Source organism: Cornus florida, unplaced genomic scaffold (assembly GCF_030987335.1).
Source record: "Cornus florida cultivar Cherokee Brave unplaced genomic scaffold, ASM3098733v1 CherokeeBrave_3.0.0_Hap2_Chr02, whole genome shotgun sequence".
Classification (NCBI taxonomy): domain Eukaryota; kingdom Viridiplantae; phylum Streptophyta; class Magnoliopsida; order Cornales; family Cornaceae; genus Cornus; species Cornus florida.
In genome coordinates, this window is record NW_026775572.1 from 100,698,073 (window position 1) to 100,770,161 (window position 72,089).

The 72,089-nt window shown below is 36.8% G+C and overlaps 1 protein-coding gene across 4 annotated transcripts; it reads right to left on the reverse strand.

Moving 5' to 3' along the window:
- Window positions 1–23,124: 23,124 nt before the first annotated feature.
- On the reverse strand, window positions 23,125–34,700 carry LOC132295504 (loganic acid O-methyltransferase-like). Of its 4 annotated transcripts, none has more exons than XM_059793798.1 (4): window positions 34,417–34,700; window positions 32,316–32,975; window positions 31,820–32,195; window positions 23,125–23,280 (listed from the first exon to the last, which is right to left on the reverse strand). In XM_059793798.1, the coding sequence occupies exons 1-3, from the start codon at window positions 34,507–34,509 to the stop codon at window positions 31,854–31,856; spliced, it is 1,095 nt and encodes a 364-aa protein (XP_059649781.1). In that variant the 5' UTR covers window positions 34,510–34,700; the 3' UTR covers window positions 23,125–23,280; window positions 31,820–31,853. The 4 variants fall into 4 exon arrangements, with proteins under 4 accessions (XP_059649781.1, XP_059649782.1, XP_059649783.1 ...); XM_059793799.1 differs by lacking the exon at window positions 23,125–23,280 and adding an exon at window positions 31,545–31,649; XM_059793800.1 differs by lacking the exon at window positions 23,125–23,280 and having other exon boundaries at window positions 31,799–32,195; window positions 32,316–32,668; window positions 32,789–32,975.
- Between the last annotated feature and the right edge of the window lie 37,389 nt (window positions 34,701–72,089).

Consider the following 72,089-nt stretch of genomic DNA (forward strand, 5'->3'; position numbering starts at 1 on the left):
AACAATGTCCCAAGAGAATCCACAATTATGATTAAGTTCAAAACTTATATACAACAATCAGGCGTTATGAAGTGTCAGGCGTTCGGACGTTCTAACCTATATGGTCAGGCGTTCTGATGTTATGACGTTCGGACGTTGTGACCTACATGGTCAGGTGTTCTGACGTTCTGACCTCCGAACAACAAAACAGAGAGCAAAAATCTGGGCATATAAACCACCTTCCATACACAAGTAATTTGAAACCACACAAACCATGTCTTAGGGTTTCAAGTCTAGAATGATATAATAAATGACAAATCCTCATCATGATATAATGTACAAAACAATACCACCAACTTATCAATTAAATCATGCTTCAACAATAAGTTTTATATACTAAAAGAAATCAACAAGAATGTAGAATTATCATCACAATAAATATAGCAATTCAAGTCAATAAGAATTATATATAACATTAATAATTCTACACAAGGTAAATACATATCATACATGCTTAAATCAATAAATCTTAAGTCACATGTGATGATTTCCTATAATATGCAACCCTACAATATTAAAAGCATGTATACAATATATATTAAACCCCAGAGGATCATAAAACACTCAAAGTATAAACATACTACCACCCCTACCTCAATAGAGAATTGAATCTCTAGAATCCAAGCAACCAAGCTTTAAAATGGAAAACAATTCTAGGGTTGTGTAGAGGAGAGTGAGAGGAAACTTTTACTTCCCAAGGTTAAAGATCTAAGGTGAGTGGAAGGAGGCCAAAATGATGGAATAAGCTTTATGCCAAGCTTTTCCTTCAATGGAGGTTAGGTTCGGATTGAGAGCAAAGGGAATGAAGATGAGATAAAATAAAATGTGGTGGGTGGAGGATCTTGTATTCCTCCACTCACTAGGTGTTCTTACACTACCTTTCACACACACACAATGCAAGACTCAATTTGGTGCTCACATTTGTCACCAATCCATGGCTCCTTCCAAGGCTTAATCCTAAGCCTACATTTGTCAATCATCTAAGCTAACAAGTGCACCTATCTTAGGCCAACAAGTGGGTGAATCTATACCCTCCAAATGTCAAGAGATTAAGCTTCCAAGTCACTCAGCCACAATGCCAACAAGTGGCACTATGAGAGTATAACACTTGTCACACTTTCTAAAAATTGCAAAAATGTTCTTTTCCAAAATATCTTCCAAATTAAATTGCAAAATGGTCCCTAAGACTAAAAATAATTATTTTACATAATTACACAAAACCCCAAAAGATTATAGTATTTACAAAAAAAGTATGCATCCATGCCCTTTATGAAAAAAGTAAGCAACTAGCATGATTTCCTATAAAAGTAAAAATACAAATACCTAGGAAATCAAATATTATGGATGCATGCAAAGCCAGAATCAAATCCGAAGACGTAAAGTGAGGTTATACAAAGAAAAGTGATAAACAGGAAAAAGATGATATAGGGAAAAGGATGAAAAAAAAGAAATTACTGAAAAAAGAAAGGAAGGAAAATGACTGGGTCATTACAACCTATCCTTCTTAAAAGGATTATGTCCTCGAAATTAAGTCATACTTGAAAGAGATAACAAATTAGGATACCGAGAGCGAACCTCCTGTTCGAGCTCCCGGGTAGCCTCCTTAACACCGTGATGTCTCCACAAAACCTTAACCAATTGAATGGTCTTGGTCCGTAAAACCAGCTCCCGTGAATCAAGAATCTGGACTGGACCCTCCTTGTAGGTCACATCCTCATCAACGACAACATTTGTCTATCGTAAAACATGCGATGGATCCGGCTCATACTTTCTCAACAGAGAGACATAAAAGACGTCGTGAACCCTATCTAGGTCTGGTGGCAACGCCAAACGATAAGCAACTTCATCGATGGGCCCTAAAATCTAAAATGGTCCAATGAACCTAGGAGACAACTTGCCCATTTGCTGAAATCTTAGAAGTCACTTCCGTGGAGAAATCTTGAGAAAGACTTGGTCCCCTACCTCAAAAGACAAGGATCTCCTCCTACTGTCAACATAACTCTTCTGCCTGCTTTGAGCTCTAGCCAACCGTTGCCGAATCAACTTAATCTTCTCCGTAGTCTCAAAGACAATATCGGGACCCAAGGCGACTGCATCACCTACCTCGGTCCAATAAACTGGAGATCTGCAAGGTCTGCCATACAACACCTCAAAAGGTGCCATGCCAGTACTGGTCTGGTAACTATTATTGTAGGTAACCTCAACCAAGGGTAAGTAGTCTTCCTAACTACCCCCAAAATCCAAGATGCAAGCCCATAACATATCCTCCAATATCTGTATGGTACGCTCTGACTGATCATCAGTCTGAGGATGGAATGTCGTGCTGAAATGAAGCCCCGTATCAAGAGCCTCCTGAAAACTCTGCCAAAAGTGAGACGTGAATCTGGGATCCCTATCCAAAACAATGGATACTGGAACCCCGTGAAGCTTGACAATCTGCCCCACATACAACCTATTAAGTCTCTCTACGTCATCTGTCACTGCCATAGGCAAAAAGTGAGCCGTCTTAGTCAATCTGTCAACAATGACCCAAACAACATCATTCCCTGCCTTGGATCTCAGAAGTCCCGTCACGAAATCTATAGTGATGTGCTCTCACTTCCACTCTACCACTGGTAGTGGTTGCAACAAACTTGCTGGTCTCTGATGCTCTGTCTTCACTTGCTGACAAGTAAGGCATTTAGCCATGAACTGAGAAACATCATATTTTATGCCTTTCCACCAAAACTGTCTCCACAAATTGTGATACATCTTCGTACCACCAGGATGAACTGCGAGTCAAGAATGGTGAAAATCCCAAAGAACAACATCACGAAAAGATAAAGGAACAAACATCTTCCCTCTGTACCTGAGACCACTTTCTGAATGCAAGGTCCAACCCTTTACATTCTCGTCGTCTAAAATCCGATCGTGGATGGATTTCATCTCTCCATCCCCCTGTTGTGCCTTAATAATGCTGCTAACAAGAGCCGGTTGAGCCACAAGGCTAAATAAGATAGCTGGTGAAACATCCTTATATGACTGTAAACTAAGATCTGCAAGCTCTTCTAGCATCTTCCATCTGTGGATGGAAATGCTAGCAAGAGTACTCCGTGACTTCTTACTCAATGCATCGGCCATCACATTGGCGTTTCCCGGATGATATTGCAACTCAAAGTCGTAGTCCTCTATGAACTCTACCCATCTGCGCTATCTCAAATTCAAATCCTTCTGATAGAAGAGATATCTGAGACTCTTGTGATCAGAGAAAACCTCAAACTTCTCCCCGTATAAATAATGTCTCCACCCTTTCAGGGCAAAGATAACCGCTGCTAACTCCAAATCATGTGTCGGATAGTTCAACTCGTGAGTCTTTAATGTCGAGACCCATAAGCTACCACTCATTCAGTCTATATCAGAACACACCCTAAACCTTCTCGCGAAGCATCACAATAGACCATGTAACCCAAACCACGTTCAGGTATGATCACAACCAAAGCCGATGTCAATATAATCTTTAACTCCTGAAAAGCAGAATTACAAGCCTCATTCCATATAAACTTGACCCCCTTGCGAGTAAGTCGAGTCATAGGTGCCGCTAGATGAGAGAAATCGTGAACAAATCTCCTGTAGTAGCCGGCTAGGCCAAGAAAACTCTGAACTTCAAACACTGTCTTTGGATGCTCCCAATCCATCACAGACTCAATCTTCAACGGATCTACTACAACACCGCCCCTTGACACAACATGTCCAAGGAACTTCATCTCTGGTAGCCAAAATTTGCATTTCTCAAACTTGGCATACAATCGATTATCCCTAAGGATCTGTAACACTGCCCTCAAATAATACTCATGTTCCTCTACCGAAACTGAGTACACGAGAATGTTATCAACAAACACCACCATAAATCTGTCAAGATAGTCACTGAATACACAGTTTATCAAATCCATAAAATCTGCTGGAGCATTGGTCAAACCAAATGGCATTACCAGAAACTTATAATGGCCATACCGTGTGCGAAAAGCGGTCTTAGTTATATCCTCATCTTTAACCCTCAACTGATAGTAACCCGATCTCAAATTAATCTTTGAAAATCATGTCGCTCCTTTCAACTAATCAAACAAGTCATCAATCCTAGGCAAAGGATACCTGTTCTTAATCATAACGTGATTCAACTTGCGATAATCGATGCAAAGTCTTGAAGACCCATCCTTCATATTCGCAAAAAGAACCGGTGCTCCCTATAGTGAAGCACTAGGACGAATAAAGCCCTTAGCTTTCAAATCATCCAATTGACCCTTCAGCTCATCAAGCTCTACCGATGCCATATGGTATGGTACCATAGAGATGGGTGTTGTACCGGGAATGACATCAATGGCAAAATAACTTCCCTTAAAGGAGGTAACCCTATCAGTTGCTTTAGAAGGACATCAACAAAATCCTCAACAACTACCGAAAGAACACAGCCCAAATTGTTATCCTTGTCAACTAGCAAACTAGCCAAGTAGGATCTGTGGCAACTCCAGTCACGAATGCCGAAAACCATCGCTGGGTGAGAATCGCTCCGATCTCCCACAAAATGGAAAAAAATCTCCCTTGGGAGTGCAAACGGATACCCTCCCGCGGAAGCAATTGATCGTAGATCGAAAGAATGACAACCAATCCATCTCGAGAATGACGTCAAATCCTGTCATATCGAGAACAATGAAATCGAACTCTAAGGTCCGCCCAGCTATCTCAATAGCACAACCCTGACAAACACGATCCAAAGATACTGGACCCCCAACTGGCGTGTCAACACAGAGAAAACTGTCCTGAAGTGTGACCTCCAAACCCAATGAATGTGCAAATAATGCAGAAATGAAAGAATGTGATACACTTATATTAACAAGAACTAAAAACTGGAAAGATACCTCGAACTGACGAGGTCCCTACAGAAGCATCCGCCTGTGGAAGAGCATAGACTAGTCCCTGAGCCCCTGAGCCCTGCTGTAAACTGCTATGATAGTCTGACCGACGTATAGAAGCAGTAGGTGTAGAGCTCCTGGCTGGATAAGTGCCAACTGGCACCACTGGCTGTGGTGCCTGAGGAACTCTGAAACTAGACTGAACCACTGTAGGCTGTACCGGTACCTTTGTGCCACTACGTGACTTATTCAACAACTTTGGACAATCCTTCTTAAGATGACCTGGTTGCCTACAATAGAAGTGGTACGCATCATCGCAACACACCAAATTTGTGCAAAATAGTGTGGTCAAGTTTTAAAATTATAAAATGCCACTACTAACTCTAACTACTAAATATAGTTAGGGTGAGTAGGGATCATCCCAAGGGATTGTGGGCGTATTTGCAATTGAAGCAATAAATCGGGTTAGTAGGTTGAGTGATCAAAAGGTGGTTTGTTTGGTTGATTAAACTAGTAGCTAAAGTAAGCAAATTCAATATAAAACAAATAATAACAAATAAATGATAGAGGGAACAAGAGAGAGAGATCTTGGGACTTAGAGGTCATCACTAAACATCACCTTTCTAGACATTTAATGTATAATTAATGAGGAGAAACATTTAATGACCCGGTCATTTTCTTTCCCTTCCTTTGTTTCAAATTTTCACGGATATATATATATTTTTTTTCGTTGATCTTTCCTTTTCTGAGTTCGGTTTCTTGTCACTTAGTGTCATCTCGAGTGCTCTAGAATGATTTCCAAGACTCTTTTCCTTGGATTGACAACTTCCTTTGAGGTCCGCGTCATTTCCACATTTTCATTTTTCGGACACTATTCACTTTTCGTCCTTTTTTCTATTTTATCTTTTCCCCGTTTGTTACTTTGTTGGCATAACCACACTTTTTTTTGTTCGGAGTTGGTTTTTGACTTAACGTATCTTCATTCTGAGTGGTTTCCACGAAATACGTATCTTTACTTTTGTGGAAAGGTACTCTGGTTGCTCCCGGTGTCCATAGGGCCATGGATGCATAGTTCTTCAAAAACATTCTCTTTTCTTGGGGTGTTTTTCGTAAATATCTTTTGAAGATATTTTATTTCAGGGGTTTCTAAGAAATATTTTTGGGAGATATTTTCATTCTGGGCCAGTTGTGCAGTTTTCATTTTTGGAGAGGCTATTGTGCAATTAATGAAAGTTATTGGTAAATGCCTTGTTTTGAGCCTGGATCATTATATAGGATTCATTTTCATATTTTGTCGAGTCATGGACTCTTAGGATTTTCTTCTGGTTGTTTTTCTCCAGTTTCAAGGTTTTTGGCCTCGGTTGCTGCCGAACTTGTTCGGGGCATATCTCTCTGCTCGGGACTCAGTTTTTGACGCCGTTTCTTCTGTTGTTCATATTTTCTCATTTTGGTTCTTTTTTGTTCATGGAGTTTTGTCATTTGAGCACGTCTTCTCAAATTCCACTTTTTGGGACCTGGCGGGGACCGTTAGGGGCACTTTTTGAGTTTCTCTATAAATAGGGGGTCTTAGAAAAAAAAAATCAAATTTTTCTCTCTCTCTCCCCTCTCTTGGTTGGATTCCATGGTAGCCATGGCTACCACCTTCTCTCTCTTCTTTTGAGCTTCCTCCCTTCAGTAAAAAGTCATAGTGACTAAATGTTTTATGTTCGTCTTGGCGAGGCCTTTGATTCCATCGATTGGAATCTCATTTTGGCCTTTTCTTGAGTTTGGGTTTGAAGTCAAGTTGTGATTTTTAGGGGGCTTCCTTGGGGTTCTTTTTCATCGTGTAGTCCCCGAAAAAACCTAAAAGTTTCGTCGGATTCGGAGCGGTTTCATTTTGGTGGCTTTTGAGATTTTCATCTCAAATGGAGGTAGGGAGTGTTTTAAGATTTTGTATATGTTGTATTGAGTGTTTTTCATGATTATACAACTTGTTTGCATACCTTGTATCAAATCTAAAAAATTAGTAATATTTATTTCTTTGTATAAGATTTAATTTACAAGGATGTATATAGCCTAGAATTGAATTGTGGCATGATGATAAATTATGCTTTGATATGTTTGTTAAAATATATTAAATTGAAATTATTTGAATAAGAATTGCACTTTTTATTTAATAATTATCTTTTGTGAAAGTTTAATTTTTATGGATGTACCTTGCATGAAATTAACCTGTGATATACTTGTAAATTAAGTCTTGGCATGTTCTTTAACATACTTTAATTTTAGAGCATTTGGATACGTATGAAAATCTAGATATTTTAATTAAAAGGATTAATTAAAATCTATTTAAAGGTTCCATTGGCTTAATTAAGTTTTTAACTTGATATTGGTGATGACTAGGACTTATATACTAGCACATGTTAATTTGGAACCATTTGATGTTGTTTTAGAATTTAGGGATTTGATTATCATGATTTAATTAAATTCCATTTTTGTTGTTCAAATGGCCTAATCAAGTTTTTGATTTGGTATATGTAATGACCATGCTATGTTGTTTAACATGTGTTAATTAGAGATCATTTGATTGAGATTTGAAACTTAGAGAAATTAATTAGTTTACTTGATTAATTTCTATTTTTATTGCATTATTGATTTAATCGTGAGTTTGACATTGGCAGTATGTTTGAAGCATGATTTTAGACTTGTAATGGATTTATGAGTTTATGTTTTCAATGTTGAAATATATTGTTATAGCGTGTAACGAACCGCACACTGAAGATTCGACATGTGATGTTATCATAGCGTGTAACGAATCGCACTCTAAAGATTCGACATTGTCATCCTATAGTAGTTATTGATTTAGAGCATGTATTGGTTTCAACCTACTTGTGCATGAAGGTAGTTTCATGTACTATTTAATAAATATATAAGTTGTTAACTTATTTATTTTGGAACCGCTTGGGACATTGCTTGATGACAAGGGTTTGGCTTTAGTACGGGGACAAGAGTCCTCTAAGTCAAAAGTACGCGGGTTGGGTAGACTGCCCAGGGGTTAGTAGCCCAAAAGAGGTCCTGTGTCGGTCTGATCAGTCTGATGTCCAAGTATATCCGTCTTTTTCTGATTTCGCTTTCAATTCCAAGTTGACAACCAATGTGTAATTGTGACTTGTGGTTTTTGTTATTGGCGATTTAATGTTTTTAAGTACATTCACGTTTTATGATTTCTAATGAATCATTGCAGGTTTGATGTTGTTAAGTACATCTATGCTATATTGTTTAAATGTGACTTAGGAATGATCCTATATATTCATTTGGAACATAGACGTTAGGTGGCATGACCCACTTTGGTTGTTTTCGCATTTTAGATTTCAATTTGATGACTTTGAGATTCTATTTCTTATTGCTTTGGATAGCATGCTTTTATGTGGTTTGAATAGCATGGATGATGTGATTTATGCTAGAAATGATCTAGGGTAGCTTAGGATGCTCCTTGAGTCTCACCCTTGATATAAACGTTAGGTGGCATGAGCCCTTTAGTATGTTTCACCTTAAGGTGATAAACTTGTAAAACGTTAAGTCGATGCATACTCATTTCCTACGAGTAGCTTTATGTTACTCACCCATATACTGGGAACATTTTTTAGGTACAGGAATCAAGATTGAGATTCTCACTATGCTTAGATGATTTGAGGACTTGAAGGGTTCAATTCTTGTGTAGGTTGGCTTGAAATGCTGCTTGTAACCTTATTTGTCAAATGTGTATATTTGATTCTAAACTTGTAATGTGTGCCTAAGCACATTTTTTGATTCTCAGTTTATGTATATGACATGAGGCCAGGGGCTAAACTTCCTTTGGAATTACATATATGTCATGGATGTTAAATCTTGCCTTTAATGAAAACATATGAAAAATCATGCATTTTATTATGCTATTTTGCACCGGAGCGTGCATTGTGTATGAAATTCATCAATTAGCATTCATTAATCATGTATGAAGTGTGGCTAAGGGCCAAACGGCATTTTGAAACCATTTCATAGTTTTGAGTTCCAAGTTTTCATTCCAAACTTCATTTTTGTCATTTTGGCTGTTGGGGGGTCGTATTTTGCATCGGCAATATTTTTAAGCCATGGACCATTGTAGCATATCCTATTTGGTAAGTTATATTTGCATGCATGATAGTTTTCATGAAAAACTTCTTCTTTGGTGAAATGAGCCTTTTATGGACTCATTTTGCATCTTTATTGCATAATCTGGTCTAGGGGCATTTTGGGATTTTCCTTCGGGAAATAAATTCCGGTCTCAATATGGTCACCTAGAAAATGTGATTTTAGGGGGGTTTCTTCTTTGTGTTTTTCCAGAAAATGTCATCTTGGTACCGGAAATCCATCGCAAAATTCAGCTTCCAGTTTTACATTTTAGCAGCTTTTTGACCCTCATGACCTGATTTCATGGAAGGGCATTTTAGGCATTTCACAGTGAGTTTTTTTCATTTTCTTCAGCATGGTCGAGTGGAAAACTTGATTTTGAGGTGGTTTTTTTCTTTGTCTTTTGCCAAAAAATGTCATCTCAGCCCTCAAAAATCAATTTTTTGCCGTAAAACCCTTGTTGTCAGCTTTTTGATGACTTTCAGTACAAGTGTACAAGTAGTAACCTCCTCGTAACAGGTTAGATGAGTTGGGGCAAAATGAGAACCTTCTGTTTTTGTGTCCTAACCGATTAGAAAGATCTCCTAACCGGTTAGATGTTCTTGGGTTGGCACATTTGACCGTTTTGCCCCTTCTTCTTCTATTAGCCATATCTTCTTCATCCGGATTCCGAATCAAGTGATTTTTGAGTCAAAGTTCATTAATTTTTCATTGTCTTTCCAATGGTGTGCATGGTGGCATCCACTTTCATATTTAAAATGACCTTTTTGCCCCTAGGTCCATTCTTGTCCGTTTTTTAAACGTCGCTTCCGCATTTATTTTCTTTGGGTTCTGTGACCTCATTGAGTGTCACATTGGTGTCTTAGAGACGCGTTGTATCTCTAGAGACCTTTGTTTCATCTTTTGCTTTCACATCCTAGATCTATTTCGGGTCATCACAGGATATACTGGGTTATAAAATTCAGGGTCTTCACAAAGCATGTGCTGCAACAATAGTGTGTGTGATTGATTGTTTCAACAAGCATGGATGACTAATTAAGTGTATATTGTCTAAGCAACCTAGTGAATAGCACAATATATCAAGCTAAGCCATTATTCCTTCCTTTAAGCTCACAATCTAAACACATCACATGGTTAGAAAAATATACTACTTGCATTAATAAGCATGGAACATCAAGCAACAAGCATGGATTGTCCTCCCATCTAAGAAACTAAGGTAATTACACTACAACTAAGCTAAGAACATGAAAATTAAACTAATTAAACTAAGGGAGAGGCACAATCCATAGAGAAATGAGCATGAACCATCAAATATACCATAAGAGTATTCTATATAAGCACTATGCCGTGACAATCTCTAGATTCATAGCATCAATACACATAGACATGCATCAATATCACAAAACCAAGAGATAAACACATGAACATCTACTCTCTGGCCAGACATCTTTGGACCATATCTCAACTCTCACAAAATGTTAGTCTCCGTAGTGCTTTTGGCAATGATTATTTTTGACATTGATGTCATTTGTATCGAGAGGTTTCTTGGGTAGACCTAGTGGGGGGCAGGTTATGAATTAGTGCCTTATACTGCCATGCTACCGTACAAAGTTGTGTGTTGTGGGCGAGTACTAGTTGCCGTCGATGCTACCTTACTGATGAGTAAGTATAGGCGGGCACTAGGCACTATCATTGCTACCACACATTTGAGTACGTCGTGAGCGGGTTCTGGTCGCTATTCGTACTGCCGCATCGTCTTGTTCGGTATCCTGATATGATATGTGGTTATCTTGGAGATCTTTTGGTGGTCGTTGTTGGATCGGTATGATGGTTCATCTAAAGGGATGTTTACGGTTGTTGTCTTCCGTTCCTTTATCTCACCTTGGGTTCTATGTGTGAGTTCCGACTTGTTGGGTGGCCATTTAGTCACTTTCCTTTTGAGAGGTTGTCCTGTCATTAGCACGTGGCTGCGAATGACATTGGTTTATGCGTTGTCTTTCAACTTTGGGATTGCTTTTGTATCGCATTGTGTGGGATACTCGGAGATGTACTCCGTAGTTCTCCTTGTTTCGCCTTTTTGTTTTGGTTGGGGCTGGATTTCGGGGACGAAATCCCTTTAAGGTGGGAAGGTTGTAATAACCCAGATTTTCACGGATATTTTTTTTCCATTGTCTTTCTTTTCTGAGTTCAGTTCCTCTTCGCTTAGTGTCATCTCGAGTGCTCTGGAGTGATTTCTGAAACTCTTTTCTGTGGATTGACAACTTCCTTTGAGGACCGAGTCATTTCCACATTTTTCGTTTTTCGACACTATTCACTTTTCGTCATTTTCCCTATTTCGTCCTTTTCCCTATTTTAGCTTTTCCCCGTTTGACACTTTGTTGGCGTAACCACACTTCTTGTGTTCGAAGTTGGTTTTTGACTTCATGTATCTCCATCTTGAGTGGTTTCCACGAAATACGTATCTTTACTTTTGCAAGAAAGTACTCTGGTTGCCTTCGATATCCATAGGGGCATGGATGCAAAGTTCTTTGAAATTATTTTCTTTTCTTGGGGTTTTTTTCGTAAATATCTTGTGAAGATATTTTATTTCAGGGGTTTTTAAGAAAATATTTTTAGAAGATATTTTTATTCTGGGCCATTAGTGCAGTTTTCACTTTTTGGAGGGGCCATTGTGCAATTAATGAAAATTATTGCTAAATGCCTTATTTTGAGCCTGGATCGTCATACGGGATTCATTTTCACTTTTCGTCAAGTCGTGTACTCTTAGAAATTCCTTTTGGTCATTGTTTTCCAGTTTTAGGGTTTTTGGCCCCGGTTAGTGCCAAACTTGTTTGGGGCATAACTTTCTGCTCGAGATTTGGTTTTTGACGTCATTTCTTTCGTTGTTCATATTTTCTCATTTTAAATCTTTTTCATTCACAGAGTTTTGTCATTTGAGTGTGTATGCTCAAATTTCACTTTTTCGGACCTAGCGGGGCCCGTTCGAGGCACTTTTTGAGATTTCTATAAAAGGGGGGTGAGATATTTTATTTTTTTCAGCTTCCCCACTCTCTTGCATGACCTAAAGTTTCCATGGCAACCCAAGGGAGGCTGCCACCTTCTCTCTCCTCTTTTGAGCTTCATTCCTTCGTCAGAACATAGAAGGGCCTTTGCGTTTAGTGTTCGTGTTGACTACGCGCTTCTTTCACCCTTATTAGAACCCATTTCTGACCATTCTATGAGTTTGGGTTTGAAGTCAAGTTATGATTTTGATGGGGCTTCCTTGGGGGTTATGTGCACGGTGTAGTTCCCGACAAAACCTAGAAGTTTCGTCGGATTCAGAGCGGTTTCCATTTGGTGGCTTTTGAGATTTTCATCTCAAATTGAGGTAAGGGATGTTCTAGGCTTTTGTGTGTGTTGTATTGAGTGTTTAGCATGATTATACAACTTAATTGCATGCTATGTATCAATTCTAGAAAATTAGTATTAATTATTTCTTTGTATGAAATTTAATTCACAAGGATGTGTATAACTTAGAATGGAATTGTGGCATGCTAAAAAATTATATTTTAATATGTTTGTTAACATATATTAAATTGAGATTAATTGAATAAGAATTGCAGTTTTTATTTAATATTTATCTTTGGTGAAAGATTAAATCCTATGGCCATACTTTTCATGAAATGAACTTGTAGTATGCTTTTAAATTAAGTCTTAGCATGTTTGTTAACATACTTTAATTTGAGAGTATTTGGAGAAGTATGAAAATCTAGAGATTTTAAATTAAATGATTAATTAAAATCTATTTAATGGTTCCCTTGGCCCAATTAAGTTTTTTACTTGATAATCATGATGACTAGGACTTGTGTGCTAGTATATATTAAATTGGGACCATTTGAAGTTGCTTTGAAATTTAGAAGTTTAATTATCATGATATAATTAAATTCTACCTTGTTGTGCCATTGGCCTAATTGAGATTTTAGTGAATGTATGTATATACTATGTTATATTGTATAATATGCATTGATTAGGGGCCATTTGATTGAGATTTGAAAGCTAGGGAATTTAATTAGTTTATTTGATTAAATTCCGTTTCTATTGCTTTAATGATTAAATCCTGAAATTGGCATTGATAGTATGTTTGAAGCATGGTTTTAGACTTGAAATAGATTTATAAATTATGTTTTCAATATTGAATTATATTGTTATAACGTGTAGCAAATCGCACACTGAAGATTCGACATGTGATGTTATTATAGCGCGTAACGAATCGCGCTCTGAAGATTCGACATTGTCATCCTATAGTTGTTATGGATTTAGAGCATGTGTTGTGTGGTTACAACCTACTTGTACATGAAGGTTGTTTCATGTACTATTTAATACGTATATAAGTTGTTAACTTATTTATTTTGGAGTTTCTTGGGACATTGTTAAGCTGTGATGGCTAAGGTTTGGCTTTAATACGGGGACAAGAGTCCTCTAAGTCAAAAGTTTGCGCGTTGAGTAGGCTGCCTGGGGGTTAGTAACTCCAAATTAGCCCTATAAAGTTCGCGCGTCTTCAGTTTCCTTATCCGTTTTAATTTCTTTTTGGACCAAACTTCTTTCCAAGTCCTATGCATGAAATTTTCTGTATTTTCAGAAGGATTAGGACATTCTAAACTCTATATAAACCTTGGTAGTTATCTAAGTTTATTTATGGCATTAAAGAATATCAGTTCTATGTTTTGAGAAAGCCTTTAAAGAGAGAAAAACTCAGAAAATCAAATCTGATTATTCTGAATTTATTTATGAGAGCACACATATATTCATGAGTGATTTAAGAGTGTTGTTCTCTATCTCAACGGAATTGGAGGTATATTTAAGATTCAGAGATTCAGGGTGAAAAACAGGATTTAATTCTTCTACATCGAGTTCAGATCTAGAAGAATAAAAGTAAAAGCGATCACACTTTGAAAGGGTTGGAGCATTTGATGAGTGTTGTCTAATCTACATGCTACTCTTCTACAAATATCAAGAATAATAATGTGGTCAAGTTGCTGTTGGACGGGGATTGGCAAAGCCAGAGGATCGTTGGCAATTGGTGTTTGATAGAACGATAGGGTGTGACCCAAAGTCAAAGTTCAGTGTACTTTGTTTCAAACATAGTGGATCGGTTTACTTTGGACTGCATAGTCCACGAGGTTTTTCCTATGCAAATAGTTGACGTATTTTATCAACTAGGGTTTCCTCGCTGAAAATCTTGGCGCAATCTCTCTAAACTTAACTTGCTTTACTTTTCAGTATTTATATTTATGATTGTGGATGTTTAATTGATCATACAATTTAAATCAATCATAAATCGAGCAAGTTGACATAATAATCAGATCTAGGTCATTAAAGGAGTTAATCTCAATTAAAATCAACTTATAGCTTCCGCACCCCGCGTTAACATTGCTTTCACAATTGGTATCAGAACAGGATACTCGATATACTGAGTAAATCATATTTATTAATTTATTGTTGATTTTTGCATCATGTCTAAAAATTCAGCTTTTGTTGATGTGTTATCTTTAACTCCTTTTTTGATTCTATCACAAGCATGCAAATTGAGTGGTCAAATTTTAAAAAGGATTTTGAAAAATTGTTAGAGAAATTGAATCTTACAGAACTTGATAGAGATATTTATAAGTTAGAAGTTTCTGTCTCTAATAAAAATTTAGAAGAAATTGGCCATAAGAATTTGAATTTTCTTCATAAAATTAATTTTCTGGAAAAGGAACTTACGAAGGTAAATTTGTTTAATAAATCACTGGAAGTTAAAATTGATAATTTGAGTAGTGAATTTGTTAAATCAAAACAATCTTTTCAGAAAGTTGATATTGACACTTGCAAAATTGATAAGTTGAAATTAGTGGTTAAGAATATTAGGAGTAACAAAAATTTGGCATCAACTTCAAAGGATTTGTATTTTCAGAAATTAAAAGATGTTTTTGTGAAAGTTAAAACCAAACCTCGTGTTATCTCTAGTTCTCTCAAACTTATTTCAACATATCATTTTTGTGGTGAAAAAGAGCATATCAAGTATAAGTGTCAGAAAAGAAAAATTGAACTAGGGAAGAAATTGAAAAATCTAGAGAATTCAATTAAGAAGAAGAGAAACAAAAAGACTTCTAAGTCTTGTGACACTTTGCCTAAAACAATAAGGAAATCATTGAATAATGAATCTAAAATTATTTGGGTAAAGAAAGAGAACTTTAAATGCCTTGCCATGCACACAGCACTTAGAGCACTTGGTCCATGTGGTTAGTACTTTGATAGTGGTTGTTCTAGGCATACGACAGGGGATAAAAATGTTGTTTACCACTATTAAGGAATGTTCAGTTGGTACTGTTACTTTTGGTGATGGTAATGTTTCTACTGTAAGTGGTAAAGGTAAGATCAAATTTCCAGGAATTGGGGAGTTAAAAAATGTTTTATATGTTAAAGGTTTAGTTGCTAATCTGTTGAGTATTAGTCAAATCTGTGATGAGGAGTTTCAAGTAAATTTTACTCAGCAAGAGTGTTTTGTAACTAATGAAAAAGGTGAATGTGTGTTGAAAGGAACTAGAACTTCTGATAATTGCTATGTTATATTTTCAGATCCTTCACTAATGTGTTTTTCTGCAATTATTGATGAGGCAATTTTATGGCATAAAATACTTTGACATGTGAATTTTAATGATTTAGTGAATTTATCTAACAATGATCTTATTCGAGGTTTGCCTAAATTGAAGATGCCTAAGAATGAAATATGTGGTCCATGTCAATTAGGAAAACAAACTAGAGTGTCACATAAGAGACTTATTCATAAAGTCACTTCTCGACCTTTAGAATTGATTCATATAGATTTGATGGGTTGCATAACACCTGATAACATTGGAGGAAAAAGATATATGCTTGTTATGGTTGATGATTTTTCTAGATTCACTTTTGTTGCATATTTGAGAGAAAAATCTGATACTTTTATGAATTTTAGGTCTATTTGCCAACTTATTCAAAATGAGAAGGGATATCGAATTAATCGGATTAGGAGTGACAATGGAGACGAATTCGAACCTAAGGAGTTTATTGAAATTGTGATAAGTATGACATTAAGCATGAATTTTCAGCACCTAAAACACCACAACAGAATGGTGTAGTGGAAAGGAAAAATAGTACAATTACAGGAGAAATGATAAAACCTACAATTCATGAAGAAGAAAAAGTTGAGAATTTGGTAGAGAAGGGGAAGAGGTTAAAGAAGGTGATGAGGAATTAGAGGCTACCACTGATGAACCTATAGGAATTCTTGCACCATCTCTAGATATTCCCATATCTAACAGTTCTAGGATTCGATTAAGTCATCCAGTTGACAATGTGATAGGTCCATGGGATAAGTTAAGTACTAAGAGTACAACCCAAGATCATTTAGGACACTCATGTATTGTAGATGACGTAGGACATTCATGTCACATGGCTCAGTTTAAACTTAAGAATGTTGATGAAGTTCTTCAAAGTTTTGATTGGCTTATGGCTAAGCAAGAAGAACTGCTTCAATTTGTGAAGAATGATGTTTGGGAATTAGTACCTCGAACTAGTGATGTTAATATCATAAGGATCAAATGGATCTTTAAAAATAAACTTGATGAACATGGTATTGTGATAAGAAATAAAGCTAGATTGGTTGCACAAGGATATACTCAAGTTGAATGAATTGATTTTGATGAAACTTTTGCACCTTTTGCTAAATTTTAGTCTTTTCAACTTCTTTTTACTCTTGCATGTCACTTTAAATTCAAATTGTTTCAAATGGATGTTAAAAGTGTTTTTCTAAATGGTATTTTACATGAAGAAGTTTTTTTAGCATAACTAAAAGGTTTTATTAATCCACATAATCCTGATTTTGTTTTTCATCTTAAAAAGGCTCTTTATGGTTTAAGCAAACACCTAAAGCATGGTATGAGAAATTAACTTTTTATTTAATACATAAGGGTTTCAGAAGAGGAGGGACGGATAAAACATTGTTTATTTTCAAGAAAGGAAAATATTTTCTTGTTGCTTAAATCTATGTGGATGATATTATTTTTGGTGCTACATGTGATAACCTTGTTCGCAATTTTTCTAAGGATATGAGTAATACTTTTGAAATGAGCATGGTTGATGAACTAACTTTCTTTCTAGGTCTCCAAGTGAAACAACTTGATGATGGGATTTTTATATCTCAATTAAAAGATGCAAAGGAGCTAGTAAATAAATTTGGTATAAAAGATTCAAAGCATGTGGAAACTCCTATGAGAACTTCATCCAAATTGGATAGAGACTCAGATCCTAACAAGGTTGATCATTTCTTGTATAGGAATATGATTGGTAGCTTGTTGTATTTGGTAGTAACTAGGCCAGATATTTCATTTAGTGAGGTGTTTGTGCTAGGTATCAAGCTTATCCTAGAGAACAATACATTCTTACAGTCAAGCGCATTATTCATTATGTCAATAGTACATTGAATTATGGATTGCTTTATTCTTCTGGGTCTAACTCTGAGATTGTAGGCTATACTAATGTTGATTGGGCTAGTAACAAGGATAATAGAAAGAGTACTTTAGGTGGTTGTTTCTGTGTTGGTACTATTCTTGTTTTATGGTACAGCAAGAAGCAAAATTGCATATCTTTATCATCTTGTGATACTGAATACATTGCTGCTGGAAATTGTTGCACACAATTGCTTTGGATGAAACATATGCTTTTGGATTATGGAGTTGATTAATATACAATTGCTATCTTTTGTGGTAATACTAGTACAATTAATATTTCAAATAATCTAGTTTTGGATTCTAGGACTAAGCACATTGATATTCGAAATCACTTTCTTAGGAAACTTGTTGAAAAAAATATCATGTCTTTAGAAAAAGTGCATACTGATCAGAATTTGGCTGATATTCTCACTAAGCCATTAGATGCTCCTAAGTTTTCTCATTTTAGGAAATCTATTGGTGTCTGTTGTCTTGATTAGATGCATTGTAAGGAGATAGTCTAGAAAGGATTTTCATGCATATCTTGAGTGTCTAGATTCTGTTTTTGGAAAGTTAAGCAAACCATATTGATTGAGTATGTTGAACACAAGGAGTTTCATGACACATGGATTATAGGTGTACAACATGCTATGGCTAAGAATTGATGACATTGGTTTTGCTTACTTGCTTCGGATGGTAAATGAATCATTGATAGTACATTTATTTGTGTTTGATGTCATTGTTTTGGTTAAAGATAATGTTTATATGATTGATCATTGCCTTGAAATTTAAACTTGTTTTATGTGTTTTAGACCAAAAGAGTGAAAAGAAAATAAAATTGAAAAACAACTTGGAATGAAAAGTTTTTGAAAAAGAATGAAATTTTTTTTGCTGTTTTGAAAAAGGTGAGATGGAAAAGACTATCTTTGAGATTTGTCCAAAGCTGTCTTGACTTAAAATAAATGCGAATGAGGGAAAGTGTTGGCTGCCCATAAGCGTGAAAACCGTCAATGTGCAAAAAGAAAAATGGAGCACAAAGAGAGAAATAAAAAAAAAATGTCTTTTGCAAATGTTAATTGTTTGATTTCTAAGGATATGTGATATCATTGATTTATTGTCTGAAATCTGAACAGTTGTCGGATCATAAGTTTTTTGAACTTGGTGGTAATTTTACTACACTTACTAAGTTTGTGGAACTTCATTGAATTGATCTTGGTTATTTGTTTTGAAACATATAGTCTTGCGGAGTCTACATTCTCATTGGTTTCAATTTACAAGATTTATATGGTTGGTTGCTTCTTACTTCTAGGATATGTCTTCCTCCCTTGTTACTTTGTGACAAAAAGGGGGAGAGAGTTTATAGTCTTATCATTCAGGTGGAGAAATACTTTTGTATTGAGGGGGAGAACTTTTTGCATTGAGGGGGAGAACTATTGTTCATTGCATAACATTACATTGATATTCAGGCATTATTAGCATGGCTATTTTATACTTATGTTTATTTTCTTAATTAAGCTTCACGGGTAGTTGTGTTATAGCTAATGTACAGATTACAGGTTGCTACATGTGTTGAAGCTTCGTGAGGTTCAAGAAAATTTTCGCAGTTTTAATTCCTTTAATAATCATTGTAATTTACTTTCTTACTTGAGTAGATTGCTAAATTGTTTTTAGGGTTTTGTCACGAAATTGCCAAAAGGGGAGATTGTGAGATATATTTTATAATTGGCTAATTTATTGTCAAAACAAGTCCGATCGAGTTATAATTTTTTACCAATAGGCCAGTGACCTAGCGATACCAAGCTCCTACTTTTCAAAGAGAGGTCAGGAGTTCGAGCCTCAGTGGAGGCATGTGTGTGTAAGTACCCAACTAGGAAGGAAAAATAAATAAAAATAAATAAATTTGTAATTTTTCGGTTCTAAAATTCAAGTTTGAAGATCGGATGCGGATTGAAAGAAGTTCAAGTGTTCATGGTATACTACACTCCGAGATGATGAGAACAATGTTTTAGAGAGGTATGCGAGTGAGTGAGAATACTTAGGAAGTTTTAGAAGTTTGAAGTGTTAAGGAAATTTACATTCTGTCCTTTTAGTACTGGTAGCAAAAATCTAGTACTGGTAGGAAATAGCAGATTCACTTCTGTCCATTAGGAACCGGTAGCCGAAGTACGTCGGAAAGCATTCTGACCTTCTAGAACTGGTAGCCACATTCTAGTACTGGTTCAAGAAGTCCTGATCAGTACAGAACTTCAGTTTCCTTATCCGTTTTAATTCCTTTTTGGAGCACAAAATTTTCTATATTTTTAGAAGGATTAAGACATTCTAAACACTATATAAACCTTGGTAGTTATCTAGGTTTATTTATGGCTTTAAAGATCATCAATTCTATATTTTGAGAAAGCCTTTAGAGAGAGAAAAATTCAGAAAATCAAATCTGATTATTCTGAATTTATTAGAGCACACACATATATTCACGAGTGATTTAGTAGTGTTGTTCTCTATCTCATCGGAATTGGACCTATATTGAAGATTTAGAGATTCCGAGTGAAAAGTAGGATTTAATTCTTCTACATCCAGTTCAGATCTTGAAGAACAGAAGTAAAAGCGATCACACTTTGAAAGGGTTGGAGCATTCGAGGAGTATTGTCTAATCTACCAGCTATTCTTCTACAAATATCAAGCATACGTTGGATGTCAAGTTGTTGTTGCACGGGGAGTCGTAAAGCCAGAGGATTGTTAGCAATTAGTGTTTGATAGAACGATAAGGTATGAGCTAGAGTCAAAGTTCAGTATACATTGTTTGAAACATAGTGGATCATTTTACTTTCGACTGCATAGTCCACGAGGTTTTTCCAATGCAAACAATTGACGTATTTTATCAACTGGGGTTTCCTTGCTAAAAATCCTGGTGCAATCTCTCTAAACTTAACTTGTTTTTCAGTATTTATATTTATGATTATGGATGTTTAATTGATCATACAATTTAAATCAATCATAAATTGAGCAAGTTGACCTAATAATCAAATCTAGGTCATTAAAGGAGTTAATCACAATTAAAGTCAACTAATAGCTTCTGCACCGCACATTAACATTGTTTTCACAATAGCGTCAACGTATTTTCCTAACACATTAAAAAAATTAACTTCCACAACTCAATTTCACAATTCTAAACCTTAAAATCTATATAATTAGTCAATTATTTCGAAATCCTAAAATCTCAAATAAATTTATATTTGGATAATGAACTGTACCGATACATAATCAATGTTTAAGATTTGTAATTTTAATGAAAATGAATGAAATACAACATTTTTGTATATAATATATTGTTATACGTATATTTGGATACTAAACTTTACCGATATATTTTTGCATATAAGATTTGTATATATATTTTTGTATATATATAAGGTATAATTGTATGTTGTATGAGGATTTGTAATTTTACTGAAAAGGAATGGAATAAAATATTATTGTATATAATATATTATTACACGTGTAAGTGTATGTTGTATTGAGATTTGTAATTTTATTGAAAATGAATGGAATAAAATATTTTTGTATATAATATATTGTTATACGTATATTTGGATACTGAATAATGCCAATATATTTTTGTATATAAGATTTGTATATATATGAATAAAATATTTTTGTATATAATATATTGTTATACGTATATTTGGATACTGAATAATGTCAATATATTTTTGTATATAAGATTTGTACATATATTTTTGTATATATATAATGTATTAGTGTATGTTATATACTTGGAGATCATACTGTTGATTTGGCTACTGTATTAGTACATGTGGCAAAAAAAATTACATCAGTAACTTTGTTGACTAAGTTGCTGATTGAGCGCTGTGTTGCAGGGTGTCAGGTAGTGATGTGGCAAAAAGGGCTCAGGTGGTTTGATCTCAGCCCTTGGATCCTCATTGGATAGAGTCCAGTGAGAGGTGCACTGGAGCAGATTTGGATCCGAGGCAAAGCTAATCTAACTTTACTTGTTGATGCTTTAGTGAATTGGGTAATAAAGTGGTGAAATAGGTAATGTAAGGTCAAAAACCCGTTGTGAACCGACAGTTCGATAAACCATGAGAGAAACACGAAACTGTATAAAAACTGCTCATCTCAATCCCAGAATGTGACGCCCCTGGTTTTTCAAGCCAATGCATCCTGTGATTAGCCGAAATTTAACTCGATAACGGATTTCGAATGCGGAAGCGAAAATAGAAACCAAGTCTCTAGAATTACAACACATCTCTAAGACGTCAAAGTGACCTTCCATGAGGTCACGGGACTTAACGAGAATAAAAATGGAAGCTAGAGTTGAAAATAGACTAAGTATGGCGCTAAGGGAAAAATGGTCTTTTTACACTGAAACAAAGCCTCGAAAGAAGTACGTCATCCCTAAGACACAAGCATGACTTCCTATGAAGCCACATAAAATAAAAAATAAATAAAAAATAAAAACACACACACACACACACACACAAAGCGGAAGCGATGTTTTAAAAAGGGACTAGATTAGCCCTAGGGGCAAAATGGTCATTTCCAAAAAGATATGGATGCTACCGAGCATACCATTGGATAGACAACAAAAAATTAACGAAGTTTGACTCAAAAATCGCTTGATTCAGAGTCTAGACGAAAGAGTTATGGCCGAAACAAAATCGACGTCGGGGCTGCCAAGACAGGGCACCAGGGGCGCGACCGCGGTGAACATCGTGCGCGCACGTTGCTGCCCCCTGACATGCCATGTGGGCCTGCACCTATCTTCCGACTTGAAATGCTGTTTTGAGAACTTAAATAATATTTTTTGGAAAAAAAAGTTGTGAAGCGACCCCCCTAAAATCATGTTTTCTATACGACCATGTCAAAAGAAGTTTTTAATTTTCAAGTGAAATACCCAAAATGCCCCTTATATCAGTCTTTTTCCTAAAAAATTTGTGCGCAACAAAAAATCAGATTTGACACGAAGTTTTCGAGACCGAGACGACATTTTTTGGAAAAATGTTGTGAAGAAACCCCCTCTAAATCACATTTTCTAAGTGACCATGTTAAGGCCAGAATTTATTTTTTAAAGCAAAATTTCCAAAATGCCCCTAAACCAGATTTTGCATAAAACCTAAAATGAATTTGCTTCAAGTGTTTATTTGGTCGAATATGAAGTTGTGTGCTAAAACGATTGTGTACACAAATGTAATAAGTGATTTAAAGTGCGCGGGAATGGTTCACGGCCCCTAAACATGCCTGATACAAAATACGACATATCAAACCTCAAATTCGCCTAAAACGACTTTTAAAAGAAAAACCTAAAACCAAAATGCATAGATGAAAACGAAAAGGTATTTGGCCCTTGGCCACCCCTTAAATATATTAAAAGAGTCCTAATGAGTGTGCTTAGGCACACTTTACATGCTCCAAATTGAAAATGACACATTAAAACTTCTAATTTCTTCATTTTTCAATAATTATGCATGAAACCAAAAGTACTTAAAAGTAAATGGCCTGTGCCCTCATTACATACATATTAAATATGTCTTAAAGAGTGTATCTAAGTACACTTTACATATCACAAAGCATAAACGGCATATTGAACCTAGCTAAGTATTACAACTTTATAAATAAAACTTAAACATGCTAACACTTGCATGTGAACAAAAATACATTAAAAGAACTCCAAATTAACAAGACAACCTAGGGATATTATACATCCCGAAACCACTTCTTCTTCCCTGAAACAAATCGCATTCAGCAAGGTGAGTAACTTACATTACTCATAGAGAATGAATATACATAGACCTAAAGTTTTACAAGTTAATATAATTTGATCCATGTGGTTAATGCCACCTAGCGTCTATGTCCAAAGTGAGACTAAGGGAGCATCCTAAGGTACCTTAAAACATTTCTAGCATAAACCACAATATTTATGCAATTAAACGATATAGGAGCATACGACACAACATAATAAGATATAGATTCTCAAAGTTATCAACTTGAAGTCTAAAATGCGAAAACAACTAAATGATACAATTTAACATAATTGGAACATTTAATACAATGCGACAAGATATAGATTATCAAAGTTATCAACTTGAAATTTAAAATGCGAAAAACAACTAAATGTTAAATTTAACATAATTGGAACATATGATACAACGCGACAATATATAGATTATCAAAGTTATCAACTTGAAATCTAAAATTTGAAAACAACTAAATGATACAACTTAGCATAATTGGAACCTCCAATACAACACAACAAAATATAGATTATCAAATTTATCAACTTGAAATCTAAACTGCGAAAATTAACTAAATGATAAAATTTAACATAATTGGAACATCTGATACAATGCGACAATATATATATTATCAAAGTTATCAACTTGAAATCTAAAATGCGAAAACAACTAAATGATACAACTTAGCATAATTAGAACATCTAATACAATGCAACAAGGTAGATATAGATTATCAAAGTTATCAACTTGAAATCTAAAGTGCGAGAAACAACTAATGATACAACTTAGCATAATTGGATCTCCAATACAATGCAACAAGATATAGATTATCAAAGTTATTGACTGGAAATCTAAAGTGCTAGATCAAACAAAGAATAACAAGTTACATTTTCATCTAGTTATCAACTTGAAATGAAAATACGAAATCAACAAAGGTGGATACTCGGACATCACGCCGGATCAAACTGACAACGTGGTTACTTTAGGGTTACTAGCCTACGGGTAACCTCCCTATGTGCGCACTAGACTGTAGGGGGAACTCGTATCCCCCGTGTAATACCCCTAATTTTAAAAGGATAGTCTCGGTATTTATTTATTTGTTTTAATTGTATTTTTTAACTATTTTATTGATTATTTGACTAATTGTTTATGTGTTTAATTGAATTAGGTATTACTTGATTATCTGATTATGTGTCTATGTATTATTTGCATTTGTCTATGTATTAATTGTTTAATTAGATTATGTGCTTAAATGGTATTTTGATTAATTGTAAATTAAATGTTTTCTTTTCTTTTATTATTTTATTTTATTTTTCTTTTATGGTTATGGTTAGTAGTAATGGGCCAACCAATTGGGTCCCATGGATTACTTGGATAGGAGGTTGGATGTGTATGGATTATTACCCATAGATAGTTGTGTATGTATATATATAGATATATATTATTTACATATATAAAAAGGAAAGTAATTTATTAATTACTTTTATGGTAACTTGGGTAATAATATTTAATCTGATGTATATGTTTGATATTTAAATAATAAAAATATACATAGATTTGATACGTGTTATGTTTTAAGTTACTTTATAATATTATGGTAACTTAAGTATTATTGGATAATCCGTTAATAAATAATGGAATGTGTATAATTTATTTATTTAATAAATATATACATAAATTATATACGTAACATATTTTACTTACCTTTTTAATATATATAAAAGGGAAAGTAATTTATTAATTACTTTTATGGTAACTTGGGTAGTAATATTTAATTTGATGTATATGTTTTATATTTAAATAATAAAAATATACGTAGATTTGATACGTGTTATGTTTTAAGTTACTTTATAATATTATGGTAACTTAAGTATTATTGGATAATCCATTAATAAATAATGGAATGTGTATAATTTATTTATTTAATAAACATATACATAAATTATATACGTTAACATATTTTACTTACCTTTTTAATATATATAAAAGGGAAAGTAATTTATTAATTACTTTTATGGTAACTTGGTTAGTAATATTTAATCTGATGTATATGTTTTATATTTAAATAATAAAAATATACATAGTTTTGATACGTGTTATGTTTTAAGTTACTTTATAATATTATGGTAACTTAGGTATTATTAGATAGTCCATTAATAAATAATGGGATGTGTATAATTTATTTATTTAATAAAGATATACATAAATTATATACGTAACATATTTTACTTACCTTTTTAATATTTTAATATTTATTTTTTTAAGTTGTCTTGGATTGGGAAAAGGGTTAGGGTTATTTTATTTAGCCTATAAATATATAGCTATAGGTTGTAAAAGGGGAATAGAAATATTCACGTGATATATTCTAGAGAGAAAGAGTTAGAGAGGGAATGAGGAAAAGGAAGGAAGGAGGAGAAAAACTATGTAGAGAGAAGATCAAGGAAGAAGAAGTTTAACTTTCGATCCGAAAGTTTAAGGCAAGTTCTTTTTCTATCTCTTTCCCTTTGATTCGTATTTCTATGCATGCCTAGGAAATTCCAGGATTTATTAAACACATAAAATTAAATAATTATGCATGTTTAATTGGATTAGAACATAAGTTTTATGAAATTGGTTCATATTTGTTCTTGTGTTATAAATTGATAAATGCATGATTTTGATTTGATTTCCGGTGTGAATTTCTATATGTTTACATTATGTATTTTTTCATATCTGTGGAATGATGAAACATAAAAACATGTCTAGGATTCCTGAACATTAAATAGGAACTAGGTTTGGGGTTTAAATAAATTTAAATAGACTCAATCATAATGATGCTTTCTATTTGAATGTCTTAAACAAACAAATGGATTTAATCTTTTAAAAATGTTTTAGCAATTGAGATTAAATGTGTAGGATGAATTGGATATGGAGAATGCTTATTTAACGGTATAATAAAATATCATCATGTATAAGATTCAGTTTATGTAGGACATATGATATAGGAAGCTTAAATAAATAATAAGTCATTCCTATTATGTGATAACTTGATATCATATTATCATAGTTATTTCTGGAATGTTTGATGTATTTTCTTAATTGTTACATCAATTGTTGGATTGTGTGGTTTAATGCACCGGTATGGGACGGTGACATTTTAGGGACGGATTAACTTATCAGTTAAGTCCTACCTATTTTATATAAGGGAATGGATTAACTAAAATATTAAGTCTTACTTATATTCAAGTCAGGTCAACTGAACAAGTTGAATGACTTATGGAGGATTAATTTATTATATAAGGAAATTGATTAACTAAAATATTAAGTCTTACTTATATTCAAGTCAAGTCAGCTGAATAAGTTGAATGACTTATAGAGGATTAATTTATACTGGATATGATGGTTACTAAATTATATATATATAAGTATGGTACCATGATATGAGCTTGAGTCTCACGATCAGTGGTTAGGGCGCGTATATCGCCAGGGATGTGTAGCTAGATATAGTGTAGTTGTGTACCCTGGTAGGTATAGGTACTCATGCCCACTATATGTGCGTTTTGCATGTTGCCTACTATTCAGGTTGAGACAACCCTATAATCTAGTGAGGTTCCTTTAGTGTGTGTGTATATATATATATATACGGACTACTAGTTACTGTTGGATTGACTAGGATGTATACGTGTATCGGATCTCTGCTTGGACTGTAGTAGAGTAGAACTTGTTTATGGGTCTGACCCACAATTATTTTTCAGGTGTTCGTCAAGAGTAGAGGTTGTTCGTGCTGAGCAGGGATCAATCTACTTCATTCTTCCGATACTACATAGGAGTTCCTTTATGATTCAGTTTCCTGATTTAGACAGTTATTACTGTCATTTGTTTAGTTTGGACTTTCTAGGGGTCCACACAGTATGGATTCCTGAGTTGTATTTTGGAGGATCAGTTGTATCGGAAGAGTTTATTAATTAATGGAAATATATTCTGAGGTTTATTATTAGATTATCATTTTAGTTTCTTGTCAGCATTTTATTTATTCTTCTTTATTATTTTGTACTCTGTGTTCGTTTATTATCAATTTGTTTTGATATCCTCGGGTATTCGGGCGTGGGCCTGGCTAACCCGCATTCAAAAATTCAGGGGTATCACACCCCGTACTAGAACCATGCCCTAGCCGTAATCATACAACGACGTCCCAAGTTTCCAAAATCAACAAGTTGTACTACAACGTATATATCAACATGTATATACCAGACAATAAGCTATCTACCATGCACAATCCAATTTTGGAAACACACGATACATATTCTAAGTCCACAACTACTATGATATACAAAATGTCGAATCTTCAGTGTGCGATTCATTACATGAATAAGGCATATAAATGTTGAATCTTCAGTGTGCGATTTGTTACACGCAACAAAAATATTATTCAATATTGAAAACATATCTCATGAATAAAATACAAGTCCAAATTTACAGTTTAAACATGCAAACAACTTCAAATACATGGTTAAATCATTAATACAATAAAAATGAAAATTAATTAAATAAAATAATTAATTTCTCTAAATTTCAAATCTCATCCAAATAATCCATAATTAATATATGTTAAAGATCCTAGCATAGTCATTACATATATCAAGTCAAATATTTATTTAAATGAATAGAATACTTAAATAAAAATTAATTAAACTAATTAATTAATTTTCTCTAAATTTCAAATCAACTTCAAATGACTTCAAATATTTATATGTCAAAGATCATATCATAGTCAACACATGTATGAAATCAAAAACTTAATTACATCGTTAGAACAATTAAATAGAATTTAATTTAATTAAAATAATTAAATCTCTAGATCTTAAAACAACTCCAAATGATTCTAAATTAACATATGGTAAAGAACAAGTCAAGGTCATTACATATATCAAGTTAAAAACATAATCAAATAAGTGGAACGATTAAATATAATTTAATAAAAATAAAATAATTAAATCTCTACATTTTAAAACAATTTCAAATGATTCCAAATTAATATATGCTAAGGAACAAGTCAAGGTCATTACATATATCAAGTTAAATACCTAATTAAATCAATGAAACAATTAAATAGATTTTAATTAATTCATTTAATTAACATCTCTATATTTCAAAACTCATCCAAATATTCTCAAATTAATATATGTCAAAGAACATGTCAAGTCCTAATTTAATATCATATCACAAGTTAATTTCACACTAGATACAACTATGTGAATTAGATTTCATACAAAAAAAAATAATTAAATAAATATTTCAAAACTCATTCAAATATTCTCAAATTAATATATGTCAAAGAACATGTCAAGGCCTAATTTAATATCATATTACAAGTTAATTTTACACTAGATACAACTATGTGAATTAGATTTCATACAAAGAAAATAATTAATTAAAGATTTCAAACTCATCCAAATATTCTCAAATTAATATATGTTAAAGAACAAGTCATGACCTAATTTAATATCATGTTAAAAACATAATCAAATAAGTGGAACTATTAAATAGAATTTAATTAAAATAAAATAATTAAATCTCTAGATTTTGAAACAACTCCAAATGCTTCCAATTTAATATATGCTAAAGAACATATCATGGTCATTACATATATTAATTCAAAACTTGATTTAAATCAAAGGAACATGTAATTTTAAATTAATTAAATTAATTAATTAATTTCTCTAGATTTCAAAACAACTCTAAATGATTTTAAATTAATATAAGTTATAGATCAAGTCATGGCGTTTAACAATATCATGTTTTAACTTAATTTCATGCAAAGTACTACTACCAACCAACTTTTTAATTATGTTAAAGACATATATACAAATTATTCTAAGCTACAAAAACATTTAAAATACATAGATTATAAACATAAATCATCCCCTACCTGTCAAGAGAATTGTCCCTCTTGAATCTAAGGAAAGTAAAGGAATTTCAAGAATTCCTTCAAGAGTTTTGTAGAGGAAGGTGAGGCAAAGCTTTTGTACTCACGAAAAATAATTACTTTATTCAATTACTAAAACCCCTAAAATAAGAATTTTTCCGAAGAAACAATGTATTCATACCCTTTATGAAAAAGTAAGCAACTAGCATGTATTTCTACAAAAGTAAAAATATAAATATCATGGAAGTTAAATATTATGGACGCATGCAAAGCCGGAACTAAATCCCAGCACAAAAAGTGAGGTTACATGAAAGAAAATGAAATTGGGAAAAAGACGAAAAAGAAAAAATGTCAAAAAAAAAAAAAATGAAAATGACGCGGTCCGTACAAGGACGCTGTCAATCCAAAAGAAAGAGTCTCGAAAATTATTCGCGAGTACTCGAAACAATATATAGTGACAAAAATCCGAACTCGGAAAAGAAAAATCAACAGAAAAAAATTATCCGTAAAATTTGAGAAGATGGAAAGGAAGGAAAATGACTAGGTCATTACATAAAATCTCAAGGCAAGAAGAGGATCGGTAAAACCTACCTAACTTAAGCCCAACCAACCAAGAACCAAACAGCCAGAGTGAAACCTAGTGGCCACAACCAGTAGGAGAGTTCACTCGGTTGAAAAGATCCTTTGTCAGACGTAAGGTAAGGAAATATTTTCCTAATTGTTGGACTAAAACATTCTACACTAATATAATTTACTTTGGAAAGGGTCAGCAATTAGCTAAAGCACTGGTGTTGTAGCAAATTTGATTTCGTTTAAGGCATATTAGGATGAAATACTCTTATTCGATCTAAGGGTGCAACTTGAACGGGCCAATCCAGCTTAGCCCAATTTTTTTAGGACTTGGGCTTTTAAATTAATAAATCAGGACTAAATTGGGTTTGAATTTTTCAAAGCGCAAACTTCTTCAGCTGGGGCTCGGGCTCGGGCTCAACCTCGACCTCGACCTTGACCTGAACCCAACCAAAAATTTAAAAAACCTTCCGTTTTTTTTTTTTCTTTTCTTTCCAGCATCCAAATCTTTGATATATGTTTATCTATATATGTGAAGTACTGTCTGTATCATTTACTAAAAACCCTAATTGGTAATTGATATTTATTTGTGAATGCAGAGAGAGATAACCCAAATGCAAACAGGTATCAAGCAATCGTCGACCCGAATAATTTTAAAATAAGAATTTATTTAATAACAAATAAAAAGAAAATTTTTATTTTATTTTTTATTTAAAATAAAATAAGGTAAGTTTTATTTTTTTGTATTAATAAAAATAAAATTAGAGTAGAAAAAAATACAAAAATTAATAATTGAATACTTCAGTCACAATACTAATAGTTTGATCACATTAAAAGAAATTATTAATGAATTAAAATGTTGTGAAAAAATTGATGTTTCAAACAATGAAAATAAAGAAATGTAATTTGCATATTTATTGGTAAGGGAAAAAAAAAAAAAAAAAAAAAAAAAACGTTTAATGGGTCAGCCCATCTGGCCCGAACATATTCAGGTTTGGGTTACTATCAGAGCCCAACTTTTTTTGACATCGGGCCAACCCAACCGAACTTCGGGTTGAGATTGGGTTGGGACCGAGATGAGTTGGGCCTGCCCAACTTGCAGTCCTAATTTGAGCTTGGGTTTGAAACCGAACTTCTATCTAAGAAGATAGAAACCATCATTGTTAGGAGGCTCTCTCTAGTCATGATACTTTAGACTAATTCACATATGGGAGAAGTGCAACACTTGAGAGTGCTTAGGAGAAAATAATTTTGTTTAAATACTTCTAAAATATAATCTCTTCTGTAAATGTGCTATGTCATTTTTCTTTGATTAGATATAAATTTGCATATACATTCATACGGATAATTTGTAATAAACTTGTACTTTCTATAATTCAACCTCTTAATTAGCAAGTGGAATCATTAATAGTCGATTAAAATTTCAGCTAGCAAATATATATCATCGTCCTTGCCTTAGTCTCAAATAAATGAAGTCGACTGGCTAGTATATACTCTAAAATTAGTGGATACTCAAATTGTCCAAAATAATAAGTTAAAATTATGAATAAAATAATTTGTTAATTCTATAAATGCAATAACAGACCAAGAAATATAATACTTGTTACAGTTAACCATATCAAAGGTGTTGAACTCTGAAAAAAAAAAAAATTAATAAATAAATAAATAAAATAAAAATAAAAATATCTGAGACACTAAATTGCTTAAATCCATATATCATAAAAAAAAAAAATTTAAAAATTGCCTAAGACTCTTCTTGTAGTTTTCCATGTGTTGCCACTTGAACTCAAATCACATCACAATGTATTCAATTCATCAGTCAGCATAATAATATTGTCCAAGCAAAAGGGCTCTTGTCAGAATCAAATTCAAAATCTGCCAAATTCTGGATTTGAGCACAAAATCTAAATAAGTCACAGGCTTTAGTTTAAACCATTTTAGGCAACAATATATTATTTCTCTTCTTTTTTTTTTTTTTTTTTCCTGAATAACATTATATTATTTCTCATAAAAAAAAAAAAAGGAAGGAAAAGATAGCAAAGATATGTAAATTACCCTTATAATGAGGCCAATACCATCCCAACTCACATCATTTATGCTTCAAAACAAAAAATACTTCATTTCTTTCATTGTAGCCTTTGTCCAGCAGGCAGGAAAACTCTGCACTTTTTTTAGAAATCCTTTCAAACATTTCGCCAACAATCTCACTTCCAAAATGTTTGGTGAAAAATCCTTCCATGCCAGCTCTTAGGTGCATTATAAATGTGTGCGCATCAAGTGGCGGGGCATTCATCTTTGACCTCGAATCCATCATCTGCATTCTCTCAATGCTGAAACATCCGTTTTCTTCTACAAGCCGTGCAATCTCCTTGGGGGAGGGACAATACGCAGGAATGTTAAATGAATCCACTTGAGCTTCACTGACTAATCCCTATAAAAGCGGTTTGCATTAAGGTGTTACACAGAATTACAATGGAAATATGATTCAAGTGCCACATAGATTTATCAAAATGTATTGCAGAATGCATATTCCTGCTGAACATTGACTTACCTCATTCACCATATCCATGAGTGTAGACCCAATGAAATCAAACTGCCGACCTGCCGAGAGCTGAGAATAATGGATATCATCCGAAAGACCAGCCATGAGCACTACCATCATCCCTCCAGCCACAATCTCTTTAGCTCTAGCATTCAGAAAGTTCTTCATGTCTTCTGTAAATTGAGCAGCATAAGCATTTGCTACTTCCTCCGACGCACTTGGGTAGTAAATTCTTCCCTTGTTCCATGCTTGTGAGTTTTTGTCGAGCAACTCTTCAGGCAACTTAGAGAGACAGTGGAGTGCAGTGGAGGAATACACAAAATGGAGAGAGGACTCCGGGAATAAGCGGCCATAGAACGAACCTGGCACTCCAGCAGCAAAGTATTGCCTATCATGAGGGAGGGATGCGAAAAGTGTATTGAAATCATTGGCTGCATGATCGTTGAAGAACACTTGGAATTCGGGCGCTTTAGAAGCATTGCCTTGGGAAAGACACTTTTTCTCCATCGCTTCAAGTACATTTTGCATGGCAATGAAGGTATTTGGCCCAACTGAACATCCCAAATCTGCTATGCGCAATGTGTTTGAATTAGAAATGAGGCTTTTTATGTCAAGCTTCATTGCAATTGCTTCATCGATCATTTTTTGAGCATGATTTGAAGATTCTCTCTGTAAAATCGAAAAAAGATGTTACTGCTCTTGTTGCTATAATCATCATTGTCATTGCTATCAGATTTGGAATGCTTTGATCATCATTAACAAATCCAATTAGTGCATGTAATAGTAAAAACTACTTGATTCCACTTCAGAGATGTCGAAACCTAGTTATATGTCATGACTGAATCTGTTATACCGGATGGTATTACTATAGCCCACAAGTATTATACAAGTGAACTGAGAAATTAAAAATATATGATAATCATGATTCATTAAAAAAAATTCCGCCCTTTCAATATATGAGCTCATTTATGCTATAGTTCTTGAAATATGCTATTCAAATTGGGAGAAGCGCATCCATAATAGAACAATTTTATAATGAGGCTGAAAACCACCTCACATATATATCTAAAATTGAATATGTCTTTGACATATCTGTTGGACATCCACCTCACATATATATCTAAAATTCACGTTCTCTAATAATTATTCATAAAACAATTCTGTTATGTTTGTTTTAATATGGATTATATGAAATACTCATATTGGACTCTGTATGATAGAATACCATCGTATCTTAGAAAATAATAGATTAGTATACAAAATTGTGAATATTTAGTTGCATTCCAATATGTTTAGGTTAGTGTATCTGATGGCTGAACATACCAATATAGCCTTTAACATGATAGAGAACCAACTAATTTGCAAATTATTGAAATTTGCAAATTATGGTTGAATTGATTCTATAATGTATGTATACCTCGTGTTTGAAGCAACAGTCACCGTTTTTATAACCTATTCAAGTATCTTCCTTAGAAGATGGAAAATAAAGGATATGGCATGTTCAAGTATCCCATTGCCAAACCAACCTATCAGTGACTTAGCGGTATTAAGCCCTTATCTCCCAAAAGAAAGTCAGAGGTTCAAGTCTCAGAAGGACGCGTGTGAAAGTACCAACTAACAAAAAAAAAAAAAAAAAACCAAAGTATCCCTAGCAAAACATGAACCGGTAGATAACAAAGAACCGTACTAACTAATAAACTGATTTAGTAATTTCAACAACCAAGTACAAAATGAGCTTCAACACAACCACAACCTCCACACACTAATCATAAAATATATATAAAAAAAAAAAAAAAAACCCCCAAAATTCAAGATTCATACTTCAGCCATCAGTTTATTGGGGCAAACTGTATGGATACAAATTTCTGAATATGTTTTTTCCTGTTTTTGGAATTTGAATACTTTTATGTCAAAAAATATAGAATACCTTTCCCTTACGAATTACTGAAAGAATTATGTTTATTGGAGTGACCAAGTCACCCAATTGAGTGAAAAGTTATATTCATCACCACCATAAGCCTTGGCAAATCTAATAATTTATAGAACAAGAGTACCTATTCAACAAAAAAATCAAATGCTGATATACACATATATACATGTAATCTAGTACCTGATAGGTGGAGTTCTTGGTGTAGCTGTAAGTGCCATCTCCACCAGTCATCGGATTTGACTCTGTCATTGCGACTGCTTCCTTGTTGCTCATCTTTCTCTCTCGGCCAAATTAATTGTGTGAGAGTTCAGAGCTCTTTGCTCTCTCTCTCTCTCTATATATATATACATATATATATTATATGTACACACACAAAATAGATAGAAGGATATGTTAAGACACTTTTGGCTTTGATAGTCTCTTACCACTGGGAGGTATGAACTTGGGGTCCACGGAACGCTGTAATATAAATATATATATATATATATCAGTATTACACGGCACGAAGGAGCCGCCAATGCAGACTACATATATATATATATATATATACACTAAATATCTTCTTGAGTCCTTCATTGTGACTGTCAAACCCCCTCCCCTGGCTGTTGATAACCTATAATATATATAGTCTGCATTGGCGGCTCCTTCGTGCCGTGTAACACTGATATATATATATATATATATATATATATATAGTACCATTTTGTGAGTTTGTAGGACCAAATAAGAATGAGGTTTGCTAGGCGACTGTTGCTATCAGTCGAGCGATTTTATTGGTCCAGCACACACATAAATTGCTTCGTTGTTTATCGTGTTTTGAACGAACCACATTGAAAAGAGAGTTACGAGCTACTTTTATAACAACTAACCGGTTATTCCCACTAACGTTGTTCTCTTTAACCGGTTATTTATTTTCTTTCTTTTCCTCGTCATCATCACGGCTCAGTTCACAGTCGCCCGCCGTCCTTTCCAAGGTCATCGTTGTTCTTGCACACGGTAAAAGCAACCTTACTTCTCACCGGTTCTGTTCAACGCCACCTATACTGGCGACCAGTCCTGCTCAACTGTTCATCGCCTGTTCATGCCCGCCATCCGTTCCGGTCAATCGTTGAAGACTGTTGAAGAACTGAACGGCGGCAGATCTACTGTCGGCAAGTAACAAGTTTGAACCGGCAATAATGGATGATTGAATGGAACGACGGACCGTGGGTATGACCGGCGATGAAGAAGAACTCCGTTTACACTACAGAAATCACATTAAAAAATTAAAAAAAAAAAGTTAGTATAGGGAATTTTGACTGGAGAAAATGATACTGTAGAGAGGGCGATGTGAGAATCTCATACTGAATGCTAGTGTATTCTAGAAGTCGATGAGAATTATTTTTTTTTATAATAATTAATTCTCAGCTTTTGGTGAAAAAGATATATGTCTACTCTGTGTTTGATTATTGATAGCAATGTCTTGGGTATTGCTGCCTAATCACCACCATAATATATATATTCTGAAACCCATTTCGACGGCCAACCACCATACTCTGTTCTGAAACCCATTTCGTCGGCTTTGCCGTCCTCTTCTTCGCAACAGCACAACCACAAGAAACGGTGTTCTTCTTCATCGCCGGTTCATACCCACTGTCGATCGTTCCATTAAATCATCCATTCTTGTCGATTCATACCCACCCGTCCGTCACTCTATTCAATCATCCATTCTTGCCGGTTCAAACTTGCCGAAAGTAGATCTGCCGCCGTTCAGTTCTTCAACCGTCTTCAACGATTGACCGGAACGGATGGTGGGCATGAACCGGCGATGAAGATTTGAGCAGGGCTGGTCGGCAGTAGCACTATCGCGGTGTAGGCAACGTTGAATAGAATCTGCAAGAAGTAAGGTTGCTTTTACCGGTGTACAAGAACGACGATAACCTTGGAAAGGACGGGCGGCGACTGGACTGAAGCTTGACGATGATGATGATGAAAAGAAAAGAAAAGAAAATAAAAAATGGCAATAACCGGTTAAAGTGAAAAACGTCAGTGGCAATAACCGGTTAGTTATCATTAGAGTAACTCATAGCTATATTTTCAACGTCGCTCAAAACAAGATAAACATAAAACAAAGCAATTTATATGTTGCTACCAAACCTCCATAAGATTCGACGATTTTATTGCTCCCTCCCCCTCGTAATAGATATTTTTTTTTAATGAAAGTAAAATTTTTTAAAAGAATATGTAATTATTATATTATCTCTTTTAAAATTTATTAAATTATTCTTTCAAGTTTAAATATATATATAGATATATATATATATATATATAAAATTAAATTTTAAATTTTTAAAATTTTAAAAGTATTTTATAGAAAAATTTAAAATATGTTGTTTAAATTTAATAAGTAGTCAAATATTTTGAAATAGTAATAAAAAAATAAATAAATAATTATTATGAGGCAAATAACTATTACGAGGCGAGAGAATATCATTTTGTCACTTTGTAAATTTTCAACAAAATTGTCTATCATTCGTTACAAGTGACGTACTAAGACCCGGACAAACATGTTACTTGTTGGGAATTGTCCATGGTTGAAGTGGGAATTGGAAAGCTTTTCCACTAACCAAATTGTAGATCTTTTGACAAAAAGGCTCGAAAATGAAACACGATTGTTTCAATGAAAAACTCAATTGGGTGACTAGAGAGGTCACGTGTGAATTGAACTTATCATTTCGTGAGTTCTCAAACTTCAATCCTGGTAATAGAAAATATAAGAAAAAATTAGAGCTTAGTCATTATTTTGTACCTTATGTTTCATTTGATTGGAGAATGGAAAAATAGATGAATGAGATATTCTTAAATAAAGGAAGGTGTCTTTCTCATTTTATATTTGGTTGGATAGAATGAATAGTAAATAAGATGGATGGGGAGATAATATTTTTGTTTGCTTGGCAGAAGGAGAAGATAGTTTTTATATATTTTTTACCAATATACTTTTACTGTGTAAAATAATAAAAACTCTCATGAACTTTACTTTCTCTCAAGAAACCCCCTTGAACTTTTATTTTTACAGAAAACCTCCTAAATTATTCAATTTTTTGCCAAAAAAAAAAAACCAAGTAACACTATTCCGGTTGGATTTGTTCGTGTGACCCATGCTATATCTTAAAAACGACAATTTTACCATTATACTGTTAAAGTATACAAATTTAATTTTTTTAAAAAAACACTGTTACAAAACTAACACAATTAGCTATATTGTGTTACTATAGGTTTTTGTTCTGATTCAAAACAAGATCGATAAAAACATACTGAGGAGGCCCTGGATGACATGGGCCAGGTCCGACTCGTAAAACACAACCTTCAGTCCGAACAGCTGGGTCAGCCCATAGAAAGACACTGCCATATGGGCCGAGCGGGAGTAAGCCCATCAAGAGCGACCAGGGCTTACTGAGGAATAGGCCCAGGTCCAGCAATTAGTAAATATCTTGTAAATATCTTGTAAATATCTGGTAAGTATCTATAAATAGGAGTTGGAATGAAGAGGAGGGGGATCTTGATTCGGGTTGAGGTGTAAGAATTCTAGAGAGAGAAAGAATAGAAGGAGTTTCTTGCATCTTCAATTGGCGCCGTCTGTGGGAAACGCATAAAAGTTTGGTTGATCAATGAGGAGTATCGAATGGATTCAAACCAATTCGGTTGATCGAGACTCGATCTTGCGGATTTGAATCCAGATCTGAGCGATTGTGACCTACTCTGGAGGAATTACGATTCTTGAAGCTTTGGCAGGAGTGACTTCAGATCTACGCAACCGCGAGTTGCTCGATTGTGACAGGATCTGACGGATTTAGAGTCCAGGCAATTCAGATCTTGTAAACAGTGAGCATAATTTGGAGAATTAGAAGCCAGATCTAAAAATTCCTACTCACGAAGCTTAGATCTACTCGCGAACTTGAGATTAATGCCTTTACTCCGTTCGGGAATAATGATAGGTGAAAGCTCCAATCCGATGGAGGCTGTCCAGCAAACAAAGCTTGAAGAGTTGATGAATTTGATTGAAGCTCTCAGAAAAGAAAATGCAGAATTGAAAGCTGGATTGCAGCATCGGCAAATACCCGCAGTTTCGCATCCGCTTCCGGTCGGAGAAGGAGGTGTTCCATCTAGTATCGCGCATCAAGGCGATCAGAACGAGAACAATCAGTCAGCTCACCACCGTGATGAAAGGATGATGGACAATTCGCCGCCAAATGTTCGTCGAGTTGAAGATCACGAAGGCTCGACTCACGTTGATCCGCAGCGGGAAAGGTTTGACCGAGAGGAAGTGATGGAGGTAGATCGCCGTCGAGTAGCGTCGCCTTGGCAGAGAGAGTTCATAGAGGAACGGTCGTTCGATCCGTCTTACCGGCCCTCCATGGTTACTGTCACTCATCACGGTTCGGAGGGCAGAACCGTAACTCACAGAGCTACCGCTGGACTCCAGAGAGAGAATGAAGCTCTCCGATCCGCAGCTCGGACGGTGGATTCACCATTCACCGACGAGATCTTGAATGCGCCGCATCCAAGGAAGTTTGCTATGCCAGTCTTTATTCTGTTTGACGGAACAACCGATCCGATCGATCATGTGTATCATATCCAGTTGAAAATGGCCCTGAATACGGAAAACGACTCTTTAATGTGCAAATGCTTCCCTACAAGTCTGGCCGGACCGGCGCTCAGCTGGTTCAAAAACTTGCCTAGGAGCTCCATTGGCAGTTTCAGGGACCTGTGCGATCGGTTCATAAGCCAGTACTATGGGAACAAACGCCCGCCGAAGGACATCTCGAGCCTGTTCACGATGCGGCAACACAAGGATGAACGGCTCCAGGCCTTTCTTACCAGGTTTAATCTCACTAAGAGTATGGTAATCGAATGCCATCCTTCTACGGCAGTTCAAGCCTTCAAGTTAGCCATGACACGCGGAACTCCGTTTCACACCAGTTTGGTAGTGAATACGCCAGCTACCATGGATGAACTCAATGAGAGAGCCGATGGCTTTGTGCGCCTCGAAGAAGAGGAGGCAGCTAATGCTCGGACAACGTCGCTTGTGTCGACCGAGGAAAAGTCCAAGGCAAAGATCAGGCAGAAGCAGGCTCAGCCGCAACGTCAGACCACTTGGAAGGCCGAAAAAAGGTCCAGGGAGGAAGAGTTGATTACTCCGCTGAAGGTCACTCTGGCCAGGTTGTATCAGGAGAACAAGGACAAGTTTCATCCACCACTGCCAATTAGACAACCCCTCGAACAGAGGGATCAAACTAAACATTGTGCTTTTCATTCTGATTTCGGACATCAGACTAACGAATGCAGGAACCTGAGGAGGCAAGTGGAGATGTTGATAGCTAGAGGGGAGTTTGCGAGTTATGTTCAAGGCTCGGCGATGGAGCAGAATCGACCAGTGGAACAAATAAAAAGGAGTCATAAACAAAGCTCCCACAATTCGCAACCAGTTCGTATAATCAATGCTATCCATGGTCGACCCGAGCCTAGTGAAGAGCCAGATGAGCTGCTACGGGTGCGCCTGCGGCAGGCGCAGATGAAGAAAAGGGTCGGCAATGTGACCACTCTACACCAACAGAGCCCGTCAATGCAGATAAAGTTCGACTGGACAGACCGGCAGCGTGTTCAACTGCCTCATGACGACCCGTTGGTAGTCAGTTTGACAGTGGCAGAGTGCTTGGTGCGCAGAGTTCTGATCGATCCTGGGAGCAGTGCGAATGTTATGCCGAGGGACACATTTGACAGGCTCGACATTAAACCAGAGAGGCTCAAGCCCACCGGAAATCCCTTATTAGGGTTCGATGGGAAGAGGGTGGAACCCGTCGGGATGGTGGAAGTAGAAGTTCAAGCTGCAGAGCGAGCTCTTATGGAAACTTTTGTGGTTGTGGAAATTCACCCCTCGTATAATCTCCTGATGGGAAGAGGATGGATTCACAGAGTCCGAGGTGTACCCTCAACTCTGCATCAGGTCATGAGGTGCCTCGGGCCCGATGGAGATAAAGTGATAGACATTCGGGGGGATCAGGTCGCAGCCAAAGAGTGTTATTCCGTCACACTAAAGCATGCAGGGAAGGGAAAGGCGCCCGTCCGGTCGACAAGCCCCAGATAGCAATTACAGGAACCTCCACTCGAGCAGAATAGGGTGGAGGAGTCAGCCGACTTGACCGAGGAGCCCCTTCTGGATGTGCAGATCGATCAGTCCAGGCCAGAACGAACTACCAGAGTGGGTATAAGACTGACCAGAGAAGAGCAGCAAGAGCTAGTGGATTTCTTATCCCACAATGTCGACGTATTTGCATTGAGTCACCTCGACATGCCTGGAATTAGTCCTTCCGTCTCCTGTCATTCCCTGAATGTCAATCCTAATTTCAAACCAGTGAAACAGAAGCAGCGAAGATTTGCTCCAGAACGTAATCAGATCATAACGGAAGAAGTTGATAGGCTGCTTGATGCGGGATTTATCAGAGAGGTGCACTACCCTGAGTGGTTGTCCAACGTCGTTGTGGTGCAGAAGAAAAATGGGAAATGGCGCGTATGCATTGATTTCACCAATTTAAACAAAGCCTGCCCGAAGGACAGTTTCCCGTTGCCTAAGATTGATCAAATGGTGGATGCCACCACGGGGTATGAGCGTTTAACCTTTCTGGACGCATATTCAGGTTATAATCAGATTCCTATGGACCCCGCAGATGAAGAAAAAACTTCTTTTGTCACCGAGCGAGGAACATACTGCTACAAGGTTATGCCTTTTGGATTAAAGAATGCGGGAGCAACTTATCAACGACTTGTCAGCAAAGTTTTTAAGAATCAAATGGGTAAGATTGTCGAAGCCTATATTGATGATATGGTGGTGAAAAGTAGGAAAAAGGATGATCATCTGAAGCATCTGCAAGAGGTATTTGATGTACTAAAGCGATATGGGATGAAGCTCAATCCGACCAAGTGCTCGTTCGGTGTGAGTTCCGGGCAGTTTCTGGGACACGTGGTCAACCGCAGGGGCATCGAAGTTAGCCCCGCTCAAGCAGAGGCTTTGATTAAGAATGCCGAGCCAAAGACGATCAGAGAGGTGCAAGCCCTAACAGGACGAATAGCTGCATTAAGTCGATTTATTTCAAAGTTGTCAGACCACTGCAAACCATTCTTTGACACGATTCGGAGCCATGGAAGGCAGGTCTGGGGGGATGAGCAACGACAGGCATTGACTCATTTGAAGCAATATATGCAGAATCCGCCAGTCCTGTCAGCCCCAGAACCGGAAGAAAAGTTATTTCTATATCTTGGAGTATCTGGTGTCGCGACGAGTGCCGTTCTGATTCGTTGCAAGGAAGGGGTGCAATACCCAGTATTTTATGTAAGCAAAACACTGATGGAGGCAGAAAAAAGATACTCAAAGGCCGAACGGGTGGTACTTGCACTTGTAAATGCAAAAAGAAAGTTAAGGCATTATTTTGAATCCCACCCCATAGCTGTTCTAACAACTTTCCCAATCAGAACGCTCATGCACAAGCCAGAGCTCTCGGGCAGAATGACAAAGTGGGCCATAGAGTTGAGTTCATTTGACATAACGTACGAGCCGAGAACAGCTATTAAAGGGCAAGCGGTGGCCGATTTCCTACTAGAATGTGATGCCGAAGATACGGAAGAGGACCTTAGAAGCGGCTCTTGGAAACTTTTTGTGGATGGCTCCTCTAACCAGACGGGGGCTGGGATTGGGATCAAACTGCAAACCCCAGAGGGTACTTCCTTGAGCCAAGCACTCAGACTTGAGTTCCGAGCCACCAATAATGAAGCGGAATACGAGGCGTTGCTAAATGGATTAAAGTTGGCCAAAGAGCTACATATCAAAAGTTTGACAGTGTATAGTGACTCGCAGCTGATTGTTCGGCAGGTAAATGGTGAGTACGCAACAAAGGATGACATGATGGGGGCATACCGTTCTGCCGTTCTGCGTAGAGCCAAGGACTTTGCAAAGATTGAATTCATACAGTTGCCGAGGGAACAGAATGCAGATGCAGACCGTTTAGCATGCAGTGCTTCAAGTTGCGGTGAAACATTGGCGAGGGTGATTCCAGTGGGAATAGTGACCCAGCCGTCCATTTTCGAAGAACCGATGGTCTCGGACCCTTGGCAAGTCAACGTCATACCGTATGAACCGAGTTGGATTGACCCAATCATTACCTATATTCGAGATGGCGTTTTGCCTATGCAAAGGGATGAAGCTAGGAAACTCAAAAAGAATGCTGCCAAGTACGCCATCGTGCGGAACCAGCTGTACAGAAGGTCCTATTCTGGCCCGTACTTGAAATGTGTCACCCCCGCGGAGTCGCAGTAGGTATTGCGAGCTATTCATGAGGGTGTGTGTGGCAATCATTCTGGGGGAAGATCGTTAGCGCATAAAGCAATGACACAAGGGTATTTTTGGCCAAACATGTCAAGAGATGCGGAGGAGTTCTCTCGAAGGTGCGATAAGTGCCAACGATATGGACCAATGATCCACCAACCACCTGAAGAATTGCACGTAATGGCCTTGCCGTGGCCTTTCGCGCAATGGGGGATGGATGTGGTCGGTCCTCTGCCAACTGCAAGAGCTCAGAACAAGTATGTGTTACTGGCCACGGATTATTTCACTAAATGGGTGGAGGCAGAACCGTATCCTAGCGTGACTCAGACTCAGGTGAGACGATTTATCTGGAACAACATTATCTGCCGCTTCGGTGTTCCCAGAGCAATAGTCATGGACAATGGCACAAACCTCGACAACAGGCAAGTAAGAAAGCTGCTGGAGGAGTATGGAATCAACCAGAAGTTGGCTGCAGTAAGTCATCCTCAGGCTAACGGACAAGCAGAAATCACAAACAGAACCATTTTCGCCTGCATTAAGAAGAAGCTGGAAGATCATAAGGGGAAGTGGTTGGATGAACTCCCGAACGTTCTATGGGCTTACAGAACCACCCCAAGGCGGCCGACTGGGGAGAGCCCGTTCGCGATGGCGTATGGTACCGAAGCAGTTATACCGGTTGAGCATTTAGTCCCCACTATCAGAAGCTTAGCATGGAGTCGAGATCAGAACGACAAGATGTTAAGATTGAGCCTCGACATGATAGACGAAAGGAGGGACGCAGCGGCTATAAGGCTAGCATCGTATCAGCAAGTGCTGGCGAATAGTCACAATAAGAGAGTAAAACACAGGGATTTTGCCCCGGGCGATCTGGTTCTGAAAAGAAAGGTGGGGATGGTCAAAAAAATGATGCCACCCTGGGAAGGCCCATACAGAATTGCAGAAGTCATTGGCAAAGGGGCATATACGTTGGAAACCATGGCGGGAAAGTTGGTCAGCAAGCCCTGGAACGCCACGTCTCTGAAGAGGTACTATCAATAGAAGCTAAGTTCTGGTTTTAATTGGATGTTATTTGTTGTCAATCAAATACATATGAATGAGCAAGTTACCGGAATTTACAAAAAAAGAAGAGAAGAATTTTCTTTTCCAATGGTCTACTATAAAAATTTAAAGCCAAGTGGCAAGTGGCATTCTAGCCGAGCGCCAGGCACTTAAGCAAGATAAGTGGCAGCTGGCACTATAAGCCGAACGCCAAACACTTGCTAAAAATTGAAAGCCAAGTGGCAAGTGGCATTCTAGCCGAGCGCCAGGCACTTAAGCAAGATAAGTGGCAGCTGGCACTATAAGCCGAACGCCAGACACTTGCTAAAAATTGAAAGCCAAGTGGCAAGTGGCATTCTAGCCGAGCGCCAGGCACTTAAGCAAGATAAGTGGCAGCTGGCACTATAAGCCGAACGCCAAACACTTGCTAAAAATTGAAAGCCAAGTGGCAAGTGGCATTCTAGCCGAGCGCCAGGCACTTAAGCAAGATAAGTGGCAGCTGGCACTATAAGCCGAACGCCAGACACTTGCTAAAAATTGAAAGCCAAGTGGCAAATGGCATTCTAGCCGAGCGCCAGGCACTTAAGCAAGATAAGTGGAAGCTGGCACTACAAGCCGAACGCCAGACACTTGCTAAAAATTTAAAGCCAAGTGGCAAGTGGCATTCTAGCCGAGCGCCAGGCACTTGCCGTACAAACACACAGCAAAGCTAATATAAAAAGAAAAAGAGAGAAAAGATATATATGTACTGAAGATAAGTTGAACAGAGCACAACACATAGAGAAAAAGAGTTCGGCCATTTCATTAATATTGAACATTTAGTTTACAAAAGAGAGGTGTCCATCATTACAAGAAGATATGAACTGGAAGAATTCGAAGGAGCCCTAGCTAGACGCCTCAGTACCAACAGCATCCTGGTCCTGCCGACTCGCCTCCTCGGCCCCATCAGCCGCCTCACCTTCATGAGGTGGGGAATCCAGGTGAATAACTGAGTCGTTCGGCTGGGGTTCAGCGTCAGCAGTGGCTACAGAGGGAGCCTCGGTTGACGATTGGGGAGCGGTCAGTGGCAGAGCGGTAGGAGGAGCTGTGATGATCCTTGAGGATGTGATGTCCTGGCACTCATCAAATATACGCTCCGCTTCGGTGGGTTCTGGGTCGACATAGACCCCCAGAGGCTCGATCCCCAGATCCTTATCTACCTCATCCGGAGTGGAGCTGGTCTGTCCCTCATCCGGGACCCGGTCGGCGAAACCTTCCCGGAATCCTTGAGCATACCGAAGAGCACCGACCCTGGAGAACCGAGCATGAAGGGCCAGCATCCCACCACCCACTCTGCTGATAGCGTCGATCAGAGCGGTACGCTCGTCCAGAGCTCTTTTTTCAAAAGCCATCCGAGCAGACTGTTCATCAGCTAGAAGACGTTGGAGTTCTGCCTTCTCTTCTCTGAGTGATTCCTGCTCAGTCTGCCAGACGCTCTTCTCGAGCTGGAGGGCGTCCTTCTCATCCTGAAGGGAATCATTCTCCTTTTTCAGGACATCTCTCTCTTGCTCGGCTTTGTCAAGCCGAACCAGCACCTCGGTATTCTTCATGGCAAGGAGGTCGTTCTCTTTATTAGCCACCTCCAGGCTGTCAGAATACTTTCGGGCCCTGGCGTTCCCCATTTCCACCTGCTTCTGCATGGCCATCATCCCGAACAATGTCTGCATAGGTGCACAATAAGAACGGTTAAACCAATAGTCAGAACGGGCGAAGGCAAGACCAAGTAATATAAGAGAATTCATGAGTTAGAAAATAAAAGTCACCTCCATAGCAGATTGGGGAAAGCGACTGAACACGTCCTTCTGGGAAAGGCCCTTTGCCGCCTCAATGTCCTTCGGAGTCCACATGCTCCTGTAGTAGGCCATAGCGGTCTGGCCATCCTTCAGCATGGTCTCGTTCGGTTTCACGAACGTCCCATCCGTTCGAGTGTACCGAGGGGCCCATGGCGGCAAGCTGGGGATAGAAGGGGGGCCTGAAGCAGAAGCAGAGCCACCAGCTGCAGGAGGCCCAGAGTGAGAAGGAGCTCTGATCGCTCGGTGCAAGAGAGTACCCGGCCCAGAGACTCGGGTCCTTCTAATAAGAGGCTCCTCCTCAGGGTCGATTTCACTGTCAGGATGAGGCCTTTTGCCTCGCTCTTTGTCCCGACCGCCCCCCGCAGCAGCAGGAGCTATGGTAGCTGGGGAGGGCGCGTTCTGGTTGGCCGCAGGGGCGCTGGCAGCAGGGTTAGTAGCCACTGCGCTCGGGACAGTGTCAGATATGGTGGCTGAAGAAGAAGCCGACGCTGGAGAGGAGGTCGCCCCAGCAGCAGGAATGACTGGGGGAGTATTTTTCCTCCTGCCAAACGAGGGAATCTACAGTCTGCTCATATTGTAGCCGAGTGATGAGAGCGCAAAGAGGTTGTCTGAAGTGAGGAGATCTGAGCAGGAAGGAATATCGTTCAGAACGTATCTCTTCAAGTAGTTAATCCTATCCCTGCAAACACTGTAGCTCAAGTCATCACAAGGTATTCCCAAGGAGCGGCATAAGTAAGTGCAAAAACGAGGAACGCATGTTTCACAGGGGCAGTCGTGTTTATGGGATTTGAATTTTTTATAGGAGGAGACAGAGCAGACACCAAAGGCGCTCGGGATTGGGTAATCCTCTGCAGCCGGCGAAGACCAAGCCCCACTAATACCCACTATGCTATCCCTCCAACCCTTTTCAGATTTTATTGTGTCAGTGCATATGGACATCTTCTCGAACGGGTAGAGGTGGTAGAAGGGCTCGTTAGTACGGATCTTACTGACCTTATAGCACAGAAGGAGGTCTATGAGGTCAAGGTCCAGATTTCTGTCACGCATCAATAAGAGCATAACAGATATGATCCTAAAGAAGTTGGGGTTGACCTGCAGAGGGGATATCCCCAATCTGTTGAAGACGTAACTAAAGAAAGGGTGCAGAGGGAACCTAACAACATTCAGTTGAAGGTTTGTGAATAAGACTTCGCCGGGCAGGAGGCCGGCGCCGGTCGTAATATTAACGTCTTGGGGGCAAACCCTAACTACGATGTTGTCGGGAAGTCTAAGTCTCATACGAAGAACACCCAGATCTACAACCATGGTGGAAGTGCAAGAAGAATCTAAAAGAGGGAAAATGGAAGCCTGCCGAAAGTAAAAAGAACGAAACTAACCTCGGAGGACTGCAAGATCGCTGGGAGAATGACTCTCGAAGGATTTCACCGGAAAAGGCTTAGCACAGTTCTAGAAAGAGGGAGATTTGGCTGATGATGGAGACGGTAAAGGGAAGTGAAGTGGAATTCTAGAGCATTATATAGGCAAGGGGGCCCGAGGGCCGAAGCGTCGGGAAGGCAAGAAATCCCTCGAACCCCGGAACATTGATTCTGGATCTGACCGTTCGCTCCCCCACGTGGTTATCTCGAGCCGTCAGCGTCATGATGAGACGCCATCAATAATTACCCCTTATTAAATAAGGGGCAATTATGGGGGCAGTTGAGGAGGCCCTGGATGACATGGGCCAGGTCCGACTCGTAAAACACAACCTTCAGTCCGAACAACTGGGTCAGCCCATAGAAAGACACTGCCATATGGGCCGAGCGGGAGTAAGCCCATCAAGAGCGACCAGGGCTTACTGAGGAATAGGCCCAGGTCCAGCAATTAGTAAATATCTTGTAAATATCTTGTAAATATCTGGTAAGTATCTATAAATAGGAGTTGGAATGAAGAGGAGGGGGATCTTGATTCGGGTTGAGGTGTAAGAATTCTAGAGAGAGAAAGAATAGAAGGAGTTTCTTGCATCTTCACATACAAACTGAAACTTTGGCCTTAGCTTAGATTGCAACTCTCAAAACAGTTTCAGGAACAGTTATCATAGAATCAAAATAAAAAACAGTTTTCAATTTTTTAAGTTTGAAAATCTACGAAGTTGGGAAAACTATAAAATAGTTTTCAGAGAACAAAAACTCATAAAACTGATTGATTGTATCTATTAAAAATAATTTTCTAAACTAAAAAAATAAAAATTTTACACATCACTTATTTATTTATTTATTTTTATGATGTTAGCTACTAATGCAATAAACTTTTTTTTTTTTTTCCTTTTTCCCAAGTCTACTAATGCAATATTAGCATTAAGACGTGTGCATCATGCATGGATTGGATATATTTATTAACTCTTGTAACTCAGTTTTTGAAAAAATGTTCTTCAAAAACTTATCCAAGCAGTTAAAAATAGAGTTTTCTGTATTTTGGTCACTCTGAAAACAGACTCATTCCAAGCAAGGCCGGCCTATTTTCTATTTGTTTTCTTTTCTACCTTTCTTGTCAACCAAACTATGGGGGAAAAAAAATCTAGATCACTGATTTGATGAAGATTGAAGAAACCCTAGAATTATATTTATTTACACCAGAAGATATCAAACAATTAATGTTTTAAAATAAGCACAGAATACAAAACAAAATAGAAATAAATAAATATATGTGCTGAAAGGAAAAATTAATAATTAATAACTTCTTTGATATTAATCTCCAAGAAATAGTCCCATAATAATTATCCTCTATAAGCAAACATAAATAAAAATTCTCCAAAGTACAACTCCGGAATCCGTACAACATGGACCCCTAATTAAAACCCAAAACTAAAATAAGAATAAGTCTAAACAATAAATGAGGTCTAAGATAATGTCCTACATAAAAAATTCAGAAGAGTGAATTTGAAAGCTCTCTAATCAGCACGTACGAACTTTAAGTCTGAACTGACGTGGACCTGAAAAATAAATAGTAGGTCAGACCCACAAATAAGTTCTTTCTACTACAACCCAATCAGAGAACCGATAAACAATATATCCTTAGCCAAACTCATGCAATAGCTACATAGCCGACACACACACACACACACACACTAAAGACTCTCACTGGACTATAGGACAATCTCAACCATGTAGTGGGTATCTCATGAAAAAGCGCACATAAGGTGGTCATAAGTCCTCCTTCTACCACGGCACACACATATCCTATATCCAGCTACCCATTTCAACCGGCAATATATGCCTCAATCCTAACCACTGATCCCAAGACCTCAAGTTTACCATTTTCTAATTTCTAGAATTTTCTAATTTTTATAAGGGCATTTTCGTTTTTTCACGTTTTGGGTGCTGGACACCATGGGGTGTGCCGGATGTGTCCGAGAGTTGAGTTGGACATTTTCTTGAGTTCAGGACTCTTGAAAATGCACCGGTTGCTATTTCGGCATTTTTCCGTTTCTAGACCGGAAAGTCTCGGGCAAGACTTGCTACCGAAATTGTTGTGTACGGGGAGTTGTGTCCCGGATTATTTGAATACCATGCATTATTATTTTTGTTCCTAAGTAAATTGTTTAATGCTATTTGTGGTTGTGTTATACATGGAGCATATGTATATATAATTTTGTGGTGAATAATTTAAAGCAAAAAGATATTTATATTTTTGGGGGCCCACCACTAACACATTTAGTGGCCAAGAGACCACATTTGGCCTCATTTTTCTTCTCTTTCTCGTAAGCTCTCCCTTTCTTCTTCTCTTTCTCATTTTTCTTTTTTCTTTTATTCACATATTCAATCCTTGATTTCTTCCTCACTTTTGAGAATTTTTGGGTGCCGTTTGCGGCAAAACGTAGAGCGCGGCGAGATCTACAAGGTTTCTCGTGTTTCGTCCAAGAAACTACTATATTTCGGTTTAGGTAGGACTATACTCCAGTATGGAGAGCTTGCCAGTAGTGGGGGGGAGGAGGACTGGCCTTCCTCCATGCTGTATCGACTCCCTTGAGCCTAAACCCAGATATCACTTCTATCACCCAAGAAACGAGAGAGAAAGGGCAAAAAAGTAAAAGAGTTTTTTGAATTGGGGAATTGCTGTCTACTCTTTAGAGTGGAAGCCACCTGTAATGTTTCCAAATTTTACCATCTTCTATTTTTTGGAATTTTCTGATATTTTAAAGGTATTTTCGTTTTTCCTCATTTTGCATATCGGATACCATGGAGTGTGCCGGTTGTGTCCGAGAGTTGGTTGGGGCATTTTATTGAGTTTAGGACTCTTTGAAATGCAAGGGTGACCATTTTGACATTTTTTTGTTTTTCGGGCCGAACGGTCCCGTGTAGGACCTGCTACCAGAATTGTTGCATACGGGGATTTTAATTGGGTCCATTTACATTCCATACATTTTATTTAATGTGCTTTATGTGAGTTTTATGTAGTTGTGTATATATAATTGTGGTGAGAATAAAGATAAAAAAATAAAAAAGAAAAAAGAAAAGGAAAATATTTTAATTTTTTGTGGGGCCCACTATTTTTTTTTTTTTAAAATGGTCAAGAGACCATTACTGGCCTCACTTTTCTCTCTCAATCTCATGGCTATCTCTTTTTTCTCTCTTCTTTTTCTTTTTTCTTTCACTATCTTAAATCCTTGATTTCTTCCTCATTACTTGGAATTTTTTAGTGCCGTTTGTGGCAATTCGAAGAGCTCGGTGAGATCTTCGAGTCTATATAAACAATTTTAACTTTTAGCCACTCTAAGAATTCTGAAAATTTGGACCCATTTGAGGGTTTTCTACAAAATTGAGGTAGGGGTGTTTAATCCATAACTTCTTAGATTTTAGTGAATTATTCTCCATGTGTTGTTCTCTAGCATGCTATAATTGTGATGAATTTCTTTAATATGATTCAATTGTTGTACATAATTTTTTTAATTATGTGTATTGTTATTGTTGTGTGAGAAAAGCATGCCTAATGTGTTAAATTCCATGCCTTTGGTGCTTATTAATTTGTTAGAAATTGCTATGTGAAAGTATGTTGAATTGTATAATATAAAATCTCTAAATATGTGTATTAATTAATTTGTATGAAAAGCATGCCTAATATGTTAAATTCCATACCTTTGGTGCTTATTAATTTGTTAGAAATTGCTATGTGAAAGTATATTGAATTGTGTAATGTAAAATCTTTTATTGTCATTACATTGGAAAGGTATGTGATGTTCATGCATAGCATTGGGCATGAAAAATGTGCAAAGTGATTGGAAGTGTATGAAAAAGGGAAAAATTTGATTTGAAATGGAAAATTGTTTTTGAAAGAAATAAAAGAAAATATTTTGGGAAAGGTTTTGATGGAAAGTTTGCGAAAACCCGGTCGCCTAGGAGATTGCCTGTGGGTCTGTGGCATTAATGTGACCTAGAGAGAACTAGGGAGACTGCCCTAGCATGGTTTAGTTAACTGGGCCCCAAATGATGCCTTGGAGTTTGCCTTGTGGTCAGGGACAGTAAGTCAATCCTTCTCTCGTATTGTCATGGAGCTGCCATGGGACGAGTTACATTAATGGTTTGGAAATGATGGCAGAAGTGGTTTTGAAAAATGGGGAGTGACATTGCATGACATAATTTAATTGTGACTTGGTTTGTCGAATTTGTTGCTATGTTTACCACGCTATGGTATAGTCCGGTTTCTTTATTTTTCTATCCATTGTGTGAATTCACAGGATCATAAGAGGTGTGTCTTAGGCACCACCTATTGAGCAATTCGCTCACCTCTTATATTTAACATTTTTTAGGTCACGGAAAGGAGGTGGTGAAGGACATCCCCCCACAAACATGAGGGGGAAACTTGAAGTGTGTTTTAGCAACCTTTTGTAGACTTAGGCCATCATTTTTGTAAAGCAACATTTTGATATATATATTTAAAGTGTTTAGCATAGCCATGTAAATTTAATTATGAGTCTTTTGCTCCATTTTGATATAAATTTGAACAAAATGTAAAGACTATGTAATATGCCTTACTTGAATGGGAGAAATGATGTTGCATGCTATTAAATTGTTGAATTAAATTGTTGAAGTAAGTGATCATGACATGTAGAACACTATTTACGTTGTGTCTTGGGACATAATAGATTAGTTTATGGCCAAGTGAGGCCATTACATTTTTTCTTTATGTATTTCAATAGGTTGTGGTAGGACCCTTTTTAGCAGAGATCATGCCGAATTTTTTTTTTTATGACTGGTAGCATTTTAGGGTCGTTACAAAGTTGGTATCAGAGTATTTTTATTGGAATTTTGGGTCATTACAAAATGGTATGAGAGCTTTAGGTTTGAAAACCTAAGGATGATGGGTAGGGTTGTCCTAAGTAGGACTTGAGATGATTTAGATGCATTGTATGTTAAAGTGTTTATCGTTTTGAGAAGCATGTTGTAATGACCCGGATTTTTTGGATAAATTTTTTCCATTGTCTTTTCCCTTCTGAGTTTGGTTTCTTGTCGATTAGTGTCGTCTTGAGTGCTCTGGAGTGATTTCCGAGACTCTATTATGTGGATTGACAACTTCCTTTGAGGACCGAGTTATTCCCACATTTTTCGTTTTTCGACACTATTCACTTTTTGTCACTCTGTTTGCGTAACCACACTTCTTGTGTTCGGAGTTGGTTTCTGACTTCACGTATCTTCATTCCCAATGATTTCTATGAGATACGTATCTTTACTTTCGTGAGAAAGTACTCTGGTTGCTCCCGGTGTCCATAGGGGCATAAATGCAAAGTTCTTTGGAAACTTTTCTTTTCTTGGGGTATTTTTCATAAATATCTTTTGAAGATATTTTCTTTCAAGGGTATCTAAGAAAATATCTTTTGGAAGATATTTTCATTCTGAGGCAGTTTCGCAGTTTTCACTTTTTAGAGGGGTCATTGTGCAATTAATGAAAGTTATTGCTCAATGCCTTGTTTTGAGTCTGGATCCTCGTATGGGATTCATTTTTACATTTCGTCGAGTGGTGGACTCTTAGAATTTCCTCCTGGACGATGTTTTCCAGTTTCAGGGTTTCTGGCCCCAATTTGCGCCAAACTTGTTTTGGGTATAACTCTCTGCTCGGGACTCAATTTTCGACGCCATTTCTTCCATTGTTCATATTTTCTCATTTGGAATCTTTTTCATTCATAGAGTTTTGCCGTTTGAGGGCGTCTGCTCAGATTTCACTTTTCCGAACCCGGCGGTGCCTGTTCAGGACAGTTTTTGAGTTTTTCTATAAATAGGGGGCCTTTAAGTGAAAAATCAGATTTTTTCTCTCTCTCTCCTCTCTCTTGGCTGGATCTAGAGGTAGTCATGGCTGCCATCTTCTCTCTCTTCTTTTGAGCTTCTTCCCTTCAATGAAATACCTTAATGCCTTAGTGTTTATTGTTCCCCTCAGCGAGGCCTTCGATTCCAACCGATTGGAATCTCATTTTGGCCATTTCTTGAGTTCGGGTTTGAAGTCAAGTTGTGTTTTTGATGGGGCTTCCTTGGGATTCATGTTCGTGGTGTTGTCTCCGACAAAACTTAGGAGTTTCGTCGGATTCGGAGCCGATTTATTTTGGTGGGGATTTGAGATTTCATCTCAAATGGAGGTAGGGAATATTTTAGGCTTTTGTGTGTGTTGTATTGAGTGTTTAGCATGATTATACAACTTATACATGTGCCTTGTATCAAATCTAGAAAGTTAGTAATTTTTAATTCTTTGTATAAGATTTAAAATTCATGATGATATATAACGTTGATTTGAATTATGGCATGGTAGAAAATTCTGTTTTAACATGTTGGTTAACATATATTAAAATTAGATTAATTAAATAAGAATTGCTCTTTTTAATTAATATTTATCTTTTTAATTAAGGTTGTAATGACCCGGATTTTTCGGATAAATTTTTTCAGTTGTCTTTTCCCTTCTGAGTTTGGTTTCTTGTCGATTAGTGTTGTCTCGAGTGCTCTGGAGTGATTTCCGAGACTCTTTTCTGTGGATTGACAACTTCCTTTGAGGACCAAGTCATTCCCACATTTTTCGTTTTTCGACACTATTCACTTTTTGTCTTTTTTCCTATTCCGTCTTTTCCTCATTTGTCACTCTGTTTGCGTAACCACACTTCTTGTGTTCAGAGTTGGTTTTTGACTTCACGTATCTTCATTCCCAATGATTTCTACGAGATACGTATCTTTACTTTCGTGAGAAAGTGCTCTGGTTGCTCCCGGTGTCCATAGAGGCATAAATACAAAGTTCTTTGGAAACTTTTTCTTTTCTTGGGGTGTTTTTCATAAATATTTTTCTAAGATATTTTCTTTCAAGGGTATCTAAGAAAATATCTTTTGGAAGATATTTTCATTCTGGGGCAGTTTCGCAGTTTTTACTTTTTAGAGGGGTCATTGTGCAATTAATGAAAGTTATTGCTCAATGCCTTGTTTTGAGCCTGGATCCTTATATGGGATTCATTTTCACATTTTGTCGAGTCATGGACTCTTAGAATTTCCTCCTGGACGATGTTTCCAGTTTCAGGGTTTCTGGCCCCGGTTTGCGCCAAACTTGTTTTGGGTATAACTCTCTGCTCGGAACTCAGTTTTTGACGCCGTTTCTTTTGTTGTTCATATTTTCTCATTTGGAATCTTTTTTGTGTATAGAGTTTTTCCGTTTGAGCCCGTCTGCTCAGATTTCACTTTTCCGGACCCTGCGGGGCCCGTTTGGGACACTTTTTGAGTTTTTCTATAAATAGGGGGCCTTTAAGTGAAAAATCAGATTTTTGCTCTCTCTCTCCTCTGTCTTGGCCGGATCTAGAGGCAGCCATGGCTGCCATCTTCTCTCTCTTCTTTTGAACTTCTTCCCTTTAATGAAATACCTTAATGCCTTAGTGTTTATTGTTCCCCTCGGTGAGGCCTTCGATTCCAACCGATTGGAATCTCGTTTTGGCCATTTCTTGAGTTTGGGTTTGAAGTCAAGTTGTGTCTTTGATGGGGCTTCCTTGGGATTCTTGTTCGTGGTGTTGTGCCCGACAAAACTTAGGAGTTTCGTCGGATTCGGAGTCGATTTATTTTGGTGGGGATTTGAGATTTCATCTCAAATGGAGGTAGGGAATGTTTTAGGCTTTTGTGTGTGTTGTATTGAGTGTTTAGCATGATTATAGAACTTATATATGTGCCTTGTATCAAATCTAGAAAGTTAGTAATTTTTAATTCTTTGTATAAGATTTAAAATTCATGATGATCTATAACTTTGATTTGAATTGTGGCATGGTAGAAAATTTTGTTTTAACATGTTGGTTAATATATATTAAAATTGGATTAATTAAATAAGAATTGTTCTTTTTAATTAATATTTAACTTTTTTGTGAAAGATTAAAATTCATGGCCGTACCTTGCATGAAATTGAGTTGTATTATGATTCTAAATTAAGTTTTGGCATGTTTGTTAATATACTTTAATTTGAGAGCATTTGGTTGAGTTTGAAAATTTAGAGACTTTAATTAAGAGAATTAATTAAAATCTAATTTTGTGGTTTTATGGGCCTAATTAAGCTTGTGTGGAAATATATGTAATGGCCATGATATGTCTATTAACATATATTAAATTGGAGCCAATTGGAAATGATTTGAAATCTAGAGAGTTTAATTATTTTGATGTAATTAGATTCTATCTTGTTTATCCATGGATCTAATCATGTTTTAGAAGTTTTTTTCTATTTTTAAGAGCATGGATTTAGACTTGTGAAGTATTCACTTGATTGTGTTATATGCATTGAAGGGAATTGTTGTTAAATTTATATTCATGAGAGTATGCTTCTAATATGAATATATTGTTGGCTTGTGATTTCGTAGCATTATGGATATGAAATGCTTATTATGCATAATTGAGAGTTATATTGCTAACTTGTTACTATGTAGTAGTAATATGTATAAGTTATGAACTTATTTGGCTTATTTTGGAATATTGGAACATTATTGAGTTGAGATGGCTAGGGGTTGGCTCTAGTACGGGGACGTGAGTCCTTTAAGTCATTGAGATAGTGCGCACTTAGGATGGTCTTTCCTACGGGTTAGTGCCCGGAATAACCATTGAGGTTTTGGTAGAATTCCGAGCGTGATGTCCAAGTCTTTCACTATTTGTTTTCGCATTCAATTCCAAGTTGACAATCATGTTTACCTTGTTGACTTGTGGTTTTGGCTATTGGCGATTTTGATGTTGTTAAGTACATCCATACTTAATTGATATATTTAGTTGATTTCACACTTTTAAATTTCTAGTTGATAACCTAGAGAATCTATGTCTTGATGTGTGGTATTAGATATTCTAATTATGCTAAATTGTTATATTTAGTTGATGTTGTATTTTAGACTTCAAGTTTATAACCTTGAGAATATATATGTTATTGCTTTGTGTAAGCATGCTCCTATGTTGTTGCTTTTTGTAAGCATGCTCCTATGTTGTTGCTTTATGTAAGCATGACCCTATGTTGCTAAAATTGCATGAATGAGGTGATTGATACTAGAAATGGTCTTAGATAACTAGGATGCTCCTTTAGTCTCACCTTTGACATAGACATTAGGTGGAATGAGCCACAATAATTAAATCATACAAACTTGTAAAACGTAGGTCAATATATGCTCATTTCCTACGAGTAGCTTTATGTTACTCACCCCTACGATACTGGGACATATTTTAGGTACAAGAATTAAAGTTGAGACTTCTATTATGCTTGGATGACTTGTGGACTTGAAGACTTCTATTTTTGTGAAGGTTGGCTCAGAATATCAATTGTAGTCTTAATTGTCAAGTGTGTATATTTGATTCGAAACTTGTAATGTGTGCCTAAGCACACTTTTGATTCTCATTTTATGTATATGACATGAGGCCAAGGGCCAAACTTCTTTTAGAATCACATTTATGTCATGGATGTTGATTTTTGCCCTTAGTGAGATTATATGAAATTCATGCGTTTTAGTATGTTATTTTGCACCGGAGCATGTATTGCATATGAAATTCATTATCTAGAATTCATTTAACATGTATGAGGTGTGGCCAAAGGTCAAACGGTATTTTGAAGTCATTTCATAGTTTTGAATTCCAAATTTTCATTCCAAATTACATTTTTGGCATTTTGGCCATTGGGGGGTCATATTTTGCATCGGCCATATTTTTGGGCCATGGACCATTGTAACACATCTTACTAGGTAAGTTACATTTGCGTGCATGGTCGTTTCTGGGCAAAGCTTCTTCTTTGGTGAAATGAGCCTCCTACGGACTCATTTTACACTTTTGTTGCATAATCTGACCTAAGGGTATTTTGGGAATTTTATTTGGGAAATAAATTCCATTCTTCCCATATTCGATTAGAAAATGTGATTTTAGGGGGGGTTTCTTCTTCGTGTTTTTCCAGAAAATGTCGTCTTGGCATTGGAAATCAATCCCGAAGTTCAGCATTTGTTTTTCCATTTAGCAGCTTTTTGGACCCTCTGGACCAGTTTTCTTGGGAGGGCATTTTAGGCATTTCACGGTGCTTATTTTTTGATTTTCCTCTTATGCAGCGTAGAAAACTTGATTTTGAGGGGGGTTTCTTCTTTGTGTTTTTCCAGAAAATATCATCTATGCCCTCCAATTTCCATTTTTCCCGGAAAAACCCCTATTGCCAGGTTTTTGGGTTGCCCATTCTGCCTCCTTCACATGTAAACGGTTAGAAGGAGCTTCGTAACCAGTTACATGTGCATGGGCAATGTTTTGGTCAAAATTTTTGGTCTCCTAACCAGTTAGGAAGGCTTTGTAACCGGTTAGATGTTCTTGGTTGTCACCTTTTTGACCGTTTTGCCCCTTCTTCTTCCGTTAGCCATATCTTCTTCATCCGGACTTCGAATCAAGTGATTTTTGAGTTTAAATTCATTAATTTTTCGTTGTCTTTTCAATGGTGTGCTCAGTGACACCCACTTTTAATCTGGAAATGACAATTTTCCCCCTAGGTGCATTCTTGTCCATTTTTGAAATGTTGCTTCCGCATTTGTTTCCTTTGGGTTCTGTGACCTCATTGAGTGTCACATTGGTGTCTTAGAGATGCGTGGTATCTCTAGAGACCGTTGTTTTGTCTTTTGCTTTCGCATTTCGGATCCGTTATCGAGTCATCTTTCGGTTCATCACTAATGCACCGGGTTGAAAAACTTGGGCCGTCACAAGTGGTATCAGAGCTCCTTGGTTTTAAAACCTTAGGACGACGGGTTTTGGGTGCATATCATGCTTTTGTTGCCATGCTCTATGTGTTTATATGCTTTATGATAACATGTTTATGTGCTTACGTGCTACATTTTGTATGCTGTTTGTTTAGCATTATTTTATTCTAATGTAAAGAGCATGACATGTGACGTATGCTAGATTATAATTGTATATGCATAATTATGTTGCATATTTGGCATGACACGGGATTAGTCATTGAGGCACGAGTTGAGGTTGATGGTGATTGTAGTCACAGCCTCGTTGTGGTATAGGTTGTTGTCGACCTAGCATTGGTTTTGAAGTAGGTAGATGGTCACCTTTTGTTTAGGCTCTTGTGAGATGAGTCATTTGGCGTTACCGTAGTGGTGGATTTGTTGGTTTTGGGCCATGATGAGGTTATGGACCTCTTAGGATGCTTGATTGTTCAGGATGATTCCTTTAGAACTTGCATTTTTTCGTGGGCGGGTACGTTTGTGGGCGGGTGCATGGCACTGTCATGCCACCGTACTGGCGAGCTACAAGTACAGTTTGGATGGAATCAATGTTGGTTTTGTTTTGATAGGCGTTGTCCTTTTGATCGATGATGATGATGGTTGTTTTGGAGATCAGTTATAGTGATTGATTTGGTTGTTATTAGTATGGCTGTAGTTGCCATTTTCCTTGAGGAGTTCTTGTGTGATGACGCTTTTGGGATCAAGTTGATTGATTGATGTTACGGATAGTGAGAGCACTGCACTATTAGTGTCACCTCTAGATTCGGAGATGGATTGTTAGAGTCTTACAGTTGTGGTAAGGGCTCACGTTTGCTTTGAGACAAGTTGTTGTCGCATTGGTTTTGGAGACAGTTTATGACTAGGAATTGTCCTTTCTTTTCTTAGACACTCTAGGACACGATGTCCATAGGGTTCATTGTTGCATCATGTTGTCTTATGCAGTTTCGTTTACTATCATGTTAGTAGTATGATTTATGATATTCTGATGCATGAGTAGGTGGAGGTATATCCACATTTACCTTCTTGTTATGTGGCATTAGCATGCCTTTTTTATATGCTTAGAGATGCCATATTGTTACTGTATTTTACTGACATGATTTTTGTGCTTACGTGGAGACGTGCCGCATGTATCTTTGGTTTTTACCTATGCGAGTAGATTTTCTTTCTAGTAGTTGCATTCCTTGTCATATGCATGACTTCCAGGTTTGGTATTCCTTTTTGTTTTCCCTCGGTCGCACGTAGCGTGTATGCGAATTTCCACAATGGTTTCGTGTTTGGTTCGAGTAAGGGACTTCACATGAGTGAGTCTCTTCTCTTCATTGCGTTGTGTACAATTTTGGGGTTGACTGATCCGGGTGGGTCACCATCGTTATCTTAAGTCCATGGTGAGGATTTGTTGGATTTTAGTCGACTTACTTCCATGTGGGGGGTGAAGTCTTTAGCCTTGTTGTCTTTTGTTTCAAAGATGGAGTCGTGGAGTTGTCCTTTTTAGGACTGGTGGTTCCCTTTCTTTCGTGTCTTCCCTTGGGGAGTTTTTGTCGTGGTTGTTGATGGCTGTGGTGCTCAGAGTGAGTTGATTGGTGTGAGATCATTTTGTGGGGACTTGTGTCCATACCATTAAGGATTCGTTTGATTCGAGAGGTGAGCTCGATGCTCTTTTGAGAACGTCTTTTGGAGACTTGTTTCAGTTTTGGAAATCTTGATGTTGTTGACTCTTAAGATGAGTTTTGAAGGATTGCTGTTCGATATGACTGTTTGTGGAGTTTTCTCGTCCTAGTTATGGCTAGGCCTAGTTTTGAGGAATCGTAGTTCCAGTGGTTGTTTATGGATTAATAAAAATTGAAGAATTTTGATTTAGCTTTGTGTTGCCAAGCATGGTTTTGAGAGATTCATCTTGTGACCTTGGTTGTTGGCATTTTGATATATGTGCCACCTGGTGGATTTGTATTTTAAGGATTTAGTTATCCATGATAGGGATACGGATCTGATGTTTGATTACGGTGTAGTCTTGTAGTTGATCTGTTTCAGGGAGATATGAAGGACTTTCGATGAAATGTCTTATTGTGAGGTTCGTTTTGATTTCTGTAGGCGTTGATTTGCTTGTCAGGTTTTGGATTCCTGATTAATGTTGTTAATAGGGGTATTTTAAGACATTGGAGATGTTGGTTTTGCTGTATTGAGGATTTGGGGATTTAAGCATAGCGGTACCTATAGCATTATTGTCAGAGTTTTGGGATTGGCCAGGATGGTCTGGCCAGACATCTTTTGACCATATCTCAACTCTCACAAAATGTTGGTCTCCGTAGTGCTTTTGGCAATGATCATTTTTGACATTGATGTTATTTGTATCGAGAGGTTTCTTGGGTAGACCTAGTGGGGGGCAGGTTATGAATTAGTGCCTTATACTATCATGCTACCATACAAGTTGTGTGTTATGGGCAAGTACTAGTTGCCGTCGATGCTACCTTACTGACGAGTAAGTGTGGGCGGGCACTAGATACTGTCATTACTACCACACATTCGAGTACGTCGTGGGCGAGTTTTGATCGCTATTTGTACTGCCACGTTGTGTTTGTTCTGTACCCTGATTTGATATGTGGTTATCTTGGAGTTCTTTTGGTGGTTGTTTTTGGTTCCTTATGATGCTTTGTCGGGAGGGACGCTTACGGTTGTTATTTTCCGTTCTTTTGTCTGACCTTAGGTTCTCTGTGTGAGTTCAGACTTGTCGTGTGGCTATGTGGTCACTTTTCCCTTAAGGGGTTGTCTTGTCATGAGCACGCGGGTGTAATTGACAATGGTTGTGTGTTCCTTTCAGCTTCGAGGTCGATAGTGTAGTGCGTTGTGAGGGATACTCGGAGACGTACTCTGTAGTTATCCTGGTTTTGCTTTCTATTTCGTTGGGTTGGATTTCGGGGATGAAATCCCTTTAAAGTGGGAAGGTTGTAATGACCCGGATTTTTCGGATAAATTTTTTCCGTTGTCTTTTCCCTTCTGAGTTTGGTTTCTTGTCGATTAGTGTCGTCTCGAGTGCTCTGGAGTGATTTATGAGACTCTTTTCTATGGATTGACAACTTCCTTTGAGGACCGAGTCATTCTCACATTTTTCGTTTTTCGACACTATTCACTTTTTGTCTTTTTCCCTATTCCGTCTTTTCCTCTTTTGTCACTCTGTTTGCGTAACCACACTTCTTGTGTTCGGAGTTGGTTTCTAACTTCACGTATCTTCATTCCCAATTATTTCTATGAGATACGTATCTTTACTTTCGTGAGAAAGTACTCTGGTTGCTCCCGGTGTCTATAAGGGCATAAATGCAAAGTTCTGTGGAAACTTTTTCTTTTCTTGTGGTGTTTTTCATAAATATCTTTTGAAGATATTTTATTTCAGGGGAATCTAAGAAAATATCTTTTGGAAGATATTTTCATCCTGGGGCAGTTTCGCAGTTTTCACTTTTTAGAGGGGTCATTATGGAATTAATAAAAGTTATTGCTCAATGCTTTGTTTTAAGCCTGGATCCTCGTATGGGATTCATTTTCACATTTTGTCGAGTCATGGACTCTTAGAATTTCCTCCTGGACGATGTTTTCCAGTTTCAGGATTTCTGGCCCCAATTTGCGCCAAACTTGTTTTGGGCATAACTGTTTGCTCGGGACTCGGTTTTTGACGCTGTTTCTTCCGTTGTTCATATTTTCTCATTTGGAATCTTTTTTGCTCATAGAGTTTTTCTGTTTGAGTGCGTCTCCTCAGATTTCACTTTTCCGGACCCGGCGAGGCCCGTTCGGGACACTTTTTGAGTTTTTCTATAAATAGGGGGCCTTTAAGTGAAAAATCAGATTTTTGCTCTCTCTCACCTCTCTCTTGGCCGGATCTAGAGGCAGCCATGGCTGCCATCTTCTCTCTATTCTTTTGAGCTTCTTCCCTTCAATGAAATACCTTAATGCCTTAGTGTTTATTGTTCCCTTCAGCGAGGCCTTCGATTCCAACCGATTGGAATCTCGTTTTGGCCATTTCTTGAGTTCAGGTTTGAAGTCAAGTTGTGTTTTTGATTGGGCTTCCTTGGGATTCATGTTCGTGGTGTTGTCCCCGACAAAACCTAGGAGTTTCGTCGGATTCGGAGCCGATTTATTTTGGTGGGGATTTGAGATTTTATCTCAAATGGAGGTAGGGAATGTTTTAGGCTTTTGTGTGTGTTGTATTGAGTGTTTAGCATGATTATACAACTTATATATGTGCCTTGTATCAAATCTAGAAAGTTAGTAATTTTTAATTCCTTGTATAAGATTTAAAATTCATAATAATATATAACTTTGATTTGAATTGCGGCATGGTAGAAAATCTTGTTTTAACATGTTGGTTAACATATATTAAAATTGGATTAATGAAAAACGAATTACTCTTTTTAATTAATGTTTATCTTTTGTGAAAGATTAAAGTTCATGGCCGTACCTTGCATGAAATTGAGTTGTATTATGGTTCTAAATTAAGTTTTGGCATGTTTGTTAATATACTTTAATTTGAGAGCATTTGGTTGAGTTTGAAAATTTAGAGACTTTAATTAAGAAAATTTAATTAAAATCTAATTTTGTGGTTTCATGCGCCTAATTAAGCTTTTGTGGGAATATATGTAATGACCATGATATGTCTATTAGCATATATTAAATTGGGGCCATGTGACGACCCTGGTTTTTAGGCCAGCGTGTCCTGTGATGAACCGTAAGGATGATCCGATAACGGATCTGAATGCGGAAGCGAAAATAGAAAATAAGACTCTAAGAAGTCAAAGTGACCTTCCATGAGATCGTGGAACTCAACAAGAACTGATTCGGAGGCAAAAAATCGAAAATATGAAAAATAAGCCCCCAGGGGCAAAATAGTCATTTCTAAAAGCTGTATATTCGGGTGCCACCGAGCACACCGCTGGAAGTACAATGAAAAACTAATCAAGATGGACTTAAGAATCGCATGATTCGGAGTCTAGACGAAGGAGAAACGACATGACGAAGAAAAACGAGTACTTAAGGCAAAAAGGGTAAACTGGTAATTACCCAGGAAGAACCGGGTGCAACCGAGTACACCGTTGGAAAGAGAGCGAAAAATTAGTCAAGTTCAAAAAAAAATTCACTTGAATCGGAGTCCGGACGAAGGAGAAAAACCCAAAAGAAGAGTTGACGTCGAGGCGGCCCGACGAGGGGGCCATGACAGCCCCCCATGCGCGCCCATGCGCACGCCCATGCACGCCGCGCATGCGCCGGGCGCACACACGGCTGCCAGCAGCCCAAAAGCTGCTATGTGCTTTTTTTTTTAAAGAAAACCAGAACAGAGGCTGAATTTGGAGGCTTAGATGATCTTTTTTTGCAAAAACACAAAGAAGAAACCCCCCTCAAAATTGAGTTTTCTACGTAACTTGTAAAAGAATTAATAAAAATGCAATGTAAAATGCCCAAAATGCCCTCCCAAGAAATCTGGTCTAGAGGGTCGAAAAAGCTGCTATATAGAAAACTGAAAGCTAAACTTTGTAAGCGATTTCCGATACCAAGACGACATTTTCTGGAAAAACATGGAAAAGAAAACCCCCCATAAAATCATGTTTTCTATTCAACCATGTTGAAAGAAGAAAATAAAACCACCGTGAAAGGTCCATAATGCCCCTATATCAGAATATGCAAAAAAAAATGCAAAATGAATTCACAAGAGGCTCAAAACACAAACGATAACTTTTGCCCGGAAACGACCATGCACGCAAACGTAACTTACCTATTTGGACGTGCTACAATGGTCCACGACTTAAAAATATAGCCGATGCAAAATCCGACCCCCCAACAGGCAAAAAGGTAAAAATGGACTTGGAATGGAAAACATGGAATCCAAAAATGTAAAATGGAGTCAAATGACCATTTGGCCATTGGACACACTTCACACAAGATTAATAAGACCCTATGAAAGAATGAAAATGGAATTCCCACACCCGATGCAACCATGGTGAAGCAATGACTTGCGATTTTTCAAGATTTTCACAATATTTCATGAAGTTAAAAAGTACATAGAATATAATATAATGGTCATTGGCCTCCGGCCTCATCTCATACATATCAAATACATTGAAAGGGGTGTACTTAAGTACACATTACATACATAGAATCAAATATACATATTTTGACATATAAGTCTACAAAATGACATTTCATGCTAACATTTGCATGAAATGGAAACTTGAAAGCTACACGACATCCAAGGAATGCTAGGCATCACGAACCAAGTCTTCGTACCTGAAATATGCCCCAGTATTGTAGGGGTGAGTAACATAAAGCTACTCGTAGGAGATGAGCATGCATCGACCTAGCATTTTACAAATTTATCACCTTAAGGTGAAACATGTTAAAGGGGCTCATGCCACCTAACGTCTATGTCCAAGTGAGACTCGGGGAGCATCCTAATCTACCTTAGAGTCTAAGCAACAAGAATCATGATATAAATACATGAATGAAACAAATCAAAGTTGGAGTAATCCGATTAATACAACGAGTTTATAGTTACCACGGATCACATTATCAATGTAATTGAACAAAGTCTAGAGGAATCCATACAACATGACAAAAGCATATTTGAATACAAGTTAACAAGAATCACATTATCCATGCAATTCAACAACAAAAGAGCATGTTATATAATGCAACAAGGTTTAAGTTCTCAAAGCCATCAACTTAGAATCTAAAGCACAAAATAACAGTAGTGGTTCATGCCACCTAACGTCTATGTTATAACTGAATCAATAGGATCAATCCTAAGCTTTATTAGAATGTCAAAACACGATTTTCAATATCGATGCAATTTAACCAACATTGGAACTTCCAATACAACGCATAAAGCACAATTTCACAAAGTTAACATCCTGTAACTTAAAATAGAACGACAAATAAGAAACAATAAGTTACAACATCATCTAGTTATCAACTTGAAAATGAAATGCGAAGTCAAACAAAATGGATACTCGGACGTCACGCCGGATCAGACCGACAACATAGTTACTTTAGGGTTACTAGCCCATGGGTAACCTCCCTATGTGCGCACTAGACTATATATAGAGGGACTATCCCCCGTACTAGAACCACGTCCTAGCCATAGTCAAACCACGACATCCCCAAGTTTCCAAAATCAACAAGTTGTGCAACAACGCATATATCAACAGGAATATGCAAGATAATCAACTATCTACTAAGCACAACCAAATTTGGAAACCTATACAATACATGCTCTAAATCCACAACTAATATGATATGATGAATGTCGAATCTTCAGTGTGCGATTCGTTACACGCTATGCATGAAAGATGTTAAACACGAAGTGTGCAAATCATTACACAAGGCAACAATATATTCAATAAGGAAAACATATTCTCATGAATACAAACATAGCAACTATGTTATCCAATGTTCAAAACATAACCAAATGAATATACAACAAGTCCAAGTCCATGATTTAAATATAGAAACCACTTCTAAAACACAACTAGATCATGGAGCAAATTGATAGAATTTAAATAGATAAACACAATTAAATTCTCTAGATTCCGATTCAATTCCAAATAACCTCAATTTAATACATGTTAAAGGACATGGCATGGTCATCACCTATATCCATTCTAAAACTCAATTAGGTTGTTGGAATAACAAAGTAGAACTTTAATTAAATCATGCTAATTTAATTACCAAGGTTCTAAAGCAACTTCAAATAGTCCATAATTAATATATACTAGTAAACAAGTCATGGCCAATACAAATATCAAGTTAAAATCTTAATTAAGCTAATGGGACCACAAAATAGATTTTAATTAATTCTTTTAATTAAAATCTCTAGATTTTCAAACTTAACCAAATGCTCTCAATTTAACATATCTTAGAGAACATGCCAAGGACTAATGTAATATCACATTACTAGCTTATTTCATTCAATTTAAGACCATATGAATTAAACTTTCACTAAAGTTAAATATAAAACAAAAGTTGCAATTCTCATGCAATAAATCCCAATTAAAATATGTGAACAACCATAACAAAACTTAATTGTCTAGCATGCCACAATACAATTCCAAGTTGTGTATCACCATGAGGATTAAATCTTAAACATGGAATTTAATTAAATAAAAGGTTTCAAAACCTAACCGAATATTCTAAATCAAATATATGTGAAGCTATATGGCATGTAAATCAAGAATATCAAGTCGGAATTTAAATAGAGTGAATAGTGCACTCGGGGCAAATTAATTAATAATTACTAATTTTCAAAATACCTCCAATTACTTTCAAATTCAACTATGTTGGAGAGCATGCTAAGGCCTAATTTAATATGCTAACACATATTGATTTTAAGCTAGTTAAGGCCATGTGATTTAATCTTTCACTTAAGATAAATATTAAATAAAATCTTTAATACTTATTCAAATGTTCCAATTTTAATACACGACAATGAGCATATCAAGGGGCAATATAAAATCATACTACATGTTTAAACCAAGTCATGAGCAACTGGGAAAATTAGATCCCGTACAAGAAAAATAAATAATAAAATCTCTAGATTTTATATTTAATCATGCAAACAAGTAGTATAAGCATCACAAGCATGCCATATAACAAGAATTTAAACCTATAACACCTCCTACCTCAATTTGAGATGAAAATCTCAAATGCCATCAAAATGGAACGGCTCCGAATCCGACGAAACTACTAGGTTTTGTCGGGGACAACGCCGTGAACATAACCCCCATGCAAGCCCCATCAAAATCATAACTTGACCTCAAAACCAAACTCAAGAAATGGTCAAAACTGAATTCTAATAAGGGGGAAGGGTAGAGCACAGCGAGGGGAACAACAAACGTTAAGGCCGAAGACTTTCCATCAAGGAAAAGTGAACCAAAAGAGGAAGGAAAAGATGGCAGGACCCCTTTGGGCTGCCATGGGAGCTCTAGGTCGTGCATAAAGAGGGGAGAAGATGAAAAATAAAATATCTCACCCCCCTTTTATAGAAATCTCAAAAAGTGCCCCGTCGGGTCTGAAAAAGTAAAATTTGAGCAGACGCACTCAAATGGAAAAGCTTTGTGAACGAAAAAGATTCAAAATGATAAAATATGAACAACGTCAAAAACTGAGTCCCGATCAGAAAGTTATGCCCAAAACAAATTTGGCGAAAACTAGGGCCAGAAACCCTGAAACTGGAAAACATCGACTAGGAGGAAATTTCAAGAGTACACAACTCAACGAAATGTAAAAATGAATCCTGTATGAGGATCTAGGCTCAAAACAAGACATTTTGCAATAATTTTCATTAATTGCACAATGGTCCCTCCAAAAAGTGAAAACTGCACTAATAGCCCTGAATGAAAATATCTTCTAAAAATATTTTCTTAAAACCCCTGAAATAAAATATCTTCAAAAGATATTTACAAAAAACACCCTAACAAAAGAAACTAATTTCAAAGAACTTTGCATCCATGCCCCTATGGACACTGGGAGCAACCAGAGTACTTTCTTGCAAAAGTAAAGATACGTATTTCGTGAAAACCACTCAAGATGAAGGCACGTGAAGTCAAAAACCAACTCCAAGCATGAGAAGTGAGGTTGTGCCAAAAACTGACAAACGAAGATAAGACAGAATAGGGAAAAGGACGAAATAGTGCATAATGTCGAAAAACGAAAAATGTGAAAATGACTCGTTCCTTAAAGAAAGTTGTCAATCCACGGAAAAGAGTCTCAGGAACCAATTCCGAGCACTCGAGATGACACTAAGAGACATGAAACAGAGCTCAGGAAAGAAAATTAAACGAAAAAAATTCATTCGTAAAATTTCAGGAAAAAGGAAAGGAAGGCAAATGACTGGGTCGTTACAGGCCAACTGGAAATGATTTGAAATCTAGAGAGTTTAATTATTTTAATGTAATTAGATTCTATCTTGTTTATCCATGGATCTAATCATGTTTTAAAAGTTGTTTCTATTTTTAAGAGCATTGGATTTAGACTTGTGAAGTATTCACTTGATTGTGTTATATGCATTGAAGGGCATTGTTGTTAAATTTATATTCATGAGAGTATGCTTCTAATATGAATATATTGTTGGCTTGTGATTTCGTAGCATTATGGATATGAAATGCTTATTATGCACAATTGAGAGTTATATTGCTAACTTGTTACTATGTAGTAGTAATATGTATAAGTTATGAATTTATTTGGCTTATTTTGGAATCTTGGAACATTGTTGAGTTGAGATGGCTAGGGTTTGGCTCTAGTACGGGGACGTGAGTCCTCTAAGTCATTGAGATAGTGCGCACTTAGGGTGGTCTTCCCTACGGGTTAGTGCCCGGAATAACCATTGAGGTCTCGGCAGAATTTCGAGCGTGATGTCCAAGTCTTCCACTATTTGTTTTTGCATTCAATTCCAAGTTGACAATCATTTTTACCGTGTTAACTTGTGGTTTTGGCTATTAGTGATTTTGATGTTGTTAAGTACATCCATACTAAATTGATATATTTAGTTGATTTCACACTTTTAGATTTCTAGTTGATAACCTAGAGAATCTATGTCTTGATGTGTGGTATTAGATATTCTAATTATACTAAATTGTTACATTTAGTTGATGTTGCATTTTAGACTTCAAGTTGATAACCTTGAGAATCTATATGTTATTGCTTTGTGTAAGCATGCTCCTATGTTGTTGCTTTGTGTAAGCATGCTCTTATGCTGTTGCTTTGTGTAAGCATGACCCTATGTTGCTAAAATTGCATGAATGAGGTGGTTGATGCTAGAAATGATCTTAGGTAGCTAGGATGCTCCTTGAGTCTCACCTTTGACATAGACGTGTGTTTTAGCAACCTTTTGTAGACTTAGGCCATCATTTTTGTAAAACAACATTTTGATATATATATTTAAAGTGTTTAGCATAGCCATGTAAATTTAACTATGAGTCTTTTGCTCCATTTTGATGTAAATTTGAATAAAATGTAAAGACTATGTAATATGCCTTACTTGAATGGGAGAAATGATGTTGCATGCTATTAGATTATTAAATTAAATTGTTGAATATGTGATCATGACATGTAGAACACTATTTGCGTTGTGCCTTGGGACATGATAGATTAGTTTATGGCTAAGTGAGGCCATTACATTTTTTCTTTATACATTTCAATAGGTTGTGGTAAGACCCTTTTTAGCAGAGGTCATGCTGAATTTTTTTTTTTTTTATTACTGGTAGCATTTTAGGGTCGTTACAAAGCTGGTATCAGAGTATTTTTATTGGAATTTTTGGGTCGTTACAAAATGGTATGAGAGCTTTAGGTTCGAAAACCTAAGGATGATGGGTAGGGTTGTCCTAAGTAGGACTTGAGATGATTTAGATGCATTGCATGTTAAAGTCTTTATCGTTTTGAGAAGCATGTTGTAATGACCCGGATTTTTCGGATAAATTTTTTCCGTTGTCTTTTCCCTTCTGAGTTTGGTTTCTTGTCGATTAGTGTCATCTCAAGTGCTCTGGAGTGATTTCTGAGAGTTTTTTTCTGTGGATTGACAACTTCCTTTGAGGATCGAGTCATTCTCACATTTTTCGTTTTTCGACACTATTCACTTTTTGTCTTTTTCCCTATTCCGTCTTTTCCTTATTTGTCACTCTGTTTGCGTAACCACACTTCTTGTGTTTGGAGTTGGTATCTGACTTCACGTATCTTCATTCCCAATGATTTCTATGAGATACGTATCTTTACTTTCGTGAGAAAGTACTTTGGTTGCTCCCGGTGTCCATAGGGGCATAAATGCAAAGTTCTTTGAAAACTTTTTCTTCTCTTGGGGTGTTTTTCATAAATATCTTTTGACGATATTTTATTTCAGGGGTATCTAAGAAAATATCTTTTGGAAGATATTTTCATTCTGGGGCAGTTTCGCAGTTTTCACTTTTTGGAGGGGTCATTGTGCAATTAATGAAAGTTATTGCTCAATGCCTTGTTTTTAGCCTGGATCCTCGTATAGGATTCATTTTAACATTTCAAAGAGTTGTGGACTCTTAGAATTTCCTCCTGGACGATGTTTTCCAGTTTCAGGGTTTCTGGCCCCGGTTTATGCTAAACTTGTTTTGGGCATAACTCTCAGCTCGAGACTTAGTTTTCGACGCTGTTTCTTCCGTTGTGCATATTTTCTCATTTGGAATCTTTTTTGTTCACAGAGTTCTACCGTTTGAGCGCGTCTGCTCAGATTTCACTTTTCCGGACCCGGCGGGGCCTGTTCGGGACAATATTTGAGTTTTTCTATAAATAGGGGGCCTTTAAGTGAAAAATCAGATTTTTGCTCTCTCTCTCTCCTCTCTCTTGGCCGGATCTAGAGGCAGCCATGGTTGCCATCTTCTCTCTCTTCTTTTGAGCTTCTTCCCTTCAATGAAATACCTTAATGCCTTAGTGTTTATTGTTCCCCTCGGTGAGGCCTTCGATTCCAACCGATTGGAATCTCATTTTAGCCATTTCTGGAGTTTGGCTTTGAAGTCAAGTTGTGTTTTTGATGGGGCTTCCTTGGGATTCATGTTCGTGGTGTTGTCCCCAACAAAACCTAGGAGTTTCGTCGGATTCGGAGCCGATTTAGTTTGGTGGGGATTTGAGATTTCATCTCAAATGGAGGTAGGGAATGTTTTAGGCTTTTGTGTGTGTTGTATTGAGTGTTTAGCATGATTATAGAACATATCTATGTGCCTTGTATCAAATCTAGAAAGTTAGTAATTTTTAATTCTTTGTATAAGATTTAAAATTCATGATAATATATAACTTTGATTTGAATTGTGGCATGGTAGAAAATCTTGTTTTAATATGGTTGTTAACATATATTAAAATTGGATTAATTAAATAAGAATTGCTCTTTTTAATTAATATTTATCTTTTGTGAAAGATTAAAGTTCATGGTCGTACCTTGCATGAAATTGAGTTGTATTATTGTTATAAATTAAGTTTTGGCATGTTTGTTAACATACTTTAATTTGAGAGCATTTGGTTGAGTTTGAAAATTTAGAGACTTTAATTAAGAGAATTAATTAAAATCTAATTTTGTGCTTTCATGGGCCTAATTAAGCTTTTGTGGGAATATATGTAATGACCATGATATGTCTATTAGCATATATTAAATTGGGGCCAATTGGAAATGATTTGAAATCTAGAGAGTTTAATTATTTTGATGTAATTAGATTCTATCTTGTTTATCCATGGATCTAATCATGGTTTAGAAGTTGTTTCTATTTTTAAGAGCATGGATTTAGACTTATGAAGTATTCACTTGATTGTGTTATATGTATTGAAGGGCATTGTTGTTAAATTTATATTCATAAGAGTATGCTTCTAATATGAATATATTGTTGGCTTGTGATTTCGTAGCATTATGGATATGAAATGCTTATTATGCACAATTGAGAGTTATATTGCTAACTTGTTACTATGTAGTAGTAATATGTATAAGTTTTGAACTTATTTGGCTTATTTTGGAATCTTGGAACATTGTTGAGTTGAGATGGCTAGGGTTTGGCTCTAGTACGAGGACGTGAGTCCTCTAAGTCATTGAGATAGTGCGCACTTAGGGTGGTCTTCCCTGCGGGTTAGTGCCTGGAATAACCATTGAGGTCTCGGTAGAATTCTGAGCATGATGTCTAAGTCTTTCACTATTTGTTTTCGCATTCAATTCCAAGTTGACAATCATTTTTACCTTGTTGACTTGAGGTTTTGGTTTTTAGTGATTTTGATGTTGTTAAGTACATCCATACTAAATTGATATATTTAGTTGATTTCACACTTTTAGATTTCTAGTTGATAACCTAGAGAGTCTATGTCTTGATGTGTGGTATTAGATATTCTAATTATACTAAATTGTTATATTTAGTTGATGTTGCATTTTAGACTTCAAGTTGATAACCTTGAGAATCTATATGTTATTGCTTTGTGTAAGCATGCTCCTATGTTGTTGCTTTGTGTAAGCATGCTCTTATGTTGTTGCTTTGTGTAAGCATGACCCTATGTTGCTAAAATTACATGAATGAGGTGATTGATGCTAGAAATGATCTTAGGTAGCTAGGATGCTCCTTGAGTCTCACCTTTGACATAGACGTTAGGTGGAATGAACCACAATAATTAAATCATGCAAACTTGTAAAACGTAGGTCGATGCATGCTCATTTCCTACGAGTAGCTTTATGTTACTCACCTCTACGATACTGGGGCATATTTCAAGTACAAGACTTAAAGTTGAGACTTCCATTATGCTTGGATGACTTGTGGACTTGAAGACTTCCATTTTTGTGAAGATTGGCTCGGAATGCCAATTGTTGTCTTAATTGTCAAATGTGTATATTTGATTTGAAACTTGTAATGTATGCCTAAGTACACTTTTGATCTCTCATTTTATGTATATGACATGAGGC

What these genes read in the sequence shown, in the direction of transcription:
- LOC132295504 (XM_059793798.1), bottom strand. Translation starts at nt 34,509, where the DNA reads ATGAGCAACAAGGAAGCAGTCGCAATGACAGAGTCAAATCCGATGACT. An exon ending in CCAAGAACTCCACCTATCAG is followed by an intron (nt 32,976 to 34,416) that starts GTACTAGATTAC and finishes TCGATTTTACAG; the next exon opens with AGAGAATCTTCAAATCATGC. An exon ending in TCATGGATATGGTGAATGAG is followed by an intron (nt 32,196 to 32,315) that starts GTAAGTCAATGT and finishes CCGCTTTTATAG; the next exon opens with GGATTAGTCAGTGAAGCTCA.